This window comes from Mytilus galloprovincialis, chromosome 1 (assembly GCF_965363235.1).
Source record: "Mytilus galloprovincialis chromosome 1, xbMytGall1.hap1.1, whole genome shotgun sequence".
Classification (NCBI taxonomy): domain Eukaryota; kingdom Metazoa; phylum Mollusca; class Bivalvia; order Mytilida; family Mytilidae; genus Mytilus; species Mytilus galloprovincialis.
In genome coordinates, this window is record NC_134838.1 from 12,975,961 (window position 1) to 13,048,049 (window position 72,089).

Here is a 72,089-nt window from a genome sequence, read left to right on the forward strand (position 1 = left end):
GACTGAATTGAAGTAACTATGCCTTATTTTTAGTCTCGAAATATGTATTCGTATTGTAATCTGATACAGTAAAGTCTTTTGTTTCTTATTTCAACTAGAAACTACTTGTATATACATTTTTTGGAATGCATTCAGAAAAGTTGATCCCTGTATAATGACAAAGTTTAGGTGTGAATATAACTCATTTATTTAGCAAATTCCAAAGACACGTTTGGAAGCGCGCCTGACAGAGGCGGAACGTACAGATAAGGTAACGAGACATTGATACTATTTGTAGCGGTATCGGATTCGACCCGGAATTGTAAATTAGGGGTAATATTTGGAAAACAAAAAAGGCCTTGAATCGAAAAATAAGTCAGCTTAAACATTTTTAAATGATAAGGCTCTGTCCAAGAAATCTTAGTACTCCCGGATCATCATGATAGTAGACTTGAGCGAGTAGTGTAATCCATGCCATGTATTCCAATTGATCCCACTGGCAAACTCATCGTGATGCCCATGATAGTAAATACCATTTAAGTTGGATTGATGACAATTACTATACCACCAGGCCCCTTTGAAGGTAACAGCACAATGATCTGGCCAAACATCATTATCACGATCAAATGTGGAGAACTTATATCCATTCAAATCTGTTAAAGAATCGCCTAACAAAATAAAAAAAGTATTCTAAATATATTACTTCAACTTCAAAGCTCAAAATATAAAATCGTTTTTTTTATTGTGAAAAAATTAAAAGAGCAAACTACTTTGATAAACTTTATGATGAAGAATAAAGGGTTCATAAGCACCGGTTTCCTAAACATGCGTTGTGTGTGAACGCGGTAGGATGTGATTTTTGGGGTAGCATTTTTGTTGCGTGTGACATTCCATAGCTGATTACAGCTGGTATATGGGTTTTGATTATTGTGAAATACTGCTACTTAGATAGGAATGTGTATGAAAGATGTTATATTTGCATTCATATATATAATTTGTCTTTTTTTTATCAGGAGTTAAAATTGTTTCAATAAAAAAAAAATTCTGTTAGATCCTTTAAAGTCTTAATTTACTTTTGTATTCAATAAATCTACAGAAATTGATATCTAGGATTGTTAAAAAAAAACCAAATACCTCAAATATCCACCTCCCCTTTTTCGGCTTGTGACAGCTACCAATGGAATTATTTTTGCAGCATGTAGTTGTTTTCCCTCCAAGTATATCGTCAGTATTTAATCCAGGAAATATAGTTAATATATTTCTGTTTTTTTTTCTATTCGACTTGTTGCTTGTTTGTCCTCTTTAGTTTTTGACCATTTAAAGCTTATTATATGGTGTGGACTATATAACGTTCTTGCATTAATGTTGATGATCATGTGTTATTCTGACAGGCTGTTGTCTCGTAAACAACTTTTGTCTAATAAAGCATATGTGTTTGTGGTGTGTGTTTGTGTGTATGTGTGCATATATTGTTGTCTTCGAACTGACAGAAACTTGATTTCACATAATCACCTAAGTTAACAGTTTCTGTAGATTCTAAATGCACCACTGATTGTTTCGCAATTATCATATGATTTTTTAGAATTTTGGGAGTACAAAGGGAACGATCATTTGAATTTCAGATTTTGGGAGTTGTTTTGATCCATTTGACATTTGTTTTATATTATCGCAATTTCCATATATTGATTTTGTTTTTATTCAAAAGTCTTGATGAACCACGTTGACAATTTGTTGATTAAAAAATGGGAATTCAATCGTTATATTTATAGTATCACACTTTACGAGTTTCATTCAAGATGTTTGTGTTAAAAAAAGATCACACTTGAACAGTTCTAACGCAAATGTGTGGAATTGTGGTTAACATAAGCAACCTGTCGGATGCAGTGTATTTTAACTTTTATCGTTATTTCTATATTCTAAATTCGTGTTTTATTTCCGATATGCTTACAATTTAAACAGACAGCTGTATCAGACAAAAATGTCGTTTTAACAGATAAAACATAGACTCTCGTTGTTCTTGTGGTAATGAAATACCCAAAGGTCGTTCGTACTTTTCAAAACATAAAATAGCTGTACTGGACGTTAATCAAACACTATAATCGACATCATTTGTTCAAATAAATGTGACAATAAGCAATTACGTGAAACTTACTTGCTTAATGCGTGTAATAGTAGGTTTTAATTTGCTTTTCACTGTTACAGTATTTAAGAACTCTTACTTCGTAAGTTTTTTTTATAGTCTTATAGGAAGCAGCATTAGGCGTGATACACTAAAATTTACGTAAAAAGGGACGATTTTTCGATACCTATTGCTAATTTTCCATTTTTAGATGGTGATGTTCCTTTGGCACCATCTTACGGTGTTTATATTTCACAGATCGTTCGCTATGCCTGTGTCTGTTGTGACGTTTTTGATTTTAACGAACGTCATCTATGAGTTATTGGTAAATTATTAAACCAGGGATTTCGTTACCATAAATAACTTAAAACCTTTACTAAATTTTTCCATAGATATAAAGATTTGATTTTGAAGTTTGGTTGTACCTGTAGAAAACTTATTTCAAACAAGGGTAGCACATCCTCATTTTTACAAAAATGTTATAAACCGTGCCTGGAAATTTAGAAATGATCCTAGTAAATTTATCGCTCCTTTAAATAAACTTATTCTAAAAGGTTACCAATTCAACACCGTAATACGATCATTGAATATTTTTTTATTGGCATACATATTGATCTTGTTATCAGTAAATTAAAAGCAAACTAAATATTACTAGTATGTTATATACTTATACACATTCATGGATCTACAATCTGTCGATACCTTTATCTTTGCAATGCACTAGGTCATGTTTTTCTCTGACTGTTTATGACGTTTTTACACTAACTCCATTGGATGTTGGATGTGTACGGATTGATAATTTAGTCTAAGATGCATGATTTTTTTATTAGTTGTTAATGGCTTTGGATTAGCTGTCAGTTAACTGCGAGTACTCTTAGATCTGTGCCCAGTGTCTTTTTGTACAAAGTAACCAGCCACGTCCACTTGTATTTTTGTCCTTCTGATGAGTTAAGCCTTTTTCAACTGATTTTTATAGTTCGTTCTTATGTAGTACTGTTAAACCACTGTCCCAGGTTAGGGGGTGGGGGTGGGATTGCGCTAACATGTTCAACCCCGCAACATTATGTATGTTTGTGTCTGTCCCAAGTCAGGAGCCTGTTATTCAGTGGTTGTCGTTTGTGTATGTGTTACATATTTGATTTTCATTTATTATTAGTACATAAATAAATAGTTTTCTCGTTTGAATTGTTTAACATTGTCATTTCGAGGCCTTTTATAGCTGACTATGCGGTATAGGGTTTGCTCATTGTTGAAGGCCGTACGGTGACCTATAGTTGTTAATTTCTGTGTCATGTTGGTCTCTTGTGGAGAGTTGTCTCATTAGCAATCATTCAACATCTTCTTTATTTATATAAACAGAGAAGAATGTATGTGTTGGAAGCGTTAAATATATACTAACCAGCAGTTCCATCATATTTACTGACCATAAGACTATAATTGTTATCCTCACTGGAGACATGAAATGATAAATACTCGGCAAACTTTGTTACCCCACTGAAATCTGTCATCAGTATCATCATGGCATGGTTTGAATCCGATGTCAACTCATGTATATTGTCATTTCCTGTGTAAGAGAACAATAAATCAGAATCTACTTGACTACCTTTAAAATGGTGACAGGAAAAAACATGACTCCGTATCAGAATGAGTTGGTTCACGTAACAATTCTGGTCGTCTTTCAAAACACACCCTCCCAACAGCGCAAGTACAATGGCCATAAAATAATCAACGATAACAGTTTCAGTGAGAATGTTGCTTGGATTTGAGTTTTTGTTTTATACAAATTATGATTCCCTCTTCCTAAATCAAGACATGTGTTATTGCGTTGGCCTTTATGTTTTATGAATTAAAGTTGGTATAAAAGTAACAAGATGTGGTATTATTTACAATAATACTAGTTTCCAACAGAAACGAAAATTCAACTTTGGTAAATGTAACAACTATAAGTAAACCTAACAGCTTCAACAATAAGAAATATCCATACCCTGTATGAAGCTATAAAAAAAAACTCGATTATAGTCATTTGTGAACCCATTCAAACGAAAAAAACAACGGACTTATCAATAGAAAAAAAATAATGAAAAAGTATGTCAAACACCAACGATCGAAACCATTGAAATTCAGTTTCATTGGAATAGGAACATATTGCATTTTTGCAAACGATCTAGACTCAATACAAAGGTCTGTGATTTGAAGTCCACAAACTGAAAAAAAACTTTAAACAATATCTCCTTATATTGACATTAAACACAAGAATATAAAGAAATTGTAAAAGACGAAAGGCACAGATTATCAACCTAATTGATTGTAACGACCTAATATTATATTGAAAGTCGCTCAAGGACTTATATATCAAGTACAGTGAAGAACAGTGCAGTATTTCGTCTTCAATTGAACAAATAAACAACATAATCAACTGTAGACCAATTATTCATTCATAACAAGCTGTATTCTAAGCACAATTTGGCTTTTTTATGAAACAAAAAACCCAGATGAATATGTATCTATTTTACAAACGGAAGGAATTATTCGAAAACTGAGATTAACGTGTAGCTCAAACCGAAAGAAGTTTTGTTAAACAATGAAAACTCCCTTTTCTATATCACGTGTACAAAACGCTTTCATATACATAAGGAACAACTAAAGCCGAATATTTGAAAGCAAAGGATGTATAAGAACCGAATCAGTGGACGAGCCATATTCCCCCCCAAAAAATGAACTAAAATTGTCAATTCAATCTTAAATCAATTAAATTTTCACAAGCATTACTGTAAAAAAAAGGGAACAAAGGAACTTCATCATCCAATAAAGAAAAATAAAATAATCAGTTTGGCGTAGATTTGCGTATTGAGTTTACCCAAGTGAAAATGAAATATCAAAATCTGGAATTGGATTATCATTCCTGTCTGGTTAAATTTTATCAAAGTAAGTTCTATATCGGTCTATTCTTAACCTGTTGGTAATTTCAAAATAAGGAATTTAATATTTATTCACAAATGTATGTTGTATACACGTTTGAAAACCCATTTGTCTATATTTTTATACCAAATTCAGGGTATTTCCCGATATAATGTTATTACTGTTGTCGGTTCGAAAATTCAGTTGCCATTTTGTGATCTATGAATGTGTTTTTTTTTTTTAAATAATAAACACTTCAAATTATGTAAGGATGTTTGACTCATGCCAATATTTTGTACTGATAAATTCGTCTAAACTGAAATAAAAACAATAAAAAATCTATCGACTCGGTGGTCGCAAGTATATACCAGACTGTGAGTGTTTGTGCAAGTTACTTTCTAGCATATATACTATAATCATAAATCTTTGCAGTAAGCTTGTTCAATTCGATTTGATTGGCAAAATGATCCTTAACTGGTCAAGATAAATATCAGTTGTATTTATACAAATATCATTAACAGTATGACTATCATACCCAACCAATATTCCGCATTAACATTTCCAAAGCCGGTCTTGTATGCTTGCCAATCTCTATAAAAATTCACCGATCCATTCATTCTACGCTGAATTACCTACATGATACAATAATATATAGATTGGGAGAAGACGTTACTAAGTTGAAAAATTTGTTATTTTTGGAACAATAAAATATTTTTAAACTGATAATATATAGATCAATCTTTCAGAACAAAGCACTAAACAATAATAATGAAATCGCTGTAGATGTTGTACATTACAATATGTTTATGTTTTCATAAGATCTTCATGTAATGATTTTCAGAACTGCACAAACAGGGATCTTTTTTTTACAAATTATCTTTTGTCTATCCGTAGGAAATTCCAAATATTAAATGACATATTCAGAAACATTAAAAGAAGAAATGGTTAAAACGTTTGTACAATGTAATAAGGTACATCCTTTTTTTCTTTTATATTCGTGACAGCTACAAAAAACTAGAAAAAAGTAAAATCACAAAAATACTGAACTCAGAGGAAAATTGAAAACGAATAGTCCCAAATCAAATTGCAAAATCAAATGACAAAACACATCAAACGAATAGACAACAACCGTCATATTCCTGGCTTGATACAGGTATTTTAAAATGTAGAAAATAATGAATTGAACCTGGTTTTAATACACACCAGCAAAAATGAAAGATAATACAAAAAAAAAAAAATAACATTGACGGGATGTATAAGTTCCGATTCACGTCAAATGGATATCACCGAAAACAGACCAAACAGTAAAAGTAATATTAATAATAGAACAAAGACAAAAAAAAGAACAATATAACACGTTATTATAATGATAAATAACGTCAATACGCATAATCTATACAACAAGACCATCATGCATTATAAGTTGATAGGGAATATTTATCAACACGGTCTTGGTATCTTCCTTTTTAGAAAAGGACGAGACGTTCTTTGACACACCCCTTGTTCATCAACTTTCTGCTCAGATATTGGTGACGTTCTGTAAATTCTAAAAAGGAGCTGCAAGCTCATGAATATCGAATAATTTTGGAAATGCATATCCTATATGCAATATGCAATAAAAACAATATAGTTTGCATATTTTTTCGTGTTGCGTCATTATTATTTGTATCAGCTTACCGTCCAAGTATGATGGCTAGAATCTATATAACATTCTAACATGACGTCCTTCAAACGCTTTGAGTACACACCCGTGGTAAAATATGAATATATTGCCAGTGCTGTTCCGATTGTACTCCCACGTCATATGTTTTTTATGAATGAGATACCCGACGTCATAGAACAATGACGTTAGAATGTAAGCATTTTACGGGAAAATACACGCTTGTGAATCCGAAAATCATCACAAGGAAACATACACAAATGATGCTAAAATGTGGCAAAAGCCCTTTATTGTACATCATATAAGACATATAAATAAATTATCATTCAAATTCATCCAAAACTGTCTAAATACATTATTTTAAATAGTTTAAACATGTCACTAATGCAGTTTGCTTCGTTCTTTTACGCTAGTTTATTAGTGCGTTTATTTATGGGAACGGCAAATATTTGCCTACACCTAGAGCGCTTCGATCCAAAAGAATTGCCGTATGTGTCCTATCAGAATCGAAATAATTCATGGGGGCTTGAATGTATCTAGATTTTACCACGGGTTGTCCCTTTATGCCGATATTTTACCCCTCGCTATCGCTCAGGGGTAAAATATTTGTCATAAAGGGCCAACCCGTGGTAAAATCACGATATATTCAAGCCCCCATGAATTATTTCTTAAATATACGGACACTGGTCGTTCTAATTCTCCGTGTGGGTAAATAATGTGAACACCACTGCTATGTATCTTCATATCAGCACATTCTCGTGGAATACTGGAAGCTAATTTAAAAAAATTAAAAAATCAAATACGTTTAGATAAGGACACACAATTGATTCTAGTTCATGTTCCGTTTTTTAAAAAACCTTAGCACGGTTTAACAAAATGATGAATTTCAATTTTTTATGGTTCATGCTTAATAAATTCTACCAATCTTTGTGAAGTTTGTGATGTTTTCTAATTAAAAGATTCATTTAACTGTCCAATTTACGTTGGAGCAAAAATGTGTATTTGATAAATTCTCCATTAATATAATCGAAGTTTTCCAGCATGAAAAAGTCAGTCTTGGTTTTTGTTAAACTTATAAAAACTATGTTACGGAAAACGTGACATATTGAAGGCATTTTTTAAAACTTCAAGGAAAATAAGTGATTTCAATTAAAAATTATTAAATGATGTAGTCTTTCGTAACTTAAGCTATAAAGACAGCCCTCGTAAACGCATAATATTTGATTGCACCAATACATCTAATACGAACGGTTATTAATGTGTTTTCTTGGTTTCAATATCGAAATTTACTTGTGAACCCAAACACTAATATTTTCCACAATCATATTTCTTTACAAATTATAAAGTTACGTTTTGCATAATAACTTACTCGTTCTGTATACCGTAGTCTATAGATATATTTAAGTTATTGCTTACATGACGTAGTAACAGTCAAGTAATTGTTTAATATAAAAACGTGTCTGTGTTTACACTTAACACATGGTTTTTGTTCATGTTAAATATGATTTGATGGCATGTACCCGCAATACGGCTTTTACGGTTATATACACCTTATGAGATTCATGAAAATCATGATAAAGTATAACTTAAGGGTTTGCTCGAGAAAAGTTATTTGAAGTTTGCCTATAGTAAACGTAGAACCAGATCGTTATTATGTTTAACCACCTGCCCCACCTTTTTAGTTGATTATTGTTAGTGAGGCTTTATAAATATATTACATTATATGGCATTTATTGTATTCTAGCTGTTTTGTAAATAAATTTGATTGTGTATTCTATCATATGATTGGATTAGTAGAGTGCTTGCCTGAATTTCTAGTGACGGACTTTACTTTGAAGAATTATGAATGTAATTAACAGTAAAGGATGTTACGCCTGTAAACGCACATATCCTTTTTATGTGTTGTAATATGTATCAAATAACTTTCATTAAGTATATCTGTTATATTCATTTGATAAAATTTACTGTTTACAATAGCATTAATTGTTCTAAATAATTAGGATGTTCTCATCCCAAGCATACAAACTTAGCCGTATTTGACACAACCTTTTTCAACTTTTGATCTTCAGTGCTGTACAACTTTGTACTTTTTTTCGCTTTCGATCTTTTATATCTGGGTGTCACTAGTGAGTCTTGTGTGGACGAGGCGCGTGGCGTATTAAATTTTAAACCTGATGCTTTTTGTTATTCATTAATCATGTGTTTCTTTGTCTAATACGTTTTCCTATTTATTTGTATTGTAGTCCTGTAATATTATGTTGTCATTTCTATGTTATATTTAACATTGCCATTAAAGTGCGAGGTTTGGCATGCCACAAAACCAGGTTCAACCCATCATTTTTTCCTTTAAAAATGTCCTGTACCAAGTCAGGAATATGGCCATTGTTATATTATAGTTCGTTTCTGTGTGTGTTACAGTTTAACGTTGCGTCGTTTGTTTTCTCTTATTTTTGAGTGTAAATTGACATTGCAATAAGACGTGTCACGGTACTTGTCTATCCCAAATTCATGTATTTGGTTTTGATGTTTTATTTGTTATTCTCGTGGGATTTTGTCTGATGCTTGGTCCGTTTCTGTGTGTGTTAGTTACATTGTAGTGTTGTGTCGTTGTTCTCCTCTTATATTTATGCGTTTCCGTCAGTTTTAGTTTGTTACCCCGATTTTGTTTTTTGTCCATGGATTAATGAGTTTGAACAGCGGTATACTACTGTTGCCTTTATTTATATTCGTTTGAGCTGGGCAAATTAGAATATAATATATTTATATATAAATAAACGTAATGTCCTTTCAACTGAAACGTCAAGTCAGGGGTTTCCTTACCACAATTTAATTAAAAGCTATTGTGTGCAAATCTTTGATCTTTGGTCGATGATGGAAAGTTGTTCCATTGCATCTCCTTATTATTTTAAAGTTGAAAACGACAACAATTGCATCGAAAAAAGTGCATGAAAATATTTGTAATGATACATCTTCAATATAGAATTGGCTTTAACTAAGTTCTAATCACCCACTATTAAAGTTAGGATTTAAAATGTATTTATAAAAGTAGGAGAATTGTAAAAGCATTGTTCCTTTTCCATTTTCTAGGTTTTAACTTTGCGTTGTAATAATTGAAAGTCCCTAAAGTCTTTATTTCTACAGATGAGAGTTGATGTTGAGTTAAATGTCAACGCAACAACAACCAAAAGACACAAACACAAAATAATCAAAATTAGAAGAAATCTTTTTTTTATAGTATCTACACTACTTAATATTAAAATTCTAGTAGTCTTCTTCCTTTTATGTTTTTTTGGATTGTCACATGTAAAAGAGGTGAAGGCTTCAAATTATTCTCATATTTTTTCAATGGTGAAAAGAGTTTTAAAGTGAGTTAATATTCTCCAAGCATTTATTTTCAATTTCATCATATTTCCTTCTTTACTTAAAAAACAGGAAGTTGCAATTAACAAGTTTGGAATCTATTTCTTCTTTTTTTCTAAGTTTGATCTGAACCTCACTTATGATAAATAAAGATATTGGATAAAATTGAGAATGGAAATGGGGAATATGTCAAGAGACAACAACCCGACCAAAGAACATCATTTGTTAACTTTAAATAGATATTTGCATTCTTATTTATACATATGGATATTGGATATTGTAGTTTTCGTGATACGATATTTTTTGAAAAAGATGTAGGAAGAACGAACACGTTTGTAAAAGAAATTTGGTACTAGTGTTGGACCTTTTCGAACAAAGAATATACCTCCTTACTCATTTAAATTATTATCTGCTGTACCTACTTTCCTCGTTGTGGTTTGTGCAATTCAATTTGTCATTACAGAGTCTGGAATCACAGCATAAGGTGCACTTCACATGATGGCCTTCTGATCGGCGTCCGAAAATAGAGCCCAATGAATTACTACAAGCCTATTTAGGAAAGAAATTAAAAAAAAACCATGTAGACGACATTTGAAAACCAAAGCTGCATGATATAAAACAAAATAACAAAAATTTAGAACTCATAGAAAAATTCAAAAGGGGAAGTTCCTTATCAAATGGTAAAATCAAAAGCGTAAACAAATCAAACGAGTGAAACACATTTGTCATATTCCTAACTAGGTACAGACATTTACTTATGGAGAAAATGGTGTCAGAAGTTAGATTTTTAGCAAGCAAAACCTCTCACTTGTATGATAGCCGCATATACTTCCATTATATTGACAATAATGTGTGACCAACACAAACATGTCTATATAACAGCTTTGATTATTTGGAATATCTACTAATTTTCACTTCGTACTATGAACATCAAAAGTATTCCATTTCACCTTAAACCTAATAGGAGATTTAGTCAACTTAACGACAAAATTATTTTTATTTTCCTGACGTGTGTATTATTTGAAAACTTTATTTTTTCAAAAGTGAGGATTTTGTATAAATTGTTTTTAAATATTTCACAGTAATATCTTACCATGGCTTTGTTTAAACTTGTTTATTTACTTTTGACCTTGAATATTTATCCCTAGTAACTTTATTAACTATGTATATGCATTCAGGTATCGCATCTCAAATTTATTTGTTAATAGTCTGTTAATTTATGTTTTTTGATTGAGTTAAGCCTTCCAATTGATATTTTATCGTGGGTTTGTCTTTGTTGTGATGTTATACTATTGTCTCAGTAAAAGGGAGACGTTTGGTATCATTAAAATGTTTAATCCCGCTGCAAATGTTTGCACCTGTCCTAAGTCAGGAATCTGATGTACAGTAGTTGTCGTTTGTTTATGTAGTTTATACATGTTTTTCGTATTTATATACAGATAAGACCGTTGATTTTACCGTTTGAATGGTTTTACACTTGTAATTTTGGGGCCCTTTATAGCTTGTTCTTCGGTGTGAGCCAAGACTCCGTGTTGAAGGCCACACCTTGACCTATGATGGTTTACTTTTATAAATTGTTATTTGGATGGAGAGTTGTCTCATTGACACTCATACCACATCTTTCTATACCTATATTATAGGTAAAATGTCAAAAATTTGGAATAGCCGATAACACTGAGCTAATCTTAATCGCGTTAACAAAAACAACTATGTCAACAAGAAAAATTAAATTGCATAAAGACATTGGAGTTAGCGAGATAATTATTCTGTGGGAACGAAATAACTGTCTTGTGTAAACGACAGAGCATCTTGAGGGAACAAGATGACTATCTTGTGGAAACGACATAGCATCTTGAGGAAACGACATAACTATCTTGTGGGAACGACATATCATCTTGAGGACACGACATATTATCTTGACGGAACAACAATTATTTTGTTCTTTCTTAGCCGTGGTCTGCCACCGTACAAAAAGGATATAACAAAAAAAATTGATTTAAAATATACAACTACAATTACCTTAGCTGTATTTAGCAAAACTTTTAGGATTGTTTATCTCAATGCTCTTCAACTTCGTACTTTATGCGACCTTTTTAACTTTTTCGGATTCGAGCGTCACTGATCAGTCTTTTGTAGACGAAACGCGCGTCTGGCGAAAAAACAAATTTTTAATCCTGGTATATATGATGAGTTTATTTACCACATAATTAAGATTATTAACAGTCATTACCTAGAATCTTTACTTCAAGGCCATCATGTAATGTTTGTGAAGCTGATACGGAATATGTATCAACAGTGGCTTGGTATTTTCAGAAGAAATTTAATTCTAAAAACGTTCTTTTACATAATCCTAGTGTGTCAACTCTCTGCTCTGACACTGGTTTATATAAAGCTCTTGGATACCAAATGAGTTTGGAAATGATTATCCCGTATCGTTTGATTGTTTTTTTTTCAAATAATTTTTACCTTGAGCAATACTAAAGAAACATTAGTTGTCGTATATACAATGCATCTAGTATCGTTTCTAATAATCTTTATCCACTCAATTATCCTGCGTTTGTTTAAAATAATATGTTGTACTAGTAATTGAAAGCAATTTACCAGTGATGAAACACATCCATAATCAAATTCTTCAGTTCCAGATTCAGTAACATAGTGATGCATATAACATACCTAAAACCAGACATAGCCATAGTCATCATGTATCATATAACAACTGTATGATTTATTTCGAGTTAATTGCATTCATTTAAATCTTTGAAGTATTATATTACTTACATTTAGTTTTAACTAATATGAAACAAATATTTATTAAGATTACATTCCTTTTCACAATCTATTACAAATTGAACAAGCTCACTATTTTATTCTAACTCTAGGAAATGAAAATTGTATACAATGGATTACTATAGATTACCTTAGCTGTATTTAGTACAACTTTTTGGAATTTTTTGTCCACAATGTTCTTCAACTTTGTAATTGTTTGGCTTTAGAACTATTTTGATCTGAGCTTCACTGATGAGTCTTTATGTAGACGATACGCGCGTCTGGCGTACTACATAATAATCCTGGTACCTTTGATAACTATTTACTAAATATGAGTATACCACTTTATCATTCGTCACAATCAGATAAGATCCGATGATAGTAAATTATGTTCTGTAAAATTTACCATCAAATATAAATATATTTATAAATCAAAAGATGATTCTGTCCAGAAATAATTTCAAGAAAGTAATGCGTTTGCAGTTCAATATTTGTGTATCATTATTGTATTACTCAAAACCCTTTTCTTCGTTGAGAAAAAAAATCCAAAAAAATAAATGGTTAAAAACAGGTATATTCATCGCGGTATTAAAAGTTGTATTGCTGAAGAGTTTAGACAAATAGTTTTAAAAACAAAATTAGATGTAGAATGAAGATTCCTCATACGGTACAGATCTATTTAGTTTAAAATTTGCTAACAAGTGTCGCATGCGATCAAATACAATAACCACAAATTTAGCAAATTTTTAAATAGGAGAGATAATGATATAACTAACTATCGAATGTTTTTCTTTTTCATATAAAAAAAAAGATGTGGTATGATTTTTGATCCACAAAACTCTCCACAAAAGACCAAAATAACACATAAATTAACAACTATAGGTCACCGTATGGCCTTCAACAATGAGCAAAGCCCATACTGCATAGTCAGATATAAAAGGCCACGAAATGACAATGTAAAACAATTCAAACGAGAAAACTAACGGCCTAATTTATGTAAAAAAAAAATGAACGAAAAACAAATATGCAACATATAAACAAACGACAACCACTGAATTTCAACCAAACAGACATAATATTCTACGGAGAAGTATTTGTAAAAAAATACAACTAGGTAGAGGACAGAAACTCCTGAGCCATGAACAAATTTACCATTATTATTATATTTATTCTCTATACCTCTTTATCAGCACATTGAATACGATGATTACAGTCACTAGCATTTTCCACACTACTGCATGACCAACATTCCTGTCCTGCTTCTATATAAGCAACAACATGTTTTAATAAGATCAAAACTATTTATAACCCAACACAAAGCGCAGCGCACATGGCACTAGTTCCCAAAATAATAAATTATGCCCACACTGATTTGAAGTACAACTGGAAATGCTTGTGTCTGTACCACACATTTGATAGCACCACAACAGTTATGATTTATTCTATTTATCAGATTATAAGTAATAAAACATGTATTTTACACCACGGTGGAAAGACAAGGTAAATCAATTGACTATTTGTCACGGAACATGACAATAGCTATTTTAAATATTCTTTTGTTTTAGTAAAAAACAAACCCAAGCTTATTTTCACATTTTTAGTAAAAACTCTATATACTTCATAGTAGAAACATTATAACTTTTAACATGTCGGAGTAGGACAAACCATAAATACTGCATGAATAGTTTCAATTAATTTGAAAAAGTTCTACATCCCTTCATATATGTTGATTTGAATTGAATTAAATGAAAATACAAAATTATGGCAATATGCGCACTCTTATATCTTGCATACTATAAAGGTTCTAGCATGAACACTGTAGGTATGATATGCCTGCAAACCATGTATTCCACATAACACAAAATGATAAAATTGAAGTTATAGATCATGAAATTACAGTAATACTATAAATTACACATGTGCTAATGAACTGCTGCAAAAAAGGGACGAAAGATAACAAAGGGACAGTCAAACTCGTATATCGAAAATAAACTGACAACGCATAGTAAAAAAATGAAAATGGCAAACAGACAAACAGACAAACAATAAAACGCATGACACAACATAGAAAACTAAAGAATAAGTAACACAAACTTCACCAAAAACTAAGGGGGATATCAGGTGCTCCGGAAGGGTAAGCAGATCCTGCTCCACATGTGGCACCCTTCGTGTTGCTTATGCTATAATAAATCCGGTAAATAGTCTAAATCGGTAGGTCACATTCATGAAAGGGAAGGGAATTGTAGTTACGACGTAAGGAACATATCCGATATCATTTGTGAAATGGTTATTCAATAACGGTCAACAAACTCGTGATGGCGTCCGTAAAATTTACGAAGGGATGATTTCAACTTCACCATTTGGAACTCTTGTTTTAATAGCTTTCTTGTGAGCAGCAACCCTCTATCAAGAAAATCATGAAAGGAAATGCAAGCACGGGATATCGTATCAATTGAGAGATATATACCCCGTATGTAGGTGCTGCTGGAATGTTGCTACTCAGAAATGGAAAGTTCATAATTGGAAAGCTGAAAAGATCTCTTTTGTCGTAAAGTTTTGTTTTCAACAGACCCTTATTGTCATTTTCTAGAAGTAAGTCAAGATATGAATAAAGGCAACAGTAGTATACCGCTGTTCAAAACTCATAAATCCATGGACAAAAAACAAAATCGGGGTAACAAACTAAAACCGCGGGAAACGCATTAAATATAAGAGGAGAACAACGACATAACACTAAAATGTAACACACATAGACAAAATCCGACGAGAATAACAAATATAACATATATATATATATAACATCAAAACCAAATACATGAATTTAGGATAGACAAGTACCGTGACACGTCTTATCGCAATGTGAATTTACACTCAAAAATAAGAGAAAACAAATGACACAACGTTATTATGTAATACACACAGAAACGAACTATAATATAACAATGGCCATATTCCTGACTTGGTACAGGGCATTTTTAAAGAAAAAAAATGGTGGGTTGAACCTGGTTTTGTGGCATGCCAAACCTCGCACTTTAATGGCAATGTTAAATATAACATAGAAATAACAACATAATATTACAGGACTACAATACAAATAAATAGGAAAACGTATTAGACAAAGAAACACATGATTAATGAATAACAAAAAGCATCAGGTTTAAAATTTAATACGCCACGCGCCTCGTCCACACAAGACTCACCAGTGACGCCCAGATATAAAAGATCGAAAGCGAAAAAAAGTACAAAGTTGTACAGCACTGAAGATCAAAAGTTGAAAAAGGTTGTGTCAAATACGGCTAAGTTTGTATGCTTGGGATAAGAACATCCTAATTATTTAGAACAATTAATGCTATTGCAAACAGTAAATTTTATCAAATGAATATAATAGATATACATAATGAAACTGAAGTATTAACTCACTACATAAAACAAACACAAATACATAATGAATGACCACCACAGAATAGACACACTCGACTCAGTCCTGGCCTCAACGCAGTAAATTATGAAAATGACGTCACATCCGACGGTGAAAAGGCATTAAAAATTACGTCACATATGATGGTGAAAAGGCATTAAAAATTTGAACATATGAAATTTCTGAAACAGCAGAAAAATTACGTCACATATGAAAAACTATATCTCAAAAGTAAGATAGAATTAGGATTGATTAAAGATTAAAATAGAACTAAATACTGATATTGCATTTAAACACAATGCATATTGCAATACTTATTAATAGCAATTAACTATAATATGTACGTATATGTGCAGTTTGTTATGAATCCAACTTCAAACTTAAATTATCGTACAGATTATGTTGACCAAAATTAAATCTAATAAATGACGGCGGTGATTAATTTTTGTTTCCATAACACATAAATATAATAGAAAAGACGTCAACACATTTGACAAAATCCGATGAGAATTACAAATATAACATTAAACATTTAAACTAAATACATGAGTTAGGGATAGACAAGTACCGTAACACGTCTTATAGTAATGCGAATTCACACTCAGCAAAACAGTCACATTCGGGAATAAGTCACGTTTGGTAATTAAAAGATTAGACGACATAATGACAAACCACAATCTACCATGTGGTAAAAATGTCCTTAGCTAGTTTGGTTAAACACACAGCGTATGGATCCACCAATTCGTGATGGTGTCAATAAAATTTACGGAGTGTCAATTTATAATCTGTCCTCCTCATAACTTTGTTGGAGAAGTTTCTGCGTAAGTAGCACACTCCTGTATATGAAGTCCGTATAGTGTGAACAAGCACGTGAATAACGTATCAATTGTGATATGTAAACACCATACGAAGGGGCAGATGGTATGTCACTGCTGAGAAATGGGAAATTGATAATTGGGAAGTTGAAATCGTCCCGTTTGTCATAGATTTTCGTATGAAATCGTCCATCTACGTCAATATTGAGGAAAAGATCAAGGTATGAAGCAGTCCTTCTAGTATCAGTAGTATCCTTAATTTCAAGTTCACTGGGATATATGAGATGTAAGTATTGGCTGAAGTATGGGTTATTCAATGATAGACCATCATCAATATATCGGAAAGTAAAATTAAAGAATTTCGCAAGGTGCTTTTTCTTTTTGTCTTTAAGAAGGTTTTGAATGAACTCTGCTTCATACGAGTACAAAAACAAATCAGCCAGCAGGGGTGCACAATTAGTACCCATTGGAATACCGATTGTCTGTTGAAATATAAATCCTCCAAACTCAACAAACATATTATCTATCAAAAAGTCCAGTATTTTGATAATATCATCTTCAGTATATTTTCTGGAAGATTCAGTGTGATTCTTCACAAAATATGAATTATTGTAACCCAAAACAAGAAATTTGTATCTACAATTCCCATTTTTATAGAAAAAGCTCTGTTTTATGAGATGGTGAAGTCGATCTTTCAACTGAGCATGGGGAATAGTAGTATATAGCGTAGAAAAATCAAAAGTTGTTATGTTGCTGCAAAATTGCAAAGATTGTGATCGAAGTTTAAGCAGTAGATCTTTGGAATTTTCGAGAATCCACATCTGGTTAACACCACTGGTAGAATATACCTCCTCACAATATTTTTGAAGCCCATCTTTAACTGTAGAAAGAATAGTAGTCAGTACTTTAGAAAGATGTTTAGTCAAACATTTTGAAGAACCAGCTATGTATCGTTCTTTATATGGAGTTTTGTGTAATTTAGGTATCCAGTATAATGAGGGCAAGTTTTCTTCGTTTTCTTTGATGTTGATACCAAAAGAGAGAAGGACAGATTTATGATTTTGTAAAATTTCGTCCTTGGTAAATGATGTTAAAGAATATGTAGGATTACCAGTAGTTTTATCAATTCCAAGCTCTGTAGTGAGACATTGCAAATAATGTTTTTTACATATGAAGACAATATTATTGGAGGCTTTATCTGCTGGAACAACGACATATTTGTCACGCAAAGAGGATAAAGCATCCACAACCTCCGGATTCTTGAAAGGGTTAGAAACTCTAGTACTCATATTGCATCGTAGTTTATGTATGCGCCTCTGAATACATGATCGAATAGCTTTGATCCATTCTGACAAAGTGTCCAGTTCTGGTTCGTCTGGTTCGCAAGGCAGACTTAACTGTATCTGTTGTATCCTCTATCTCTAGTTCGATGGAATAGATGCGTTCAACATAGTCCCCTTATTTTGAATTATTTAGTGAAAGAACGTCATCTATATAGCTGAACACAACATTAAACAAACTCAATTATTGACAGTGTGAAAATCAGCGTTTCTCAAACATATTTTTTTCTAAAAGCATGATAAAAAAATACTTATGTATGTTAACTATACAGTCTAATCACCGTTTGTTATGAGGAATGTAACTACTAGCCGTCTATTTCAAGACCACATGCAGTAATAGAGAATGCAAAATATACACGGTTTTCATTTTTATAAATTACCTGTTAACAAAACTTTGAATTTTTCGAAAAACTAAGGATTTCTTATCCCATGAACAGATTACCTTAGCCGTATTTGGCACAACTTTTTTGAATTATAGATCCTCAATAGTCTTCAACTATGTACTTGTTTGGTTTTATAAATATTTTGATATGAGCGTTACAGATGAGTCTTGTGTAGACGAAACGCGCGTCTGGTGTACTAAATTATAATCCTGGTACCTTTGATAACTATTTTCATGTGTTCGCTTATAGCCAATTATATTCCTGGAAGTGTAAAGGTGAGACATCTTTAAAATGTGTCTTACCAATGTTATTTCAACTAATCGGGCGGAGCTTACGTTTTTTAAAATTTGCATAGGGACAGTTTATTTGAAGATGTGTGTGATAAGGATTATTGGCATTATAATTAATATTGATTTCCAATCACCTACCAGTATCATCAAAGGAATTCACAAAAGAATGACTGGACACTTCATTGATGAGTTTATCCTAAAACAGACTGGTGTATTATAGGCGAATCGGCTAAACCCCGCCCAGTCAAGTGAAATAAATAGAGTAATACTTACATGATAAATAAGTTGTAGGTTGAAAGCTCAAAGAGGGTTTTGCTGTACAAACTTTGTACCCTGTGTGATCGTGAAGGACGGAAAGGGGTCAAACATATGATTGCGATATGTATTCAGAGTGGTAAATAAATATCGATATTTTTTTTTATTTATTTAGATGATGCACGTTTATTTATTTTTATTATCTTATATGTTTCTTTCCTTTTATTTCATTAATTGTCTTTGAAGTTATTATTCTTTTAGGTTCTTTTCTTTTGTTTTAGAAAATATTTGGTCTTTGAAGACATTTGTTTTATTTCCATTAAAAGCAATTCCAACCAATCTTTTCTATTTTATGTAATAACTATTTCTATTTTGGGATTTGCTGACAATCGTACTCCTAATTTGTTTTTAATATCGTCCAAACTAAATATATTCTATTGTGTTATCATTCGCAGAAAATTGTAATCTGTGAAAATGCATTTTTGTTTTTTGTTTTTTTTTTTTATTCGAACTACGATGATGAGTATATTGTTCGCTAAGCGCACGACAAGCGTTCAAAATATGAGCCTGGTATAATTGATGAGTTTAAATTGTTATTTGATTAAGCCACTATTTTGTTTTTTTAGAAGTATTACCTGTTGATCCGGTTACTCCTATAAGAACAACTATAACCACCCACGCATCTGAAAAATATAAATAGATAACATGAGGTATTTGAACATATTCAATTCATGTGCAAATGTATAGAGAAAATGGACATTCGTTCTACTTGAACACATCCGCGACATTGCGGTGTTGTAATTGTTGTACGTTTAATTTGGTATTTTTGTTCTGACTATTTAATAAAATGATGTTGTTTAATAGGTGTATATCTTTTCCCTGTATACCATAACTTTCTGTCGGAACCGTACTTGTACACTTATATTGTTTCTAATAGTTAAACATGAGCAAGGGCACTGTTATCAGAGTGTATAAGTAATATCTTATCCTTTTGGAGAGACGTTTTTGCCTCAAGTGTTGTAAATGTGAATGTTGAGGGTTAGAGACCGAAACATCAGAGCTCCTCAGTTAACAAAAAACGATACTGACTGTATGGTTTAGAAAGAAAGTGAGAGCAAAACATCTGTAATGGATATCGTGCATTATTCCATCAATACCATCGAATATCGGTAAAACGAGTTTCGGTGTAACGAGACGAAATAAGGATTCTTTTTCTAAATTGCTGTTTTTGTTATTTTTAAAATGAAAGCAAAACATTGAATATTGGAGTAGCAGCATTTGACTTCGTTAAGGAAACAAAGTGAAAATTAGTCAAAAGTCAAAAAGTGACTTTAACAATACTTTGAAGGCTTTTTATTCGCTTAAGATACTCTAAAGCAAAACATATCACAATATAGATAATATGGTATTCTTAGTAATTGTGGATTGTATTTTCCTCGGTTATTGTTTATTGTGGGGGGTATTTGCATTCGTCTAAATATTTCATTTGAGTATGTAAAGATACTAAATGTATGCGTTGAGTTGATCTCTTGCAGTCTTAAAATGTTTATTTAGGACACATAGTTTAAAAATAATTACAACAAAATTACTTACTCATTTTCTTTATGACCTTCAGTCGTCAAATTCCTCTTTAAATGTCAGTACACTATCGACACCGAATAGATAAGATATGTAATTATATGTGTAGCACGCAAAATTCAAAAACCATGATAACGTAGTTCTATTCAAGGCCTACAGTTAGTACAGCTTACAGTCTGATAACGAAGAGGTTTTCGTTTAACAACATATATATCGGTCAATATCTCTAATGCGCTTGTTATTAAGGTACTCTTTGTCGTCATATTCGAAATTCTGTTCTAACCAGTTACTGCGGTAAATCGTTTTTTTTTTATATGAAAACAACAGGAACATAAGATAAACGTGTAAAAACTAAGGACTTATTTGATGTATGTAAATAAATTTATTTTCAAAGAACTTTTTTTCTGAAATAAGGGTTCTTTAATTAAAAAGACTGTATCACGAAGGATGTGTCGGGGGTAGTTTAAATTACTTATAAAATAATCTCTCTTCGTACCCCGAAATTCAATCACGTATTTGAAAATCAATCATTTTTTAAACAAGCTATTAAGTTATCAATTTGGACCCGGACATTGCAGAAAATGCTACCATTCCGGCCTACCTGAAATTACCCATATTATAATATAATCTGCATGGAAACCCTCTGTCTCCTGTAAATATTCCCGAGTTCTGGGACTAAATTGTCTAACAGATACTTATCAATATGTTTACAGTAACGGACGACCTTTACAAGAAAAAAATTAATAAATGGCATTAGTGAATTTAACATGTATATTTAACAATGACTTATAAGATTTTAATGTGAATGTGAGCAATTGATTTTGCCTATTGATAAGGAACGTTCCGTTTGAAATTGTCCTGGAGTTCAGTATTATTGTGATTTTACTTTATTAATATATGGAAAGATACACAATTATCGATGATTTGTTTAGGCATGTTTTATCAACTTCTTGATATTCGAATTCCAAATAGTGTAAGCAACTTCCAAATTGACCCTGAATACAAATACATGGGTAGTTGGTCATACCTTTCTTTTTTAAATCGGTTTTGTGTTCGTTAAAATGAGGTTCAAAATCGAGAATTTCTGAAATTCCATTCAATCTTTATTTCAACCTTATCCCTAATTGCCTTATCTAGAAATTTCCTATAATTCAGTTAACCTTAAGATAAGTCTGGTTGTCCTTTCATTAGACGTACTTACTTTACAAGTATTCTATACACAGAAGGCATTTGGTCTAATATCTATAGAATTTAGAAAACCATCTTATGGATTAAGAAATTGAGGCGAAGGTCTTAATATCTGATGGTTAACATCTTGCAAATGTTGCGTAGTTCTTTACTTTCATTTGAAGATGTATTAATTATGCCCTATCACGCAACTTTCCACAATTTCAGTGATGTTTTACATCTAATATATCTGCGTAAAGGTGAAATTGAGAATAGTATCAAAACCAGATTTTCCCCTCATATCTGGAACTTTTCCTGCACATTAACACATACTTCAAACTAGGGTCTATGATAAACAAGACGATTTCAACAGTAACATAAACTTCTTCAACAGAGCTATGAGGAACAACGACTTAATTCGAAGCTACAATCATGTACGGTCATTATCACGAATTTAATTACACATAAGTGTAATAGGTATAAGAAGATGTGGTATGAGTGTCTATGAGACAACTCTCCATCCAGGTCACAATTTAAAAAAAGTAAACCATTAATGGTCACTGTGGGATTACACATTAAACAACAAAATAACTAATGTAAAACAATTCAAATAGGCAAATCAACGGTCTAATTTATATAAAAAATGAGAGACGAGAAACACTTATGTTTAAACAAGTCAGGAATATGGCAGTTGTTATCTTATTGTTCGTTTCTATGTATGTTGCATTGTTGTTTGTTTTTGTACTAATGTGTTCTGCTGTTTTGTTGCTATTCCTCTTTTAGTTGATATGTTTCCCTCGGTTTTAGTTTGTAACCTGGATTTGATTTCTATCAATCAATTAATGTCTTTTAAACAGCGGTATACTACTGTTGTCTTTATTTATGATCCTTATCAATAAAAAACAACTACTGATCAACAGGTTCCTTTCTTATAGGACAGGTATAAACAAATGCAGCGGGTTTAACAGGCGCTAATATGCAATCTAGCCTAAAAAAGTTATTTCATTCTTAGATCTTTACACATTAGAAAAGTCGTCTAATCTATATTTTTAACTGATGTTGTCCTCTTCGCAATTGTGACATTTTCACTGAATTTGCATCCAAATGTTACAATATTGTTTCGGATAAAACCATTAAAACGTTTAAACTCTTTGCAGTTGTTTGAATCTTTACTAAGTCAAGGAATCTTGAACAAATATATCATGTTATGGAGGGTTATTTGCGAAAAATACCAGTCGAGGGATTGTGAAATTTCCCAAGCCGCTAGTCGAGGAAAATTTAGACCCAAGACTGTTTTTTTTCGAAAATACCCCTCCATAACATGATGTATCTGTTTGATTACACAGAATAGCGATTTGGATTAAAACTGTTCGTACAGATGAAGGGAAATCGTAGTACCACACAAATTTAAATTATTGCTGCCTTTAGTACGTCACGTCATGGTTTCTATGTGTAAACGTCATTATTATTCCATCATTAAATCATTCATTTGTATGTAGGGCTTTTTTCACTTTCTATCATGTATTTCTCTGACATTTTAGTTTACAGTTTTAGTTTTAACTCAATCAATAGTGCTCAGCCATGTTGTCTTGATAATCGGGATAAAGTGAGAAAGGTTCTGTTTTGGCCGTAAGAGGCCCCCGAGGGTAAAAAAAGAATATCCAAAATGGCAAATCCAGCGACAGAGAGGGTAATTTGAGGCAAATTCAACAGCAGGGATGAAAAATAGACAACTTCGTTTGAAATGAGGAAAATGTTAGAATATGCCAAACACTGTCTAACAACCAATCAAATCCGGCATTCCTATATAAGGTGTATTTAAATGTTCAATATTGTCATTTGTTGATGTTGTTTATGAGTGTTTCTCGTTTCTGTTTTATATATATATATATATATATATATATATATATATAAACGAGTCTAAATTGAAAACTACGTTCAAACCTATGATTGCGTTGGATAAAAACCGCAATTTTTATACGTGTGCATGTAAAACAAATTTCGTTGTAGAAGGGTCTAAAAACAGCACAAACAACATTTTCCAAAAGACCAAAAAAGTGAAAAAGTATATTTAAACAAAACGCATTTGACTAACAGGTCGAACAAGATGTAACAAAATGGGTCTTATTATAAATTTAATACTAAACAGAAAAAAATTAACTTGTGGCCACGATGTTATGCCACAAACATACGGTGTCAATATTTAAGTACACCAGATCCGGATTTCGACAATAAATGTCTCTTCAGTGATGTCAGGGATCGAAACAGTATTTGGAAGGCCATATAAAAAGTACCCTCATTTTTAGAAAAAGTACCCTCATTTTTAGATAAACTCTAGAATTTTAAGAGTCAATGTAGGATGAACGGATCATATTAACCGGAGGGAAAATATGATTCAAGCCCAAACGAAAAAATATAAACAGTCTAAATTGAAAACTACGTTCAAACCTATGATTGCGTTGGATAAAAACCGCAATTTTTATACGTGTGCATGTAAAACAAATTTCGTTGTAGAAGGGTCTAAAAACAGCACAAACAACATTTTCCAAAAGACCAAAAAAGTGAAAAAGTATATTTAAACAAGGCTCATTTGACTAACAGATTGAACAACTGATGTTCTTTAACCCTGCTGACTGCCATTGGCGATTGCCAAATATATATATATAGATTAGAACGTTAGTTTTTCCGTTTGAATGGTTTTACACTAGTATTGTTTTGGGGCCCTTTATAGCTTGCTGTTCGGTATGAGCCAAGGCTCCATATTGAAGACCGTACTTTGACCTATAATGGTTTAACTTTGTACTTTTTTTGGCCTTTTTGACTTTTTTGGATTAGAGCGTCACTTATGAGTCTTTTGTAGACGAAACGCGCAGCTGGCGTATATACAAAATGTAATCCTGGTATCTATGATGAGTTTATTTACTTTGATAAATTGTGACTTGAATGGAGAGTTGTCTCATTGACACTCATGCAACATCTTCCTATGCCTATAGCAGGATATTATCTCAGTTTTATTAATGATCTCGGAGATATAGAAAAAAATTACATTTGAACAAATTATTTTGTTGTGATCCTGTCTTAAACGATGGATTTACTACACATACACATAAAAAAAATCCAAATTGATAACTATTGATCAAACATTCGTTTAACAATATTGTCTTTAAAACTTTTATCACTTTTTTTAAACAAAAATGATCACTCATCATAACTTTTTCTTTTTCAATTCATTAACTAAATGCTGCAAAATAACAGGTAATCCGGATCAATGTCAACATCAAACTTGACAGCCATTTAGAATAAAAATAAGAGATATGCTATCTACAAGAGTTCAAATGACGAGGATGAAGCATCAATTCGACACGATGAAAATTTAGTCAGCCACCTCATATCAATTTGTACGGAAACAACTGGAGCCGAAATACTAACTTAACTAAAAATAATTGATTTTTTTTGTAAGAAAACAAAATAAACAACTGAACTTCTAATGGGAGATTGATTAGATTAATACTGATTTCTATTATAAATAGGTCTATGATTAACACCTCTGCAGTTGTTTCAATCAGTCACGGGGACTATCTTAAAAGTTGTTAAAACTAGTGGAATTTAGAAACAATTGTTGTTGTTGAAGAAAATTTTTAAATGAAAAAATAAAAATGCTTTTAAATTGATCAGATTTGTATGGGAGATTCGATTAATATAGAACACTATTTTTGTACTAAACGTCTAAAGACAGATGTTGAATGCACATGCATGGCGATTATTAACGACAGCGTAGACTACAATTGATAGATTTACATCCAAAAGAGTTGATCGAATTTTATATTCGTCCTATCTGCAAAGACACATTATTACCTTCTGTGGAATATCTAGTTTAGGTTAATTTATCCACCATAACTATAATCGAATAGTGCTCTCTCGGTCATTATGTTCCAGTTATAATCTAAATATCAGCACTTCCAAATATTTTTGCACGAATTACGAGAACTAATTCGTGACTATTATAGAACTAGAAAGCTTCAGCAGTTTTATTTAGTAATTGTTATTATTCCCAAGGCGTATATGTCTCTCGTACATTTGAAAAGAGAAACACCCATAGTAGATTTTTGTTTTAGAAACAGTGCATGCTATATGTGCCTGTAAAAAAATCAGGAGCCTGTTATACAGTGGTTGTTTTCCATTCTGATGTGTTAACTTTTACCATTTGATTATTGACTTTCCGATTTGAATTTTTCTCGGTATATTTGTAATATTATTGTTTACTTGAACATCAGGACATAAAAGCAAAATTTGATAATTTGTATTTTACATTTTTATTTTTATTTGTAACATACAATCTTAAAAAAAAACAATAATTTCGTTATTCATGTATTCAACTTTTTGACTAGATTCTGTGATTTTGGAAAACACAAAATAAAATTCAATTTAGCATTTAGAATATCCTGCAACTGTTTTAAACTACAGCAAGAGAATAAGTATAACATGATAATAAATGCATTCGCAACAAAAATATGATATTTTATAATTCTAGATTCTAGAACCAATTTAACAGTTTGTATAAAATATTTGTAACAGTTCGTAAAACTAACTACAAGGCACCAAATTATAACATTCGAAATAACAGAATATCCAAACCCGTATTGTAATCTCCGATCTATTAACACAATATATATTCTACCAAGTCGCCTATCTCTGGATAAGCACCTGTGTTAAAAGAAAATTAAATATTATAATATTTGTAAGTTTACCTTCTATCCCGAACAGATGACAGCACAGGTATATGAATAATTTATTAAGCGTATTTCTTAACTACAAAAGTCCCGTATAAAACAATACACAATGTATGGTACCGATTTATAGTATCAAAATTTCATGTGTATTCTTACTTTAATTACTTTTTTATTTGATTTTCTATTTTCTCCAGTTGGGAATGACGATATTGGTTTCTGTGTTATAGACAGAGGCGGTCACCTTATGTTTACAGGTTGTTCATAAATGTCCTGATTCAGAACACTCAGACAACTCACATTGCCATGATATCGAACCTGATGCTTAAGGGGACTGTTGAATTTTGAAAGTTGATATGAGGTGTTTTATAAAACATACATTGTGTTTTAGTCAAACCTTACAACATCATTTGCAAAGTTTAAGAGTTCAAAGACAATTTTGACAACATTGGGGAACAGACAAAAAGACGATTATGAGAACAAGCTGATAATGATTTCAAACTAGATCGTGCCCGTTTAAAAAATCAACAAATTTTAAGAACATCACTAAATGGTCCAAGAATTATAAACGCAAGCAGAACTTATCACTCAGAACATATCTGAATGTTAAATTCTTAATAGACTCATGAACTTTTGCTTTCTTCAAAAATCATAATTATACATAGATTGATCAATATTTAATTGATTATTGTTACAAGAAAACTTACTTATAAGAATATGTATGTAGGGGTCTAAACGACTAATCGATTGATCGACAGGATCAGTTCCGCCTCCTATAATATTTTGGTTGTGCCAAAGAATTCGAAGCTCACTGAGATCGAGCTTACTCCGCCAGAGCATATGTATTTTTTTGAATTCGAGCGTCACTGATGGGTCTTTTATAGACGAAACGCGCGTCTGGCGTAGACAAAATTTAATCTTGGTACATGTATCTATGAAGGGTTTATTTCAAACATATCTGATAATACGATCTTTCATACGTCTTAAAGAATGTAAGTGCATGCTGATACAAATTAGATGAACAAGTGATAATAATATAATTACCAAATTGTGTGAAAAATAGTATTGTTGCTTTCGTTATTCTGTCTTTAGAAAATCCCATCGATAAGGCTTCTCCAATTACTTCGTCAGAAAAGAAACATGTCCCTTAATAGAGGTAGAATTTTGTCACAATTTGTACAGTAAACTTAACGTCCAAAGTAGCAATTTATATTTTGTTTCCTAAAACAAACGTAATAATATACCATCTTGATATAACATACGAATAACGACGTACCGAAAAAGAACATAACTTGTACTTAAATTTTGAGATAGATTCCCTATCTCACATATTCAATTCACTTATACTGTACATGTTTTCTACTTAATTTACCAATGCGTTAAAAAAAAAGACTAACTATGTTACACGGGACATACCCCAGTTTCGACCATATTATCTCAGATGAAAAATAGGTCATCTATAGGCACAACACTTTTATTTAGTATGATTTATGTATGAATAGTTTGGTTTCTCCCTGTGTCTCATATACGTTTTTACATGATAAGGTTTTTGAATTTGATTTACAACACAATTTGAAGATGAAATGAGAGCTCTGCAGCTATCTTTTTATCCGGAGAACATACTTTTTAATAGAAATATGCACATATTTGAAAACATTTCTTTTTGACTGTTTAAGCTATGTACTATCATAAGAAACAGGTTAAGAAGTCAGGTAAAACAATTTAATGACGGAAGAAAAAATAAATGTTCCGGGATTTTGAACATTAAGTTAAGATATAAAATGAATGCAAATTCCAAATGGTCGCTTACATCGATTTTTAAATGAGTTAGTAGATATGTATCAAAATTATTCTGTACAGCAAAAATGTTGTATTATTCAAATAAATTAAAGAACACAAAATCTATTTAAATTTTGCCTGAAAATCTTTTTGTAAAATGAAAACAAAAAATGTAGAGACATAAATCATGTTAACTTATACAACCACGAAACATCTTTTTAAGAAAATATATAAAAAAAAATGTAAGACGTAATTGTATGAGTATATTTAGTTGTTGGTTAAATAAGAACATTTTTTTAACAAAACCTACCTCTTGGTCTCCGCACATTTATAAGAATACTTCTTTCGCAATATAGTCTAGTTTTTCTCGAAGCACTCCACAGCTTGGCCTGTGAAGTCTTGCAACTTCATATATTGTCCAAATGATGTCTAGAAAAGAAAAGTAATAAATTCATTTCGTAAAACATTTTGTAATGCTCTTCGTTTATAGATATATCATGAAAAACAAACACACAAATGAAGTATATAAAAGCAAAGAACAAAACCAAGGTCAATGTTCTTAAAAGTCCAAGAATGTTTTTATTAGATGCTTCTAAAGAATAAGAATCTTGGTTTTACATTCTATGTTCCAAATGAGGATTTTTTTTAGTTCAGTAGTCAGTGATTTGGCACTGACAATGTGTAAAACATACCTTTCTGAATTTCTCAAGTTAAATCAAGGAAGGTACAAACAAGAAGTTCAGACGCATAAAAAGTTATAACAGGTCGTTTTCATTTTCTAGTGCCTGTTGGAATCTGCCACTGTTATATTGATAGTCACAGAAGTTTAATAAACCAAAAAACCCAGAAGTCAACGTTGACGGGTTGTAAGTTGCTGATTTTAGAAAACCGTTATGTATCCCTATTAGTATATAACGTTTAATTAAAGAAAATATGGTAAATAACGATCTCCTCAGAAAATTCCAAACGGAAAGTTCCATTTCAAAATGAAGTCAAAAGGTCAAACACATCGAAAGAATGGAAAAATAACTGTCATTTTCCTCTATTTTTAAAGGTTTCTTTATGTAGAAAATGATTTATTAATCCTGGCTACATAGCTTGGAAAACCTCTCACATGTTTGAAATTTCCTTAGAATGTCATTATATATTTACAGCAATGTGTGAACAAATAAAGCAGATATGTTTGTTAAATAAAGGCATCAGTTGAATACCGATGTTCAAAAGTCAATATTCGATTGAGAGAAAACAAATTTGGGTTACAAACGAAACCCGATGAAAACATATAACTATAAGAGGATAAAGAACAACAGAATTACAGAAAGTGCAACAAAAACAAACGGCAAAGACAAAGAAACGAACTATTTTATAACAAAAAAATCATGATGAATCTATTAAAGATGTCAAATGAGAAAATGAATGGTCGGTGTCTACCTTAATATTATTAAAGTTGTCACAAAAATGCATGCGAAATCCACGGGGGGGTAACTTCGATATTTTCTTGGTAGGGGTGTGCCATTTTTGCCTCAAAAACGTACCCATTTTAATATAACATTCACTGAAATTCAGTACCTATAGTTATATAAATATTTAAGAAAGAATGACCTATACTTATATACAATATTTAAAATATGAGCCATGCTTATATAAGCACTAACTCACCGGGGTTCATTTGGGAACTTATTTGAAAGCACTTTGTTTGAAAGGTGAACTTTCAAATGAATTGATTTAATTTAATATAATAATTGGCCATTAATAATGTATGATTCTCAATAGCATATTTATATATGATATGTAGATCATACCCCGAATCAATATATAGTTATCAAACGTAAATGCATTTTAATATAGGATGTCATTAAAAAGGAGGGTCATTTTTATATAAAATCTCGCAAAATTATGACCCATATTTTTGGCACATCCCCGTATACCCAATAATAGGAAGTTGACCCCCCGTGGCGAAATCAGCGGAACAATTGGCGATAAAATACTGTGAAGTTGATTGTTTGCTTGATTGTGTGATTGGCTCTTTGATGCTGAACGTGCAGTGCCAAATAGTGCACGCATGTTCAGGTAGAGAACAAATTCACAAAAATAGATAGGGTGGCGTCGGAGATGAAGATGGGGTTATTTGAAATGCCATTGGAAAATGAAAGAATATGTAATAGATAAGACATTATGGACGCCCACCTACTGACTCTGCAAAGAGTTGATGCAAAGGTTCCTAAAGTGTAACGGGCTTCTACATGATGCATCGGATTTAATGATCTTATTCTGATCGGACATAGGCTTACTACTTGTACATACCACACAGCCGAAAGGACATCTCACTTTTGCAAGCGTTCTACGGCAGATCGAACATGTCGAAAGAAGACTTAAGTGATCATATTTATATTTCGTAGCCACTCATTGTGTGATTTGGGAAATGAAAAGTCTTGTTACAACTGTAACAATAACCTTGTAAAAACATATAATGAAACTTTCAAAATGGCGGACTTTGCAAGAAATAGTTATGTACCAAACAAAACTGTTTATCCTAAATAAATAAGCCGTACTATCGATCAGTGTGAAATCAGTATTCTATCAGCGAAAAAAAGCCTTCCCATGAAAATTCAAGTGGTCTATTAAGACTTCCATGTTAATTATGATTTAACTGAGTATTGTTTTTTGTTTTGTTTTATGTCATATGAAAACGTAAACAACTTATTCCATAACATTGTAATAATATAGGGTAATTGCATGAATATTGGGGAAAATTGTCCCGAGTAGAATTTTATATTGCATTAGCTTGCGAGTGCAGTTCTAGGGGGGACAATATCCCCAATATTAATGCAATAACCCTTTTATTGTAAAGGAATATAATATTTGAAAGTAAAAAATGGTTTAAACTACGATTTTATCGTTGATGACGTCATGAATTTTGAGGATTTATTGCACGCTAACTTTTGGTTACTTCCTGTGGGAAATATTATATTGCTATGCAATAACTTTAAGTGTTTAGCACACTCACACCACACCAAGTTAAGATCAGTTTGAACACGGCTTATGTCAACAAAGATTAACTAAATGCCAAACATACACTAAATACACAAAGGGCATAAGTAAAACTGAAAGACAGGAATACAAAAATGAACTACAGCACTAAAACATAATGGCGGGATGAATAAAACCCGTGACCCACCAAAATGATGTTACCATAATCCACGTAATTAAGGTGAGAAACAGCGTCAGTACCTAGAATCTTAACTTCATTTCCATCATGTATGACTTGTGAAGTTGATATGAAATATTTATCAACAAGGTCTTGGTATCTTCAAACGAACTTTTTGAAAAAGGACTTGACTTCACAAAACCCTGGTTATATATGAGGATATATTAATAAAACCCAATCAGAAAAGATTGAATTATTAATGGAAGGAAAACCATGACAAATGAAGGTATTTCGACTATTGAAAAATAGGGCGATCTGGACGTAAGAGGTTTTTATATTGTTGTTTTTGGTCTTTTTTGTTTGTTCATGTAGTTTTGTTTTATTGAATTTGCACTTCATGGTGAAAGTGTATACTGTAAAAACTGTTTTGTTGTCGTCTATGATATATTTATCATCAACTACAATAACTTTTTTGTTTGTTTCTTTGATAGATTTCTTTGTATTTTTCTTAAATTCTTTTATCCAGATGCGTTCTATGTATAAAATTGAGAATGGAAATGGGGAATGTGTCATAGAGACAACAACTCGACCATAGAACACACAACAGCAGAAGGTCACCAACAGGTGTTCAATGCAGCGAAAAATTCCCGCACACGGAAGTGTCCTTCAGCTGATCCCTAAACAAATACATATACTAGTTCAGTGATAATGAACGCCATACTAAACTCAAATTATAAGCAAGAAACTAAAACCAAAATTAATACAAGAATAACAAAGGCCAGAGGCTCCTGACTTGGGACAGGCGCAAAAATGCGGCGGGGTTAAACATGTTTATGAGATCTCAACCCTCCTCTATACCTCTAGTCAATGTAGAAAAGTAAACGCATAACAATATGTGAATTTCAGTCTAGTTCAAGACAAGTAGAGAGTCTGGTGTCAGAAGATGTAAACAAAGAAAATAAACAAATGACAATAATACATAAATAACAACAGACTACTAGCACTTAACTGACATCAGCTCCAGACTTAAATTTAACTTATTGAAAGATCATGTCTTCATCATATGAATATCAGGCACAATCCCTCCAGTTAGGGTTTAGTATCATACTATCATATCATATATGAGAAGAACATAACCCGTGTCATGCCACAAACTGGTTTTTTTTCTCATAAATACATGTGTTTAGTATGCACACAGTTGGTTTAGTTGATGTACATTTCAATAATACACAGATGCCAAATTAGTCTCACAGGACTCTTGCATGTTTTGTTTGAAAAGGCCTATTTGAAAAATCAAATCGTTTAGTGGAGTTTTAAAATATTGTACTTGTACACTGATTTTTACATAAGACATAAGACATAAGACATTTTATTTCACTAAAGCCCCCACATGGGGTATGTTAGTACAACATTGTTTAACAAACAATAGAAGTGTGAACATATTTACATTAGAACAACATGGTTAACAAAGGTGCAATAATAGTATATATATAATTAATACAAATATTTGACAGGAAGTACAAATTATAGTAACATGATTAAGCACATGTATTAAAAGGTTTTAATAACACTTTTGCAAAATTTTGCTATTCCAGTAAGTGTAAATAAATTCTTTAAATTTTAAAACATTTGTGTTTTTACATATATTTAAAGGTAAAAATTTAGCTCTTACATTGTTGAAAAAGGTACATTTGAATAAGTAATGAAACTCATCACCAAGTTCATTAGCATTACAAAGATTACAATGTCTTTCAGATCTATCAATATTAAAAAATCTGCCCGTTTCAATGGGCAATTTATTACTAAGGCAACGGAATTTACATAAATATATTCTTAGATCAGATGGTAACACCGATAAATATTTCTCAAAACAAAAATCAGACTTGTATATTCTGTAATTAAGACATTTTGCAGAATTCATAACATTATTACTCCAGTTCAACATAAATTTATCACTTAAACATTTCTTGACATTCTTACTAATATTATCAGATTTAGCAATTATTTGATCATCCCACATCAAATTAAATCCACATTCATATAAAGTATTTTTAATTTCTAACAACCATTTAGAGTGGTAGATACCCCTATTAGACCTTTTCAATATCTCTCGACACCTACAGTTGAGAACGACTACGACAGGTAAAAGGTGAAGGGTCGTCTCAAAAATTAAAAAAAAATGAGATCATTATTGATTTTATTGCTTTCAATCATTGACACTGATAAAACTTGCCTACAGAGTCCATGTTTTTTTTAAATTTATTATAAAGAAAAGGATATACTTTAAGTCACATTTCATCTTTTAGAAGTTTAGCTTCTAGCTGTCCTGGTTGAATTTTGAAAACGAAAAGAACAAATTATGTTTTATTGTAGTTGATATTTAATTATACAATGATTGTGTCGGTTAACAAGGGCGGCACATGTCTGTTAGTTTTGGCCTTGGATGCCTCAATAACTTACTCAATACTTTGTATCATTTCAATTCACCAATTTGGTGTTCCACTTGAATGTTGTATTCAACAATCACTGCTTAAATGTTGTAACATTGAAACATTAAATGTTGTAACATTGAAACATTAAATGTTGTAACATTGTCAATTAAATTTTTTTTTCAAAATTCATCCAGGAAAAACTTTACCTCGAACAAGATATCTTGAAACGTTGATAAAAAAAACAATAACAAAAAAAAAAAAGACGTGATATTTTCCTTCGACCTAAAAAATCAATATGTAATTATGTAAAAATTGAATATGTACATCAACTAAGGTAAAGATCGGTGGAAAAACACAAAGTTGGTCGTGTTCTCAAGTGTGATACGGACGGACGGACGGTCCAGTATTCTTTTTCATTTTTGAAAAAAATCTTATAAGCTTTTACACCAAAAAATAAAATCGTTATTGGCATGCGGCAAATATTTAGCGAAAGACTCACATAATCACAAAAGTGAAGAGAAAATGGGTTAGGATTCTGAATGATTGGAATATTTGTTTAATCAATTCAACATGAAATGTCGTGCAAATTCATACGAAATAAGAATATTATATGACAGAGACATATGTATGGTGGACGGATCGGACGTTTCCCCTTTTCGTGTTTTCGGGGAAATCTAGAAATCGAGAAAGTGAAATCGAGAAATTGAGAAATCGGGAAATCGAGAAATGAAGAAATTGGGAAATCGAGAAATAGAGAAAGCAAAAACGCAAAATCGAAAATTCTTTTCGCGTTTTCGTGTTTTCTCTTGCGTGTTTTGGCGTTTCTGCTTTCTTGATTTCTCGATTTCTCGATTTCCCGATCTTTCCCGATCTTATCTGTTTCCCATTTTCTCGATTTCCCTATTTCTCGATTTCCCGATTTCTCAATTTTTCGATTTTGCTTTCTCGATTTCTCGAATTCCCAATTTCGCGTTTGCAAAATGAAAGGAGAAGTCACGAAAACGCGAAAAGGCGAAATAAATGGCCGCATCCGGCCTCCATACATATATTTATTTATTTATTTGGTTGATATATATTCTTACACTATATAGTCAAAACAGTATAAAACCGCCAATCCAATATGATACGAAATGATAATCACGATGGTTTTTGTCTTTGAGACGACCCATCCATTTTACTTGTAAACTGTAGGTGTCATTAGTCGGTGTCGAGAGATGTTGAAAAGGTCTTTTACTAAGCTGATACAATATAGAATACAGTGTGTATGAATTTTTTTCTCTTTTACCACACATGATACGTTGCCAGAAACCAACCATTCTAGCTTTAATAAGAATATGTAATGGTATTCTACCCAATTCTCCATAAATCATACAATGAGCAGTACTTTTACGATAGAGAGACATTTTCAATTGAATGGTTTAATGGTGAAGAATTATACCAAAATGAATGGTTCTAAGACCTTTGTCATCAGAGGGATCGTTTTCCCGTTAATTTATTTGCAATGTCAACTGGTCTGAATAGTACGAACAGTTCATACAAATACAATTGCTGTCAAATTGTATTAGTTTGAAAGATGATTTGTAGACATAGGCAAGTGGATTGTAATTCTACCGGATTTAATTCAGTCTTGTGATATCTGTTTTATTTGATTTTGAAAGAACTAAAAGTAAAAAAACTACCTTTGATATATCATTTCTATAGGTACACGAAGGACTTGCAACCTATTCAAGATGATAAAGCAGAATCAGATAAAATTTTCAATTTACAATACACTAAAAGGAAATATTTATCCATATAAAACAATACACGTGCTATCAAACTTTTTTTAAACAAAGCAGTTAGTATTAAACAATCATTCAGATGTAGACATCAATCATATCCGGATTAATGAAAATCTGTGTACAAACACAACTAATATGATCTATACTAATGTGAACAAGGTTAATATAAGGAGCCGGATTTCGATGTATCTTTTACAAATTTAAAAATTAATTTTTAAGAAACGAAGCAAAAAATATCTTTCAGATTTGATAAACAAACTCACTCAATTTGACCTGCTTTTCAACTCCACAAGAGACGCATTCAATAGAACCGTCAAGCTTTTTTCTAAATCCTTCTTGTGCAAATATCTTTTCTGTAGCATTTAGAGTTCGGGAAAAGGCAAATGTTGCTTCCCGAATCTCCCTCTCCAGTAATCTCTGGAACAATGGAACAGGTAATGTCGGCATTGTGTCTGAAATAATGAAAACTAAACACTGAAGCTTTGTTAAATAAATGTCTTAATTTAGATACAAAAATCGCTACATATATACCATAATAATATCTAATAACAAGCTCATCAAACCAAATGATACAGCAAATACGCAAAAATGACCGACAATCGTTAATGGTAAGCTTTGTTTAATGGTGGTGCAAACGTCATTCTGTAACATTATTTGATGTATAATTAACAAAAAAGAATTATATCGTTGAAATAAAAAGAAAGCATTGCAAAATCATGTTGTCTTTTACTGTTATCTTTTTCTACGACAGTCTTTCATAAATCTGTTATGATATGAATACTCAGAGTTACCTCCCATACAGCATGGATTTGAATTATTAAATGTTATTAGTCTCCCATTTAGAACAGAGTGTATGGTGGTAAAAAACATTGTAAGCTATATTTTTTTCTGCGAACAACACAAAAATCGATGGAATTACAAAACTGTTTACACCCATGCAAAGACTGAAATAAGAAAGAAACATAGGAATTAAGACTAATTGATCAGCATTCTTCAATCTCGTCCTTGTAAAAACCAAATATTACAAAAAAGGGACGAAAAATACCAATGGGACAGTCAAACTCATCAATCTAAAACAAACTGACAACGCCATGGCTAAAAATGAAAAATACAAACAAACAACAGCACACACGACACAACATAGAAACCTAAGGAATGAACAACACAAACCCCACCAAAAAACTAGGGGTGATCTCAGGTGCTCCGGAAGGGTAAGCAGATTCTGCTCCACATGCGACACCCATCGTGTTGCTTATGTGATAACAAATCCGGTATATAGTCTAATTCGGTAGGTCATATTCATGAAAGGGAATGGGATTGTAGTAACGACATAAGGAACATATCCCATATCATTTGTGAAACGGTTATTCCATAACGGTCAACAAACTCGTGATGGCGTCCGTAAAATTTACGAAGGGATGATTTCAACTTCACCATTTAGAACTCTTGGTTTAATAGCTTTCTTGTGAGCAGCAACCCTCTATCAAGAAAATCATGATAGGAAATGCAAGTACGGGAATATCGTATCAATTGGGAGATATATACCCCGTATGCAGGTGCTGCTGGAATGATGCTACTTAGAAATGGAAAGTTCCCAATTGGAAAGCTGAAATCATCTCTTTTGTCGTAAAGTTTTGTTTTCAACCGACCCTCATTGTCAATTTCTAGATGTAAGTCAAGATATGAGGCCAACTTAACTGTGTCTGTAGTATCCTTTATCTCTAGCTCGATTGGATAGATGCGTTCCACATAGTCACCAAATTTTGAATTATTTAGTGAAAGAACATCATCTATATAGCAAAAAGTAGAGTTAAAAGATATTGCTAACTTCTTATCTTTCTTCCTAAGAAGTTCCTGCATGAAGTCAGTCTCAATTTAGTCTCATATTTATGACATCAAAAGAAGCTTGATAAAGCTTTACCCTTATTTTTTTTACCCCAATGTGTTGTGTTACAATGACGGAAAAGTATAAGTTGCAGTGTTTGTTCATTGTGTTGGTTTTGAAACCATCAATTTACTAGCATGTTATTGACTAAGGTAAACACATATGTGCACGTAAAAAAAAGATTTCATCATTTGACCATCTGCATACACAGAACAATTTATCAAAAAAAGGTTAAACGATTTTGTTTTGTCGCCTCTTTTGTTAATGAGAATGAATTGCATAATCACAGATAGGTTGCATGATTATTCCACTCCTTATTTATAGCTGACTTTCATGTTCCTTTATATCAACACATTAAATACCATGTTTAACTAATTATGCAAAAAGTAAGTTTTGCTATGACTTTTTACGATGATTAGAAATGCTAACAATTTTCAAATACATTTCAAATCCTTAATTCTGATTTAAAGTCCAAAAATGAAATCGTCAATTCGAAGCCGTGAACATTAACATGTCCAAGATAGAACAGACTAGCAGATATACATATAATTGTAACACTAGAAAATATATATCAGAACTGAACCAATTAAAGATGAAGTCCTTTAATCAGGAATGTTTAGGAATAGAACATTTGCAGTACTGCAATTTCTGAAGCCTTAACAAATGACATGTCCAACATAATAAAAAAAAAAACTCATAATGTCTTTTTGAAATTTTCACACATGTCTGTCTAAATGTAAAAGACTACAACTTTCCAAATTTACAAACAATTCGTTATGTTCTACACAATTATTTTCTGGATATTGACAAATAGTTCTTACAGGATGGGAATAATTGCAGTTTGGAATTAACTACAACATAGAACTGTATCAGTGGTTTAATAGTGGAAATAAGTTGTAAAATTAATCAAATTGTCTAATTAACACTTTAGATGAGATGGAACACAGAGAGCAAAACTGGGAACCAGTATGTAAGCAAAATTAATTTTCTATGAATATTCTAGATTTTGGTTTGAGAAACAGCTGTATTTACAAAGTGCAACCTAAAGGTAGCACATTGTCCAATATATAAGCATGTCTTTTAGTGATGGATATGCTTGAATCTGTTTGATAAATTACTTTTAAATCATTTCAATTTCAGATAAAATTGTGTTGACCATTATGGACACTAACAAATAAAATCTTTAGGACAAAAATTCATTAAGTCTTGAAGAACTGAATTTTGCTGTGTATAACTATGACAGACCACACTCTTTAGTGTATAACTATGATGTATCTTTTCTTTAACTTCCTTTATCATTTAATTTTCACTTGTTGTGTCAGTTAAATTGTTGGTGCTGGAACAGTGTCGTTCAAATTACAGAAAAGTTTAGTAATGTGGTATACACCCTAATCTTAACTTCTTTTTTGCTTACATAAAGGCAATTTGTTTTGATCAGGACTGTTCTATATTGACGCTTATCTATCGATCAAACTTGACAGACTTTGGGACAGCTTCCGGACGTTGCATAATGGAAATCAAGGGGAATAATTTCAATAATCTCGCTACGTTGAAAACAAAAGTTGTAGAACAAAGTACCAATAGACCACTTTCGAGTTCATCCGTCACCGGAAAAAAATCGTCAATTAGACGCGCCTGTATGACGTCATTTACCAGATAAATGGGATCGCCTGTATCCCTGCACTATTAACGTTTATCAAGCGTCTAAGTGATCGTCATTGTGCAGAATATAAACTAGAAATAATATTTGTTTTGTAAGTACCTAATCACAATTCCCTAATAACAGCAGTGCTGATTGTCAATTGTGAGAATTTAATTTGCCAAATGATTCGTGCAATATAGAATTATAGTTTTTCAACCACTAGCTCAACATTGGAGCGGAAGTGACGATGCCCTTAAACGCACGAATGATGATCACTAAAACCAGAGTTTTTTAAGGAAATGCATCGAACTCGAAAGTTGTCTATTGTGTTCCGGTTTAAAAGAAACATCAATATTGCACATTAAAATGCATTCTTACATTCCTACATCCTCACTTGAAAAAAGTATCATTTCTATACAATTACATTCCTTCCATGTAAATGCATACAGAAATATGAAAGTCAATAATTTAAAATATACCATAATTTAAAATTTACAAATGTTTATGATATATATAGAACAAGAAGGTGAGAATATTAAAAACCATTACAGCAATTGAATAAGACTTATATTTGCTTCTTTGTTACATATTTTTTTTATATTGATTAAGATTATAACACAATGTTGTCTCCGTCACACCAATTTTTGACATTGTTACCTATTATGTCTATTTGTTTTGTTCCCGCATCGTTGTCAATATGATGGAATTTAATGCGACAGGCATACAAGTGAGAGGTTTAGCTAGCTATAAAACCAGGTTCAGTCCACCATTTTCTACATAACAAAATGCCTGTACCAAGTCAAGAATATGACAGTAATCAATTCGTTTGATGTGTTTGAGCGTTTGATTTTTCCATTTGATTAGGGACTCACCGTTTTGGATTTTATTCAGAGTTCAGTATTACTGTGATTTAATTTTTACAATTAATACTTTTAACATCAAACCATAAAGCAATAAGTTATGGTTATATTTTTTTCATGAAATAATCTAGTTTAGATCATTGTAAAAAAAAGTGTTTAAAGTACATATGTCATCTTGAAATGTCTTACCTTAAAATCCATACTGAATTCTACAAATTACAGTCGCCCTTAATAATTAAAAATAAACTCGAACCGTATTTGTATCATTCACAACTAAACATTTCGCTCATACTGTCTATTTGTGGTACCATATAGTGGTACTAACAGATGATAAGTATTCATCAAGTTTTACTACCAGACGATCAAAAGGCTTCCTTGATTGTTCCATATACGAAACTTTACAAAATCCTGTGCTTTCAAAACAAATGACGGAAGTATTTGTGTACATTGCATGTATTCTTTCACTTGAAACTGAATCCTAGCTACAATAATTCCTCTTTTAAATGAATTCGAATATGGAAAATATTCCCAGGCGTTTCTTTAAAAAAAATATACTTTGTGTATAGACTATTAAAAAAACGACACTCAACAATTAACAATTCTTTAGATTATGGTTGAGCTGTAAAAGGATATTATCACATTTCAAGTTAATTTCATTCAATAACACTATAAAAATATAACACTTCATAATGGTTTTGTACATTTAAATTTATACATATCATGCTATATTTCAATTTAAAAACTACTTTACCTAACAGCTATACATAGTATCTTTTTATTTGACTTCTTTCGATTGTCTCCTTGGTATCTTGTATCTTTTTGTTATAGTTTAAATGACTGTTGTTTCGAATGACGGATGCTGTTTGCACAGCAAGAGACAGACACTGCCCACTCATTCTGTCTTATTTCTCTTTTGGAGATCATGCAATTCCACCAGTTTTTGTGTGTTACCTTCCCTTTTATTCTTTATTGGTTCATAAATGGAGAAAGTCTGGTAAGGGCTTATTTTTGCCTAAACATGAAGTACCTGATTTTGGACATTTGTTAAACACTTTAGTGTCTACTTCATTTAATTCAATTATTTTATGTTAAAAATTGAACTGTGTTGGTCATTGAAGACTTTCAAATTTAAGGTTAAATATGAAAAATATATTAAATATACCGTTAAACGTCACTTTTCAGATGGTTTTGTCTACAATGGAAGTAGCCGCAATTGTTTTCAGTCTCGACATTTATATTATGTTATGTTTTATCATGGGATATGTTAAAAAATATAAAGACTAAACACAAGAGCAACCGCTTCCATTTTAGAAAAACACCGTCTGAAAATGAGCGTATTGCTTATTCTTTAGTTTTATATGTTGTGTCGTGCGTACTTATGTTTGCCTGTTTGTCCTTTTCATTTTAAACCATTGCGTTGTCAGTTTATTTTCTATTTATGAGTTTGACTGTCCCTCTGGTATCTATCGTCCCTCTTTTGAAGTTATGAAGATTTCAGTGCTTTCTGCATGCACTCAGCGATGGGTTGTTTTATACGCATAGGCATTATTTTCCCAATTTATAATTTGAAACAACAAGCACTATTTTACACATTCTCTGATGTTATCATAAAAAGTATATTACGTTGCTATATGAAATGGGTATAACTAGTATTCTTTTGTATTATTACTCCCTGGCCCGTTAAATATGATCTTATCATTCCCAATGTGTGAAACGTCCAAACCTATTACAAAACGATGAGAAGATCGTACAGGAAACTATTCCAAATCATTTAAAATCTTGATTAACAATTAAATACGTGCATACCCTTATTTCTTAAATGTTAACAGACCGTAGATTAAAACGTTTCAGTGTTCTGTTGTTTCGCTGATTTTGTCTTATAATTGATGTGTATCACTCGGGTTTAGTTTGTAACCCGGATTTCTTTTCTCTCGATCTATTTATGTATTTTGAACTTCGGTAAAGTATTGTTGCCTCTATCAAACAAATTCTTAAACGTTATCAAAGGTACCAGGCTTATAATTTAATACGCCAGACGAGCGGTTTGTCTAGATAAGACTCATCAGTGATGCTCAGATCAAAATAGTTAAAAAGTTAAACAAGTACAAAGTTGAAGAGCATTTATGACCTAAAATCCCAAACAGTTGTGTCAAATATGACTTAGAATATCTATGCCTGGGATTATAAAATCCATAGTATTTCAAATAATTTAGCCCATGCTGACATTTTCCAAGGTTTCTGGTCTGTATTGTAATACGTATTTTAACACAAAAAAGAACGAATTTCGTTTCATATCTTCAACTATACAATGTCCAACTACAAAAACAATCTGATTTATTTTACAAGTTCTCTTTCAACATCAAGAATGACTTGTAACAACTTGGCCACATTTTTTATCAAAGCGGATGCAACAATATCGAGGTTAAAACAATATGCTTGTACACTGTATACAATTTACATTATTAGGTCTTTCCACTTTTCGTGGTAGGACCTTTTGTTTTTCTTCGGATTATTTTTTTTTTCTTTTGCCGTCTGAGATGCTTTGTTGTCTTACAACATATCGAATGAATTTTTGGTCAAGGATGTTGTACAGTAATGGAATTTTTAAAACTCACCCTGTGTGACCAAACACTTATTCTTATAGGAGTTATCCCCCCACGTCCCCTTTTTCTTGTCATCGCTATATCTCTAAAACTGTAAAAGATTTTAACAAACTGTATCACCAAATTGTTCGTCTACTCTTAAGAATGATTTGGTTAATTTTGACTGGAGTGATAGGAGGACATCTTATTGGAGTTATTCACCTTTGAAAATTTGAGATAGGCGATATGTTGGATCAATTCATACGTTATAAGTCGGAGAGGTCTACAGTCTTTTGATATCTTTTTGTATATCAGTTTGATTTACCACAATACATCAACACGGAGTGCAATTTTCGGACATCGTTTTTTAAATTTCATTCTTATTATCGAGGTGGAAAGACCTTCAATTGTTCTCTGAAGAATTGGTTTTTAATTTGTACAGACTTCGTTCTTCAATGAATGCTCGTTCTATTTTTTTTTTATGGATGTGCCGTTGTAATTTGTGATTTAATGTTGCTCGTGGGTACAAAAAAATCAGCAAAAAATTAAAACTTTATATTTTTATTACAAATTTTATTTATTACACTATTAGTTATTACTTAATGATATGATACAAAAATCAACCCAAAAAATTGATTCTGTTTCCTCCCAGATGACTTTTAAATTTTTATATCATTGAAAAAGCTTCAAATTATCTCCTTTTGGAGCAAAAATGCCATTTTTTCAAATATGTTTTTTTTAACTCATCGGTGACCTATATTTTTTTATTATTGTTTTTAAATAAGCTGTACATAAACTAAATAATTGTAAAATTTAAGCGATTTCTGTAATTAGGTTATTTTATTATTTCGATATTACCTCTATTTCACCTATTAGTTCAACAGAAAAAAACGACATTAACAAAAATGTATGCTTTTTCCGGAGGCAGATTGTGAGCTTAAATGAACGGTGACCCCATTTTTTTTATTTCATTTTTCATTTACGTATATGATAAAGTTTATATATAAAACAATATTTCGAAATCCTATATTAGAAAAAAAAATTGATTTATACCCAGGAGCATAATCTTGATCATACTTATAGGTGTTTTTTTTTTTGGAATTTGTTGAACGGAGTACAAAAGCCGATATGATAATATGATGTAGACGACACAGTGACAGTTTTCATCTTGGCATGCTCTTAATTTTAAATTGAAATCGTTAGATATTTGGTTTCCAATTCATAACAATTATATAAATTGCTCATAAGTACGAATGATTTGTGAACTAGGTCAATGAACTCACAAACTGAATAAAATTCTTATACTGGGTCGCTGACTCATCAACGTTATATGAAAAACCTAAATGTTTTCCAATTTGTGATTTAATCGACACATATTTCCATTGATAACCTCTAGCAAAATGTTTATGTCCATTGTCCGATCATTTAAAGCCAATGAAAATCGGTAAATATTGTTACTTTTGACGGTTTTGTCATTGACCCTGTTGTGCTTTAACGCTCTAAGTTTTTTTGTATCAACTCATTATTAATATATTAATCTTTTGATGTCTCGAAGATTGTTGTGTTGCTGTTTCATTATCATAAACTCGCAGAATTTTATGTTCTTTTGTAAGGTTCATTAAACATTAACAATTCTTGCTCAATCTGTGCAGTTTCTTAGATACAAAAATACATTACCAATCTTTGATATCGGCGTGTTTAGGAATACGGTTAACAGTATGCGCAGACCAATTCCACTAAATATTTAAATCAAGTGATATTCAAAATTCTGTAAAGGACCTGTAAGAGAATGGTGAAGTTCTAAATGTTGCTTATCTTAATGGCCGATACGTGAGTTTTTCTTAAGGCTATTAAAATAAAAACAACAGATTTCATGTAAAGTTTATTTAAATGTCTTCAAATTAGTATTTTCTAATCATCATCATGGTAGTTTTCATTGAGTAATGATACCCATGAAATGTAAACCAATCTATTCCAGTGGCATATTCATCATGATGGCCATGAAAATAAACTCCATTTAAATTTGACAGATGGCAGCTGTCATACCACCATGCACCTTTATAAAGTACTGCGCAATTAGATCCATTACTATCATTGTCTCGGTCAAAAGTAGTGAACTGGTGCCCATTCTGTCTTGTCAACGAATCACCTAAAATTGAATAGAGCTGTATATTGATACTAATCATCTAATAAATTCTTATATATTATTGTGTTGTTTTTTCCGGATGCTGGTTGCGTTAATGAAGGTTTAAAAAAAGTTTAAGATGAAACAAAGGTAATTAATATAACCATGACAAGACACCATTGCAAAACTAATAAATTTGATTTTATTAACACACTCAAATTAAAGTTAAAGAGATAAATTTAGCTTGGGTGTCTCCTTCCATCTTCAGTTTCAAAAGAGCAGATAACAATTGGTTTAGATAAGTTGCCTTTCTTAGAATTTGAAATGTTTTGAATTTACCGAAAAAAAGTGTTATTTGCTTGATGATGAAGCAGAACACTATCGTTCGCTTATTCCCGGAAAAAAATGTGTTTCCTTTTTAAAACGCAAACAGCAACTGTTGAACATGAAACCTACAATAATTAGGTATGACAAAATATTACGATGCTAGCTCAGTAACAATTCAAAGCTTATAATTCATTTTAGGTGATTCTTTATCCAGACATAATGGGCACCAGTTCACTACTTTTGACAAAGATAATGACGATCATGGATCTAATTGCGCCGTACTTTTTCAAGGTGCATGTAGGTATAACAACTGTCATTATTCAAACTTAAATGGAGTTTCTATACATGTTCAATGCTTACATGTCCTTTAGAATAAATAGAGAATCAATAGGGAATTAACCATTTTTCTTAAGGTTATTGTAGTGCATACTAGGTTTACTAACTAACCAAAAAAAGCTTTATAAAGTTTATGAATCGGCGTCACTTTTTGTGACTTATATTTAGTTTTTGAGCTCATTGTCTGTTTACTCTTTTTTAAATACATTTGCTCGTTATCAATCTCACCGCAAATAGTGGTTTCGTATTCCCAAAAATTCTATTTATCAGGGTTTCCCCTGAGTCAATTATTTTTTTCGCCACCTCTTTCGCCAAAACAATATATTTTTCGCCATCTCCGACTTTATCATTTTACTTTGATATCGATCATTGGTTTGAGAGGGTACTTTAAAGTTGTTTTTGCGACACACGTGTTTCAAGCATAGTTTTGCGTCTTCACGTTTTCAGTTACCATGGTCCAGAAAGAAAACTGTCGTTATGAAGGAATATATTCAACAGAATGGGAACAACCACTCCAATAAAGGGTTACACTTCAATGCAAATGGCTATATCTTTAATGAGGGATCAATTTCAAGTGATAAAACAATTGTTTTGTTATAAAATCTACTTGTTAGTAGAAAAGGGCACACATTTATATTTTTTGAAAAAAAAAATTTTCCCAAGTAACTATATATTCATGTAAATGGTATTATTTTGTAAAAAAACAATATCCAAGGATTTTGTTACATTTCTGGACTTATTTCTCCTTATTATCAAAGGTAAGTGGACCCCAGTTTTAGGAATGTTGTTCCAAATATAGTTCATTTTCCGTTTTACTAAAAAAAGAAAAAGAAGCAAAGCTTTTTTTTTAAAGTAAACTTTCAGTGTTTGTTAATAATTGTTTCAAAAAATTATTTTGTTTCTGAGTGTACGTCTAACATTTCATGGTCGTTAATTAAAAGTATAAAAGGTAAGAACACATGTTTTTCCGGCAATAAGTGATCGATAGTATTCTGTGACACCAACAAGCACAGAGGACGTGTTTTCGGTTAATTGTATACATTTCTAAGTCCTAAAGGAATAGCAACTCATTTACTGAATCAATTAATGACCAAGGTAAACGAAACGACTATTCTGAAAACAAATATTATTTAATTCATTCGAAATGTTTCATAATTTGCAATGACGGTGTCTTACAGTGTACTATAAGTTATGCATTTGCTCATTGTTGACTGCCGTGTATTGTCACATAGTTTATTACATTCTAGTCCTTTGATATCTGATAATTAAGTATTAAATAGGCAAGCATATCATACCTTTTTAGAAATCGTGTGTAGAATTGGTCTTGGTTAAAGCATGGCTTAAATAACTTCAAACCTTTTTACCACTTGCAAATAAATTTCATTGTTTTTCACGATTATAAAATATGTACATGCTTATTTATGGTATATCGACGTTGTTGTTTCATTAATACCTACATAAATTGGTGTTTGATTCATTTATGTAAATTTGTTCAAATTGACTCAATATTAGAAGATGACAAATATATAGAGTACTACTCACACTATTTTTTATTGTATATACTGTAAAACATACCTGCAGTTCCATCATATTTACTGACCAATAGCCGATAACCATTCGCCTCAGAAGATATATGGAACGAGAGATATTCTGCAAACTTTGTTACCCCACTAAAATCTGTCATCACTACCATCAATTCATGGTTTCCGTCTGATGTCAGCTCATGTATGTTGTCGTTTCCTGTGAAATAGATACATTTAATGACATAACTTTTCAAATTAGACTATATGCCAGGTTTGTAATAACATGAGCAACACGACGGGTGCCACACGGTGACCAGGATCTACATACCCTTTTAAAACACCTGACGTCACCCCAAGTGTTGCTTATCTCTTATTATTTTATGTTGTGTTTTGTTTATTACTGGTTGTCTGTTTGTCTTTTTCTTTTGTTGCCCGACGTTGTTAGTTTATTTTTAATCTATGAGTTTAAATTACCCCTCTTTTACAACAGATAATTAACCAATCGGAAAAAGGTATAAACCGGATAAGAGTAAGAGAACTCTAGTTCATCTGTTACGTTAATTATTTATGCTAATGATATCTCGAAGAAAACTGAAACTTAAAGTTAAGTGTTACAACTTCTACATACAGACGTTTCATGAGATCAACTCGGAAAGATGATAATAATGAACAATACTTCAAAATGAACAGTGACGATATAATATTAAACAGAAATCATACAACACAATCAAACCAAGAAACAATCCAAAAGTATTTGAAGGTATACATCTGTTTGCATAACAAATGTCGTCAACGAAGTGATTTTAATGCCATGTCAATAAATAATCATTAAATGAATAAAACGATTGACAACTAATTAAGACGAACAGCCTAAATTACTCTTAATCAAAAATTTCCGAGCGATTTATTTTTAGCAACTTTCGCGAGAAGAAAATAATTGAACATGTAAAACTTAAATCTTTTCTTTAAAAATCGCGTTATCAAATCGCTTCGAAAAGGGCTAGAAGGACTAACGCGAAATTAACTACCCAAGACAATAAGTCGGTTCACAGCTAACAGAAGACCAAACTGCAAAATAATATAAATCACGAAAATGAAATTACTGAAAAGCTTAGTATTACGGCTTAGATTCATGAAACAAGTTGACAAATGAATTAAAAGCAATTCGAACGCATAAAATTCATAAAGTGTTATTGGACACATTAATATTCTTCCCTTCGGTGTATGCTGGTAAAGATCATGCACCGTTTTGTATTCACTTCTATTCAACTGACTAATTTATTGTCTGTTCACACTTATTACTTTATTCTTTCTATGTGTATTTTACCTAACCAATATTCGTCGTTAGCTTGTCCAAATCCAGTCTTGTATGCTTGCCAATCTCTGTAAAAATTGACTGATCCATTAATTCTTCGTTGAATAACCTGAAATGTTAATATCTAATTTATTTGTTGAAATTAGAAAAGGAGTAACACTTGATCAATACTAATGACAAACAGATGTACCATTTAAGGGTACTCGCCTTATATACACCTCAATCACTTAAATGTTAGGCATTATTTTGCAAGGGACAAACAGTTTTTAAAATTATAATCGTTGATACATTATTTTTATACTGTAGTTTATATATTATTCTACGTTTAGTTTTGATTGTACGCCATTTTGTTAAATATATCTTAACAGATTTGAAATAAACATTGAATGAAACTACAGTTCCAGCTTCTATTGGCAAAGTTTGGGTTGGATTTTATACATTGGTGACTTTCATTCTTTAGATCATGTTTTTCGCGTCACTTTGGACTTCAAATTTTGGCTTTGATCGTTCCTGGTGCAGGTTAATCTAGAAAAGAACTTCGAACGCATAAAATGTATTAATAGTAGTTTTCATTTAAAAAGCCAGTACAGGATTCAATTACAATTAAAATTCCAATAATGATTCTCCATTAAGATAGGAGTATATCACAATGTTATTACAGGACAATTAAAAAAACAAGACTTTTGTCTATCAGGAAGGTTCAAAACAATACAATATGAAAGTGAAGAATGAATAAATAGTCGAGTTCTTGAGGTCCTGTATGACAAAATATAATTATAAATACGTCAATTAAATAGGTAAAATGTTCTTTGAATAGGACTAAAGTCTCGTTTAATGTTCATATTACAAACTTACAGTCCAAGTATGGAAACTTGAATCTACGTAGCAATAAACAGATGCCGGAAGCTGCATCTGTCCATATGGGTAAATAGTATGGACGCCGCTTTCAGATAACTGTAAGTCGGTACATTCTCGTGGAAGTCTTGAGGCTGAAAAGATATCCCGTATGTTAAATATAAATTAAGTAAGTAAATGATTTATTATAGTGACATGTGTTTTATAATCTTCGTTATGTCTTCTGACAAAACATATCGTTATAAACAGAATGTATGATAAATCATTTCTATAACTGTCAAGTAACAAAACATTGGATTTGAAGAACTGTTTTTACGCAATTTGGGGAGAAAATAGGTTTTCAGTACCAGATTTCTTTTAACATATTTAAGTCCAATGTCTCCAACAGAAAAAAACATCCTGTCGATAACTCAATATGGTCTGTCATGTTATTCTAAAAAAAAACGGACGAACATGACAAACCACTCAAGGTTAATGTGATGTATTTACATAATGAAAATGTAAGAAGTATAACTTCTTTGCAAAATATAATTGTTCTGTTGAAATTGAAGTAAACAAATCTGTGGTGTACTGTAAAGAACTTGTTTTGACATCAAAGAGTATCTTTTGTTTATGAATTGGGATATGATCTGTTTTGTTTTATATAATTTTGATATAGAGAGGTGTGCATATCTCCCAGGGACAAGACTTACTGTGGATTCATTTATTTTCGTGGGTACCAATTCAATTTTCGTGGATTGAGGAAAACCTGCATATCCGTGCATATTCAAATTCGTGGTTTTGGCAAAGTCTGCATAAATTCCTTTAGAACATTCGTAATTCGTTAAACATTTAAATTCGTGGCTCTCCTGTACCCACGGTATCCACGAAAAATTAATATCCTACGGATATTAATGAATCCACAGCAATACTAGTTAGAAAGGCAATTCATACTATATATAGATTAAGATGACAGTAGTTTACTGATGTTCAAATCTCGTTAATTGATTGAAAAATTCTACTTTTGATCACCGGTATACTACTGTTGCCTCTATTTATAGGTTCAAAGTTCAACATATATACAAACTCAAAAGTCGATCACAAACTAACATCACTATAGCATAACATTGACCCATATGCTATTAAGGAATATAATTACACATTGAGTTGGATTAATTGTTTCATAGCTTATTATTGGTTTTCCAAATTTATTATCGGCAGTTAATACTGTTGATCTTTATTATGGATTCTATAAAAACACAAAATAGTGAGCATTTTATTTTAAATTATAAAAGATACAGTGTACTTACGTAATTGACCAGAATTTGTGCAATTCAATTGATCATTACATAGTCTGGTATCGCAGCAAAGTGTGCACCTAACATGATGACCTTCTGAACGGCGCCCCAGTATCGAACTACCAGAATTACTACAAGCCTTTATCGATACAAAAACAAATGAATTGTATCATGTACGTACGTATATACTGTAGAGGGTATATCCAAATTGAATTTATGTTGGTTTTTTTTTAGAGGTTTTGCTAATAATGCTTGATAAGCTGTCAGTCTATTATTTTAAAAATGTTTGTTGAAACATTCATGTTTTCTGATTATTTTTGTCGTTTAAGTTTTTTTGTTGACGTTTGCCAGCCAATTTGTTTATATATATAAAATATTAACACATTTATTATGGGTATAATCAAAACATCATTGTTTGAATATATCAATTCTTATACAGTAAAACCTCCATAGCATAAATTAATACACCTGATATTTATAAAATAATATGAGATATGGTATAATTGCCAAACAGAAAACTATCCATGGGATCCAAATGTCGTAAGGGTCGGGGTTAACTCTAAGATAGTAAACTTAAGTATACCAGTGACGAGCCACATCCGTAATCAAACTCTACAGCACCGGATTCCGTTACAAAGTTGTGCATATAGCAAACCTACAATAAAAACAAATATTACTTACAATAGTAAGTCTTAACAAAAAACCATTACTCACTTGACACGAGCCTTTAATTGAAGCACATGTATCAAGGAAATCAAGATAGGAAAAACAAGCCCTGAATTATTGTCCGATCTAAGGGATACATCAAATATACCTATATTGTCCTTATATCAAGTTCATAATGTTAGATAGGTGCTTATTTAGCACATGTGTTAATTCATTTTTTTTAAAGAGATCGGGTTGCTTGCTGTCGTCAATGACGGATCGAAGTCTAAAAAAATCCCGCATTAAATATTAAACTATTACATTTCTTCAAGACTACATATGATATTTGAATTTTGTTTTGTCCTTTAGTTAAGCAAGAAACATTTTGTTTTCAATTCGCTCTAAAAAAAAAGGCTTTTCCCTGAACATGACTTATTGTTTAATTAACAACAGTAACTCAATAGAATGATGCATGATCTACTGAAGCGTCCGGAGTACTTGAGTCCACCCCACCCCCGTGTTAGTATTGTTATTGCTCTGAGTATAATTTGCTATCGTTGTTTGTCGTTCGTCAATTTTCGTTTTGGCTATTGATTTTTATTAACTTGCTTACTTTTTGTGACTCTTAATACCCCTTGGTATATTCATTATTTTAATCAAGGAGCATTACTAACATAGCGGAACATGACGTTAAAAGAAACTAACAGTATCGTTTTGTATGACATTAGCTTAACAAGAATACAGGAATAAGTCGGCAATAAGAGAAGTACAGTTTTTTTCCAAAAGGAATGAGAACTTACAAATTATTTTGCTGATTACTTCCACTTTTTTTACTCTCGGTGTTTTTTATTTTGTTATTTTTTTGTAATTGAATGAAAATTATTAATTACCAACAACAACATTCATGACTGCGTTTGATTTTATGATGTAGATTTGAAACAAAAAAAAGAAAACCAAACTGACCTCACCATCATCACACTGTATACGATGATTACACTCGCTGCTGCTTTCAACTCCACTGCAGGACCAACATTCTTGTTTACACTCTATCACGAGTGCTTGTGACATAAAAAAAAAAAGACATGATTAAAATATACAGTTCTGTACGTGTGCATGATTTTAAAAAAACTTTGATATTTGTTTGTGTTCATTTTCTGAATCATTTTTTGAAAATATTGCAATTTATCAAAAACATTTCTCTATTCATGTTGGCAAAATGGTGATTGCCATCAGATACAGTCATATGAATATATCATTTGAACTAAAAGACCCTATACAAATTACATATGTTTATAAATTAGTTTGATGGTAGAATATGTTCAACTTTTTATCTCTTTAATAAATACATACCTATAAAGGATATGAGAAGCACACAGACAGACCATTTAACTAAAAATATAGTAAATCAAATATCTGAATAGATCAGAAAAAAGTAAAATTACAAAAATACTGAACTCCGAGGAAAATGCAAAACGGTAAGATCCTAATCAAATGGCAAAAATCAAAATCTCAATTACATCACACACATAAAACGAATGGATAACAAACAGATTAAAATAGATAACACTTTCTGTGAGTGTCATTTATTGTCTCATTAAGGTATACCAAAAGTGAGTTCAATATAATTCTTATATAAAAAGAAATACATATTTATGCAAAACATCCGTGAGCTCTGTCCGTGTCTTTAAATATTTTTAGAATATTTCAACCACAAAACATTTGCATTATATGTTATGTCCAAAGTTAAAGATATTATTTTTTATATTTTTCAGAGGAAATCATTTAGTACCGGTGTCATATAGTATTTTGAACCCCATGGTAAATTGACACCTGGGTCAAAATACCGCTATGGTAAATACCCCCCCCCCCCCCCCCCCTGTATGGAAAATTGACCCCCATGGTAAATTGAACCCCCCTGTTTTTTTCATTCTAAATTATTAATAAAACATTTTCCATTATATAAAAGCTAACCAAAGATTAAAAATCATTCATATAAGAACGGGAGGTCAATTTTCTATGATTGGTTTGAAGAGAAATATTTGCTTGGTATTTTTAGTGCTCTGAAGTCTTCACCAACAAAAATTTCATTAAAAAAGGCGTTATAACTAGACCATGTAGCTTGAACACTTTAATTCTTTGAAATTTGAAACATTTATATAGAATGGTAGACTTAAGTTTTAATTTTCAATAGTAAGAAAGGGGGAGGGGGTCAAATTACCATGGCTCATTTAAATCTAAAAAGTAAAATTTTCAAAACATCTTTTCAAGCTAGTAAAATACATACTAACCACTTATTGGAGTATAATTACTATGTAAAGGAGTTAGAGTAGCTACAATTTTTAAAACTAAAGGTCTATAGTAGGGGTTTCAATATACCCTGGTAGACATGGTAGAAAAAGGGGGTGTGTGAAAATACCATGGTAAAGTAAAATTTTCTAAAATATCTTTTCCATCATGTTAAATACATACAAACTACTTATTGGAGTATTGTTACTATGTTAATAAGTTAGAATAGCTAGAATTTTTCAAATGAGAGGTCTATAACAGGGGATTCAATATACCGCAGGGGGGTCAAAATACCATGGCTAAGTAAAATGTTCAAAACATCTTTTCCAGCATGTTAAATACATACAAACTACTCATTTGAGTATTTTTACTATGTTAAGGAGTAATTACAGCTAAAGTTCTGAAATTCAAGGTCTATAGTAGGGGGTTCAACAATATACTATGGTAGGGGGGTCAAAATACCATGGTAAAGTAAAATTTTCAAAATATATTTTCCAGCATGTTAAATACATACAAACTACTCATTGGAGTATAATCACTATGTAAATGAGTTACAGTTGCTAAAATTTTTGAAATTAAAAGCCTATAGTAGGGGGTTTAAAATACCAAGGTAGAGGTTCCAAATACCATGGCAAAGTAGAATTTTCAAAATATCTTTTCAAGCAAGTAAAAAACAGATAAAAAAATTAGAATAGCTAGAATTTTTGAAATTCAAAGTCTATAGTAGGGGGTTCAATATACCATGGCAAAGTAAAATTTCAAATATCTTTTCAAGCAAGTAAAATACAAACAAACTACTTATTAGAGTATAATAACTATGTAAAGGAGTTAGAATAGCTAGAAGTTTTGAAATGAGAGGTCTATAGCAGGGGGTTCAATATACCGCAGGGGGGTCAAAATACCATGGCTAAGTAAAATTTTCAAAACATCTTTTCCAGCATGTTAAATACATACAAACAACTCATTTCAGTATTATTACTATGTTAAGGAGTAATAACAGCTAAATTTTTGAAATTCAAGGTCTATAGTAGGGGGTAGATATTTTGAAAATTTTACTTCGCCATGGTATTTTGAACCCCCCCCCCCCTTAACCATGGTATATTGAACCCCCTACTATAAACCTTGGATTTCTAAAAATCTAGCTGTTATAACTCTTTAACATACTAATTATATTAGAAGTAGTTTGTATGTATTTTACTTGCTTGAAAAGATGTTTTGAAAATGTTACTTTGCCATGGTATTTTGACCCCCTGCGGTATATTGAACCCCCTACTATAAACCTCTCATGTAAAAAATTCTAGCTATTCTAACTCCTTTACATAGTAATTATACTGCAATAAGTAGTTTGTATGCATTTTACTTGCTTGAAAAGATATTTTGAAAATTTTACTTTGACATGGTATTTTGAACCGCCTACTATAGACCTTGGATTTCAAAAAATCTAGCTGTTATAACTCTTTAACATAGTAATTATATTCCAATGAGGAGTTTGTATGTATTTTACTGGCTTGAAAAGAAGTTTTGAAAATTTTACTTAGCCATGGTTATTTTGACCCTCCTGCTGTATATTGAACCCCCTACTAAAAGTCTCCAATTAAAAAAAATGATAGCCAACAAATTGTAAATTAAAATTATCTGCAATACTATTTATCAAAAACAGGGGGCTTCAATATACCGCTGGGGGGTTCAAAATACCATATGGGAAAAATGACCCCGGGGTCAAAATACCATGCGGTATAATGACCACGGGGTCATTTTACCGCGTGGTATTTTGACACCGCTTCATTTTTTAAGGGATTCAAAATACCATATGACACCGGTCCAGAATTCATTGTGATATTGCTGTTCTATAAACTAAAATTTCACAAATATTTCTGGAAATCATGTTCAAATGTATAGTTTTATAAATGACATACATGACATTACGTACATCATACAATTTTGGGATTTACTGTTGAACTTAAATCCAAGATGCTTGTTATACAGTTATACATATACATAGTTTTGACGCCAGTCGCGCGTTTCATCTACATAAGCCCCATCAGTGACGATCAGATCAAAATAGTTAGAAAACAAAACAAGTATAAAGTGGAAGAGCATTAAGGTCCCAACATTAAAAAAACACCGTTGCTTCAAATACGGCTTTGCAATATATGTCTGGGATAAGAAAATCCTAAATATTTCGAATAATTAATACTTTTGAAAATAGTTAATTTATAATAAATGACCATATAATTAATATTCCTGTCAACACCTAAGTCCTGACTACTGGGCTAGTTAAACTGTCGGGGACGAAAAATTCTCTAGCAGTGTCATCGACCCAGTGATGTAAGTAGTTAAAACATTGAATTAGCTCATCTAGCTAAGGTGTCCCATTAACCTACCTCCTAATCATCAATTAAAAAAATGACATAACTATACAATCTAATTTTATACGGTATACAATAAATCTAATACTGCTTTACATATACGTTGTGATACTTCATAATTAAACCTCAACCTGTGTATGACAGATTGAAGCAAAAGAATAGTGACTTACACATTTTCTCCGACTACCTATTTCATTCAAGACTTCATGCGATAAGCCAGTTTAATAGAGATAAGAGAATACACATTAGTATGCATGTACAATTCGATAGATTACAGCGTACAATAGGTGTTGCTTATTATTTTCATTTTCATTTTCAAACTTCCGATCCTTTTCCAGTTTATACGTCAAATTGTCAATGGATCAAAATAACATGTCTTATTCTGTGAATAAGTCTTCTCAATATAAGGTGCCTTAACCGTGGCTGTGTTTATACATAGAAGTACGTATAGAACCTTATGATCAGGAACATTAGATTTATAAATGTTGAAACTGATAACACAATTAAAGATAATGTACCTTCCAAATAATTTGGTTAATGCTAATCCACATTTTTTTCATATTTCACGCAAAAGATACTGAAGGACTTGTTGAAAATAAAATATATTTTCTTGTAAGAGGTTGTGCAATAAAAAGATGAATAACTCACAAGATTCGGGTCTATGTTTACAAAGAAAGTATAAATTCAAACTTATGTTCAGAGCTATCAAGAAAATGTGACACATTCATCGGAACTCCCTTAAAATCTGCATCTACTTGAAAAAACAAAAAAATAAATGCAGTATGTATATAAGTCACACATTGGCCTTATCTGATTTCCGTTTACAAATCAACCGGTAAAAGTTATATTGCCGGCTTATGAAGACGTTTCTAATACACGAAAAACCGTCAGAATTCAGTATCGTAAATCTCTGTTAAGCTAGTTTCACACTGCCGATCAGATCAACTCGATCAAGCCCGATCAAGACAAATTACGTGATCGGGAGACTGGTCTGACTCAATCGACAAGAATGTTGGTGATAGTCTACCTTGCTCTTCATCGATTTGACTTTCTACCCGAGAGTTTTTGACATGTCAAAAACATTCGAGTAAGGATCGAGAAGCAATTCACTCGAGAAGAGATCGAGAAGAGATCGAGTAATGGTCGAATTGATCGACAAAGGATCGTGTAGAGATCGAGTTTGGTCGGAATACAAAAAAATTTACCGATCAGTACACGATCGTTTCGACCTTTGCTCGACTAATGTCCAATCATTTCCAGATTAACTCGACCAATGCCCGATCGCTTCCAGATCACTTCGATTCTATATTTATTTTATCCCAGACCAATTCGACCAAAACCCGATCACATTCGACCACTCTTCGATCTCTACTCGGCCATACACGAGAACACATGACTGCTACATGATTCTTTAAAAGTGTGTGCAGATCTGATTAACTCTCATAACTCTGCTTCCGCAAAACTATATTGGCAACATTTTTTTTAACTGTACAAAAATTCCTTCATGTACAGTACGTGTCTTTACTTTTGCAAGGAGAGGTAACATTTTAAAAGAGAGGCAAAAGACACCAAGTATCAATTTAACTCAATTTTGGCACCGGCGGATTTTTCAAATATGAAAGAGATTGTGCAATAACATTCATTATTAGACTGCTGATGACTAAGTTATCTTTCAAAGAAAGTTGGTTTATAAGGACATAAAGATTATATTTTACCTGTTTAATGGACTATTTTCTGTTTTGTCTGCACGTATTTTCCGTTTGTCCAGAAATGTTGGTAGTATAGAAAAAAAGATGCCAATGAGACAGCTCTTCACAGAACACCAAATAACACAGAAATTATTAATAACAAATAAAATTCTCCTTACAGTCATTTTTTTTTTCATTCGAATTTTTTGACGTAATTTCACACCAAAATAAGATAAAACCAAACTATACACTCTCTTCAAATGCGTCTTCAGTTTGTCGTTTGTCGTTTGTTAGTTCAAATGATGCATTTTTTTTCTAACTTTAACATTAAATCGATTATCTAATTGTGTTCTTGCTTGTCATAACTCAAAACAATGTCTAAAATTACTCAAATTTAGGTATCATCCTCCTTTCTTTCATTAAAATAACAGCTATGAAAGAAAATTTGAGTAATTTTAGACAATATTTTGAGTTATGACAAACAAGAACATACCTCCTTATAAAAAAAGAGGCTTTATCATCACTATCGTCATACAGTCATCTGATTAATATGAAGAATTGCCAAAAAAATAAGTATGCATAGAGGAGCGATGTCCTCTGTGTCTATAACATCTTCTACGGAGGCTATTTTCCCGGCGTAATAAGTTCAAACAACATAAAAATGTGCATGCGTTTTTGACAGTTCAAACAGGGTCAGTAAACTCTGATTAAACGATGCATTTGTTTCTACCTCTGTAACGCTTAACAAACTATAACAAACGGCACACAAAGTTTACAAAACTTTGGTTAGAAAGAAATAAACTCTTGATAGATATATGTAAAATTGTAAACAGTTTCAGAAAAGATATCACTCCAGGGGATTGAAATTCTACTTTGGGTCAAATTTTGGGGAAATATGTGACATCTTTGCCCTCTTTTGCAATATGATTTAGCAAATACATGCAGGTTGTTGCCATACAGCAAAAAGAAAATAAATATCTTTACCCATTCAACTACTGGATATCAAATCTATGAAAAATTCTGAATACATACTTATGCACATATATGACACAATCGGTAGGCTTAATTTGTAAGATAGCAAGGACAAGTGGGTGGTAAAGTTTATGTATGTTGCTAACTTACATAAGTACTAATCTAGTGACAAATCTCATTTTGTGGTGTCATTTTAAAAAAAAGAGCAATAAAACTACTATTACATATCAGTGTCCACTATAAGGAAGTTTTTATAGGCATTGGGTTCCTCTTTGTTGAGTTAGTGCAAGTCTCTCATACTGCCCACGCAGTGATCGCCGTATCAGCCATGGCCTCACCTAGATTTCTCGTCGCCCGTTGCTGTCTAAACCATCTTCTATGCACTCGTCAAGCTCCGTCACAGCTATTAACCTGTCTCTCTTAGCTCTTATCACCTTGCCCGCAAATCCAACTGCTTTATTTCTATGTAGATATTTTAAATGTATGACTTTACTCGAACCGTCTACTGAATATAACCAAACAAACGGAGAATGTGTCCAGCTAGCATATATAACATTATAAAGGGTCATTCGCAAGAACAGTCACCCAAATTCGCATTTGAACTGTGTTTTATGGTTATAAGCATTGTGTATACGGCGAGTCACAAAATTTGGTTGAGGCAAAATAAAATTAGTGAACGGAAACTAATATTGCTGGGACGTACGTACGTACGAACGGACGAGACTAACACTTAATGCCCACTCCGACGGGGAATAAAAATTTTGGGCGTTTTTATACTAAAATTGTGCATACCCGACCAATTCTCGAGTATCCCTACGACCCATATACGATCAGTTCGATCTGGTCTGGTCGAGATCAGAATGAGATCGTGAATAGTTGATTTGGTTTAGATAGTCGAGTAGAGATCGTCTAAAGATCGTGAATTGATCGGAATTATCGAATAAGTATTCATTTTGTTGTCGGGATTGAGTCGTGGTGGAGTCATTAAGGAGTCGTTAATGGTCAAGTTAAGGTCGTGTACAGTCGGATGGCGGTCTGGTAAAAGTCGTAAACAGGCCCGATCAAGACTTTGGTTGAGCTTGGTCGTGGAAATTTGGACAATCGGGATCATCGAGTTGATCTGATCGGCAATGTTAAACTTGCTTTCGAGAGCAAGACAAACTTAAAGCCAGACCTTTAAATTTAAATCTTAAATATACCAAAATTAAAAGTTACACAACGTAATGTGTAATTAAGCATATTTTTAATTACGTTATAGATAATGCATATTTTGATGTTTTTGTTGTCGTAAAACACACCGTGTTTTACGACAAGGATAACCTTAAAATATGCATTATCTTACTAATATACCGTCAAAATTTATTATTTTTATAAAGATTAGCAAAATTTAGCATCCTATTTTACCGACCACACTTAAGTGGGAAATTCCTTTCCAATGCGTTCAGGTTTTAATACGTCCTACGGTTTATCAGGAATATGAAATTAATTCACTAATTAATCTAAAAAAAAACCTTAGAAATTATCACTCATAATACTGTAACTGCATGAAGAAAGACACAAATGAATTTTTACCATCCGATAACGGTAAAAGAAAAATACCAGACACTTTGTAAGTAGTTTATTATACCAACTAAGTTTATGGGAAAAGGGGGTGGTACTATGTTGTTGGTATTTTTCTATTTGTTATGACATTTCTATCACGGAAAAGTGATAATGTTTTTAACAATTTTAATTGCATCGATTGAAATATTATTTTTATATATATATTTTTTTTAATGAAATCACATTTTTTTTTTACAGATAATCATGATATATACAGCCTATCATATATTGAATTTTAAAAAACAAATTCCCAAATCGGCAACTAAAACTATCAGACGAATTTATTTTTATTTTATGCCTTGAATCATGTTATCCTCCGGGTTGATTCTTCGAAAGAATGACATATCGTACTGAAAGAAAATAACTCCATAAAGGTATATAAATGTAATCAAAAGTGATGAATTAAATCCATTTTTTCATGTTATCATGGATACTTTTCAATCACATTTCATAACATTTATAGTGTCTCACGCACGTTAATAAACTTATAAAATATAACATTGTGTTTTAATTAATTTTATTTCATTTGATATGTAATTTGAATTTATGAAGTCTTTCTGTACTTTAATTTTGAATATTTATTATTTCTAAGAAAACAAATACAAATAGATCATTGTTCAATATTTTACATATCTCATTAAAAAAATATAGAATATTAACAGAAATGTCATATGATATTTAAGACGTGGTAAAAATTTCGTCAGTTAGTTTAGATACAGATATATATCGTTCAGATAAACCATTGATTGGATTATGTTAAATTAACCTTATTAATCGATAATTGTTATCATATTTTTAATAGAATAACTGTATTATAACGTTAGTTGTTAGTTTAATGCTTTTGAAAAATGTAATTGAATATGACTTTTTTATAAATTTAGATAAATTGTAAATTATTAGAGTATAGCTTGATTATACAACTGTACGATGTAAGATGAAGGGACGACAGCTGTTTCAGTGAAGAAACTATATTACGGGAATGTATTACAGATACTCTGCAAAGGATTAACTAATGTACTGGTTCGCCAATCAGAAGTGAGATGATGTTAATACCGATAAGAGACGTAACAACACTTTTATTCATTATGCTGCAATAAAAACAAATACATAAAATTATGTACTAGAACTGTATGTTCCGGTCCCTTGAGTTGATGTCACAAGGCGAGTATTTACCACTTACAATGTTTTACACAGTTCAACTTACAACATGGTTGCTAAAAACGATATGCAAAGATACCTTCAAGTTCTTTTAAGTTTTGGAATCAATATCAACCAAAATACTGGTCATGGGTATTCCTTAGACCTTACATTCACTTAGCAAGAAAAATACTATCCTTCCAAATTTCCTATGGTTTATCATCGAGTCTTGCAAGGGATTGAACGTTACAATGATAAACTACAATGGTAAAAGTTGTCCTCATACATTAGGGAAAAGTATATATAAATAAAGTTCCGTGACAATTTATTTTAAGGATAGAGTTTCACGTCGTGAAGACTTTGCCTTGTATTAATAACAATATAATAAAAGAGAGGCGAAAGATAGATACCAAAGGACCATTCAAACCCCTTGAAAACTAGCTGACAATGCCATAGCTAAAAAAGAAAAAAAATCAAACAGACAGACAGACAGACAATAGTACACAAAACACAACATAGAAAACTGAAGACTGAACAAAACACAACATAGAAAACTGAAGACTGAACAAAACACAAATTAAACCAAAAACTAGGGGTGATCACAGATGCTCCAAAAGAGTTAGCTTATCCTGCGGCACCTGTCGTGTCACTCATTTAAGTACAAACCGGGTAAGACGTCTAACTGGCAGGTCTCATTTGAGCAAAAGAAAACGGGGTTGTAGTTACGACAATTGGAACATATCCGTTATCATCTGTGAAACAGATATTACATAACAGTCAACCAGTCTTTTTTGCGTGCGAAAAATTAAGAATGGATGACGTCAACTTTATCAATGAAACTCTTGGTTTCGTTGCTATCTCTGAGTAGAAACCCTCTATTATATACATCATGATATGACATACAAGCTTGGGAATATCGTATCAATTAGGAAATATCTTCTCCGTTTGCAGGTGCTCAGGAAGGTGATATTATCTGCTTTGTCTTGAAGATATGAGTCAGACGAATATATCAAAAAATTCACAGTACATATCATTGATCGCCCAAAAACAGTTCAAATCGATTTAAGAATCTATACGCTGCCAGCTATATTTGCATATCGAAACTTTTCGGTAAAAAGTACGCGATAGTTATGCGCTGGGAAACATCTGCTGTATGTTAAAAACTTTAAATTTCATATGTTACAAGAACTGCATTGGAACACATATACACTAAATGAAACTTATTAATTTGATAACTTACTTCTTAATCTTATATTGTAAGGATATTAATGAAGCTTTTAACATGAAATAAAAAAATATGTATTGCCTAGATTCTTCTTACCTGAGTTAAACATTTTTTTAAAGACCAATATCTTCAAAATAAACTGCAAACTTAAAATAGTTTTAAATTCCTAAAACAGACAGTGACATACTCTAGTGATAAAATTGATTGTTATGATGATTATAATGATGAACTTTACATATTTTCTGAAATAATACTGAATTAATTCTTTGGGAATTGACAATTAAGGGTTGATATCTAAACTTGATAACAACCCTACGAATATCGCACAAGCAATATATTATTACCGGCCTATATAAAGAATACACGGTTTCCATTCTAGACTGGTTTGGACTGTACATGATATGATGATGTGAGATAATAGGTCAGGAGTTCGAGTCTGCGTTCATCAACTACTAACAGTGTTGTTTGGTAAATATATTGCTATTGTACTTGTATTACTGTGGATTCATTATTATTCGGTGGATACCAATTTTCGTGGTTTTCGTGGGTACAGGTAAACTACGAATTTAAATGTTCAACGAATTACAAATTGCCCATCAAGCTGTATGCAACCTTTGACAAAACCACGAAGTTATATATCCATGAAAAGGAAAGTTTTCTGCAATCCACGAAAATTGGTACCACGAAAATAAATGAATCCACAGTAAATCTTTTGTAAAGATGTTCCTTTTTTTTCTGATCTCATGTTCATTTCCACGTTATTTTCTTAACTTTGACATTTTATTGATAGAGATTGAAACTCATTTTTATAGTCTCCGTCCATTTATCAATTCATTATCAATGTTTTTAAGTTCATGGGCTTTTGATTTGCTGTGTTTGACATACTTGATTTGTTTATGATAAAGTCAGTATATTCATAAATAGACGTCTTTCATATTTTTGTGTTGTCGGGTTGGTTGTTCATTGTACCACCAAAACCCTTTTTATTATTTTTTTTTTTTTTGCAGAAGTTCGTGCTGTTTCTTATATATAATTCACATAACCAATCATTGCTATGTGCTGCATTGGTATGTGAGGGTTTGTGCATTAGGTTTACACATTTTCAACAAATGATACATGTGATATTGAGTTCAAAAGTCAAGATTTTTCTAAAGACATACGTCTCTATAATGTTCTATTTTCACTGCCGATAACCGAATTGCTCTACTGGCATTTAAAAAAATTAATTGGATTTGATGTAATATATAATTGAAATATATGCATATTAGTAACTTCTTATCATCATCATAGTAGTTTTCATTGAGTAATAAAATCCGTGCCATGAATACCAATCTATCCCAGTGGCAAATTCATCATGATGGCCATGATAATAAATTCCATTTAAATTGGATTTGTGACAGCCTCCATACCACCATGCACCTTTATAAAGTACGGCGCAATTAGATCCAGATCCGTCATTATCCCGGTCAAAAGTAGAGAACTTGTACCCATTTTGGTTGGTTAAAGAATCGCCTGAAATTGAAATGAGAATAATGTGTTGCTGATTTAGCATCTTATTATTTTCTTATACATGTTTTTAGCATGAATAATATATATATAATATAAATAAACGTGAATACGTATACTGCAATCAGTTAAGGGCACCTGACAGAGAGGTCACTGCTTTTGGTTAACATATCCCATATGCCACGCAAAATAAAAATGGGTGAAAAAAATACTCTCTGTTTTCAAACGAGCTGACAATACAATGGAAAAATTCAAACAATAAACCACAGTATACAAAATAGGACAAAGAACACTAAAGACTTAGTAACACGAGCCCTAACAAAAAGCCGGAGATGATTACTTGTGATCATGACGGGCTCGCAGATACAGCTCCACGTATGGTACCCATCGTTTTGCTCATGAAGTTAGAATCCTGTTATAAGTTTTATCATGTATGTGTCATTCGGGAAAAACAGCACAGGATTGTGGTTACAACCATTACATTGTCGTCATCTATGAAACAGATATTCCATAAAGGTAATTCAAATCGATATCTGAAAAATTCGATTTTATATACACATAGAAATGACTCTTATCAACATGGTATTACTTGAAATAAAGATATAACATGCCTGCAGTTCCATCATATTTACTGACCAATAGCCGATAACCATTTGCCTCAGAAGACACATGGAACGAGAGATATTCGGCAAACTTTGTTACCCTACTAAAATCTGTCATCACTACCTTTAATTCATGGTTTCCATTTGCTGTCAGCTCATGTATGTTGTCATTTCCTGTAAACATTAGACATATATGAAAGTATTAAAGAAATTAACATAATTAGTGCATTTCTAAATCTAATGATCTAAGAAATAGGGGTAGTCATGAACCGTATGGTTACAATTTCGAACTTGTCCAAACGTTTCGTCACATCAAGGAGAGTTTTTGAGATACCAAAGAAATAATCAAATCCGTATGCCAACTAATGACGTAATGACAGTAATCTAAAAACAAACAAAAGATAAACAGTAGTCAACAAAACAAAACGCCGAAGACTTAAGATTGAGCAACACAAATCCAACCAGCAAATCGCCCAACTTACAGGTAAAGTAACAACAAACAATATATGCAATGGCGAGATAAAGGAACAAACATTCAAAGACAATCAATCAACACAACTCAAAAGTATCTGAATGTTTAGATCTGATCCGTTACAAAGACGAATATTCGAATAAATTTCAGAAGCATTGAATTGTCTTAAATGTTCCTATATCAAAATTGGTTATATTGACTTGTTGAAAACAATTAAAAAATTGAAAATCGTTTAACCGTACTACTGTTGACAACGCGCTATCCTTTTTATTTTGAATTACTATCAAACTGGGTTTTAAATGTTAAGGTTTGAGCGTTCGAAATACTTAGTAAAGGTAATTTCTCAAAGGTTCTTCAGACGCACGACACTATTAAAGTGTTATGTTCAATATCGACCACTGGTTCTATACCACTGCTGGTGACCGTAATTCTCCTAGGGAATAGTTGTATCAGTAGTCAATGATTCTGAACTAAGTTTACTTATTACTATTTTGCTAAAATTCAACGTTCATGAATTTATTTTATTTTAAGAAAAGAAGGTTCCAACTCGCTCTCTCAGGCAAAGAAGATATTACAATTTTACCGATTCTCTTTAGGTACATTTTAGGTCATGTGGGTCCTCACCCATAGAAGTATTGTTTTCATCTCTGGCTTTCAAATGTTCAAAAAGAGGAACGAAAGATACCAGAAGGACAGTCAAACTCATAAGGTTCCAAATGAATGTAGGTTAAGAAAGGCGCTATTAAGAATTCAGAAAAGAGTTATTTTCATCTATCGACAACTCATAAAATATCCAACTAATTTATCGATAAACTCGTCATATATCCCTACTTTAACTTTTTATTCATTTTTCTACAAATGATTATTCAAAATCCCTCAACTCTCTTTGTGTGTGTGTTTTTTTTTGTGTGGTTTTTTACCTAACCAATACTCTTCGTTAGCATGTCCAAATCCAGTTTTGTATGCTTGCCAATCTCTATAAAAATTTACTGATCCATCAATTCGTCGTTGAATGACCTGAAATAATGTAATCGAGTTAAATGATGTAAAGTAATAAAAGGAGTTATATATAGTTTACGAAACCCATATCGTGAAAAATGAATTTACAACTTAAAAAGCTATCTCCATTCATTGGTGTTCGTCACCTTTTTGCTGAGTTTGAGGGTGTTTGCTTCATTATTTCAAAATAAACAAGTTTAAAAAAAAAACTGTTATAAATAGATAATATTAAAAAAAAAACAGAATCGATCTTGTTTCAATATATAATCAATTAAAAGTTTAGCAGGAAACTATTTTTATATATTTAACATATGCTCCTTGTTTTTCTTTAAAAACAAACTATGAAAAAAAACAAGGATTTTATAAGATTTTCAAAAATGATTTTCAAAACTTTATGCAATAAAGTTACGAAAAGAAAACTAGGAGTTGCCTGGTAAACGTTTTATTGACACTACATGAATCAAACTAGAGGATTCCGAATATCTGACAAAAGAGTAGCATGACAAACAAACTTTAACATTAAACGTTACCTAAAGTATAGTCAAATAGATAGGTAATATTTCGTTGAATTCAAATAAAGTCTCGTTATATCTACAAATTGAAAACTCACGGTCCAAGAGCGCAAACTTGAATCTAAATAGCAATAGACAGATACCGGATGCTGCATCTGTCCATATGGGTAAATTGTATGGACTCCGCTTACAGATAATTTTAAGTCGGCACATTCTCGTGGAAGTGTTAATGCTGAAAAGATTTCTGAGATGTTTAATATAATCTATGTCATGCTTTATATTTATGTAACTATCAAAATGCATCTATATTATCTATATTACCAATTGGGATAAAATATCATTTCTTTAACAAGTAACAAAATATTGCCTCCTAGTTTCAAGATATATGGTTCTGTCAGTACCAAGTATAGTTTTACATATTTAGGGGTGATTCCATCAACAGAGATGGACTTTCTGATTTAGTTTTAGATCAGGATGAAAAATGTGAAATAAAAGGAATCTCAGTGTTAATTCGATAATTTTGCAACAAACACAAATAAATATACAAGTAAAACAAGAAGATTTGTGTTTATACATACATATATTGATGTTTGGAACTGAAATGTCCGAAAATTGGGTTAAATTAATTGTTTCTTTTTCTTTTCAGATTTATCATCTCTATATACGAATAATTTCCAAAGTCGACAATAAATTATATTGGCCTATGTGTATGTCATCAATTTAAAACACTAAATAGTGAACTTGAGTTATAAAGATAAACAGTGTACTTACGTAATTGACCAGAACTTGAGCAATTTAAAATGTCATTACACAGTCTGGTATCGCAGCAAAGTGCGCATTTTACATGGTGGCCTTCAGATCGGCGACCAAGTATCGAACCAGCCGAATTACTACAAGCCTTTTTCGAAACAAAAAGAAATCAGTTATATTGACTTTTTGTTTAATAAATACGTTTTTTAACTAATTGTAAAAAAATGTACCTTCTTATGGAGATTCTGGGTTTTTTTATATGCTGTTTTTCTTAGTTCTTTTATTTGAGTTTTAACAATCTACCGAGCGAAAGTACTAATTTAACCTAGCCACATTTTATTCGGCCTTTACCAAGTCCCTAACGTCGACGGTTTTCGTATGTCATATTTCAATTGTTTTGTTATATGTTGGATTTTGATTTATATTTGATTTTATTGGTTTTGTTAAAATTATTCACAAGGTTTACAGAAAGAACAATCTAGAGTTTTAATTTACAGTTCAATAAGTTCATATATATATATACCAAGCTTTAAATAGTGTATGTCAAATGCGCTTATCGTCTGCAAACGACTCATAAAGAACGCTCGAGTCAACGAAGTTAAAAAGCAAAATTTAAAAAATACGAAGCTAAAGAGCATTAGAGACCAAAAGTTTCGAAGGTTTTTGCAAATTAAAAAGTAGTCAACATGTTTCTGGAGTGTGTCTATTATTATAGATTGTTTTTTGTCATTTAGAATTTTTCTCGTTATTTTTGTTGTCGGGTTGCTCTGTCGTCTACGAATGTCCAACATATCTTTAAATTCATACAAAATGTGAACATAAGTACTGAGGCTGATATAAAAAGCATCCTTATTTGAATATAGGCATTTTCATACCGCAAAAAATGTCGTAGCATTTGTAAATTAATCCACCATATACAACACCTGTATCTATACTTCTAAAGAAAGAGAGCGATTTCATAGAGCCGCATCTCCTCTGAAACCTTACAAAGTCGGAAATATTTGTGAAGTGACGTATAAATGAAGCGTTTTGTTATTCCTTATTTTGACTTTGAAACAATCTTTTTTCCATAGAAAACGCCAATTTTTGAAACAATAACCCACTTCGGAGACCGTTATCGATCCGTGTCTTATTCGCTTTCACGCATGCTTAGTCGACGTATTGTCCTCGAAATTTAAAAACTCTTTGTTTCAACACTTGCCCAATTGAATCGCGATTTCGCGGGCATGTTATATTTACATAAAAGAATGAGATGTGGAAGAATTATCAAATGAGATCTGGTATAATTGCCAAAAAACGCAACTTTCCAAAACAGTTCAAATGACGTTTTGACGTAAGCAAGTTTATTGGGGTCTTTTTCATCTATTTAATATTACAGTTTAATATACCAGTGATGAGCCACATCCGTAATCGAATTCTTCAGCACCAGATTCGGTAACAAAGTTGTGCATAAAGCAGACCTGAAATAAAAATGAATATTACTTTCAATTATAAATAATATCTAGATGCTCTCAGGAGCCTGTTTCGCTCACCTGTATTAACTGTGGTTTTTGAAATTACGTAAAATATGGTTAAATCATTATTAATAGTATTAAATACCCTAATAATGATTGAGGACAATTTGGTTTAATTTGACGCAGTAGTTAAATTAAAAGCAGAAGAATTATGATTTTGTTTTTACAAAAATTACTAATAAACTGCAGAAATTTACTTTAAACGACAATAAGACATTTGTTAGATGACAATAACAATCAAAACCAAGGAGAAAACAAAGACTCGTAAAACCAAAAGACATTTACATCAACAGTTATAAATAATAAATAAAAACAACACAAAATCCACTAAAGACCGGGAGTGAAATCAGGTGCTCCGAAAGGGTAAGAATTTTCTGCACCGTATACGGCAAAGGTTTTAATGTTTTTTTTCTGTAAATGTAAGGGCAGATAGATGTTAACCTGATGAACATGTTTACCACATGTCAGATTTGATCTAAATGCGTTAGTTTTAGAGAATTAAGCCAACAACTGCATTTTACCTAAGTTCTATTTTAGCCTTGTCGGCCATGTGGGTTGGCCTAATGCTAATGTGTTCAAGTTTGGTTAAAGGAGTAGGTCCTGTATGGGGTGGATTTTGGCCTCAATTTTCAGGTTCATCTGACGAAAGATTTTCGACACTTTTTAGACACGAAAGTGTCTATTTCAGTTATTTCAATTAGTTTATGTGAAAGATCCTAACTGATTTAGTCATCAAAAACGCTACGATTCAAGCTTAAACATGAAAATCTATCAAATATGCCAAAAAATGTCACTTTTCAGATGTTTTTTGTCAAAAATAAAAGTGGCTGCATCCGTGTTCATCCTGAACCTTTATATATGTTATGTATTATCATCAAATACAACTTATATTTCAATATTAAGAATGAACACAAATGCGGCCACTTTCATTTAAGACGGAAACCGTCTAAAAATTAACTAAAATGCTAAAATTGTGAAGATTTCAGTAATTTAGCATGACTTAAGGATGCTAGTACCCGATATATGTGCATTGTTTTGTCAAAAACAGCCCATATTTTTGTATCAGAAGTATACTTCTTTCCAATAAATAACTAAAAGTTTACATTTAACAATTTTGTAATTCAATTGATAATTTTGGTCATATTGACTTATTTTCTAGAACTTACTTTGTTGAATATTATTGCTGTTACAGTTTATCTCTATCTATAAGAATATTCAAGTTAATAACAAAAAATGCAAAATTTCCTTTAAATTACCGATTCTGAATCTGCAACTTAACAACAAGTGTGTTTTTCATCTGAAACCCTGCATTTTACTCCTTTCTTTTATATCTAGCCATTTCGGCCATGTTGGTTGGATAGAACACATTATTAAAACTAAATATCCTAAGACTCATTGTGGTCAAGTTTGGATAAATTTTGCCCAGTAGTTTCAGAGGAGAAGATTATTGTAAAAGTTAACGGACGACGACGACGGACGACAGCGATGGACGCCAAGTGATGAGAAAAGCTCACTTGGCCTATTGTGCAAGGTGAGCTTAAAATATATTATCAACTTTCTTGTGATCAATTTAAGTAGACATAAAAGAAAACAGAAGAGACTGTATCTTCGCTTTCATTCTATGTAACCAACAGCCATTTACATTTACATAATTTACATTATTCAGTGAAAGGGCGTTATATAGGTAGCGGAACTTGACGTTAAAGGTAAATTACCGCTTCTTTTAATTCACCTGAACATGTTCCCGTGTGAAATCAACTTGATAAGAATAAAAGAACAATTCGGACAGGAAGAAAGGGATAATTAGTATCCAAAGGAATAATACATGAAAACTACTCTGAGTAATTAATGTTGTTAATGTTGATAAGAATTTAAAACATAAATAAAATATAACTAACCTCGCCATCATTACAATGTATACGATGATTACACTCGCCAACGGTTTTAACTCCACTGCATGACCAACATTCTAGTTGGCATTCTATAATGAGAAACACAAACAAGAAATCATATACTAAAAAGGAGGTTCTTGTCACATACAATTCCATTGTTTACATTTGTAAAATAAAAACAATAGGAATAGGATAAAGATATTTTTTAACATGTTTATTTACAATTTCGGAATTAATCTTACCAGTTACGCTTTTGTTTAAAATTTACTTCATATCGTGTTTCCGTACATATTACAGGTACATATTAATCATCGTGCTTATTTGCAAGATCTCAGCAAAACTATATATTTTGTCAACAATATATTAAAAAAATAAATCATTCATAACAATTTCTGTATTCAGTGCAGACAAAATAAAAGCACTAGCTATACAAAATTATATGAATTCATAACTCAACTGAAATGAAATGATTATTTTATTTGATAGTTAAGCGTTATATATCTTCAATAAATACATACCTATAAATGATATGAGAAACACAAAGACCGACCATTTGACTGAAAAATACAGTAAATCTCACAACCAATACTTTTAAATAAAATATATCAATAGACCCCAACAGATTAGAAAGAATAATGATACTTGGGACTTTCGGACGGATGACATAAAGCGTGTTCTTTGCAATTATTATTAGAAATAGTCTTTTTTACAGTTCAATCGGTTACGTTATTATACATGTTTATGTCTTAACATACTTGTATGCATAGTTTTCTTACCGGCGCAAAACAGTTTATATTTTCCTGTCTGACGAATAAGGTTACATGGCAATGTAGCCGTTGTTGAGACAGTGGGATCTAAAATGAACTACAACCCTGCTCTTTTCCGCAAACTAAGATTAAAAATACCTTTTAGTGAGCTATACTATAAACTGCCCCGACATGACAATATGAAGAACAATAAAAATATAAACGAAAAATAAATATTTTAGACCTTAATCAACAACAACAGCAGGTATCCGATTTTAAAGATCACAAAATACTTATTATTTGGAACAACAGTAACACGTTTCGTGTACTCATCTGTGGAACTAAAAAATCAAAGCTGTTGGATTAATAGATTGATTGATTAATTTGACTTAAAATTAGGAATGAAATAACCAATCAGTAATTAGCAAATATGATGGTCCTCAATGTTCTTCATTTTTGTATTTCTTTCGAACTTTTGAACTTTTTTCAAACGTTACTGTTGACTCTTTTTTCAGACGAAACGCACATCTGACGTACACAATATAATACC

The 72,089-nt window shown here is 31.7% G+C and overlaps 3 protein-coding genes and 1 long non-coding RNA gene across 4 annotated transcripts in view; all 4 read right to left on the bottom strand.

Moving 5' to 3' along the window:
- Positions 1-355: 355 nt before the first annotated feature.
- On the bottom strand, positions 356-21,014 carry LOC143065730 (microfibril-associated glycoprotein 4-like). The gene is made up of 10 exons (XM_076239172.1): positions 20,877-21,014; positions 19,919-19,966; positions 13,962-14,044; positions 12,618-12,689; positions 10,439-10,565; positions 7,328-7,429; positions 6,674-6,705; positions 5,532-5,628; positions 3,498-3,662; positions 356-647 (listed from the first exon to the last, which is right to left on the bottom strand). Exons 1-10 carry the CDS (start codon positions 20,878-20,880, stop codon positions 400-402), a joined length of 978 nt encoding a protein of 325 aa, XP_076095287.1. The 5' UTR covers positions 20,881-21,014; the 3' UTR covers positions 356-399.
- A 5,370-nt stretch (positions 21,015-26,384) lies between these two features.
- LOC143070704 (uncharacterized) lies at positions 26,385-36,343 on the bottom strand. The gene is made up of 4 exons (XR_012976677.1): positions 36,159-36,343; positions 28,845-28,963; positions 27,800-27,901; positions 26,385-26,732 (listed from the first exon to the last, which is right to left on the bottom strand). It is a non-coding gene; the product is annotated as an uncharacterized LOC143070704 (long non-coding RNA).
- An 8,390-nt stretch (positions 36,344-44,733) lies between these two features.
- Positions 44,734-56,157, bottom strand: LOC143065746 (microfibril-associated glycoprotein 4-like). The gene is made up of 9 exons (XM_076239173.1): positions 56,093-56,157; positions 52,618-52,656; positions 52,231-52,325; positions 51,206-51,277; positions 50,635-50,761; positions 49,346-49,479; positions 48,503-48,599; positions 47,228-47,392; positions 44,734-45,013 (listed from the first exon to the last, which is right to left on the bottom strand). The coding sequence occupies exons 1-9, from the start codon at positions 56,094-56,096 to the stop codon at positions 44,766-44,768; spliced, it is 981 nt and encodes a 326-aa protein (XP_076095288.1). The 5' UTR covers positions 56,097-56,157; the 3' UTR covers positions 44,734-44,765.
- A 7,615-nt stretch (positions 56,158-63,772) lies between these two features.
- LOC143065762 (microfibril-associated glycoprotein 4-like) overlaps positions 63,773-72,089 on the bottom strand; it is a 9,286-nt gene continuing 969 nt past the window's right edge. Inside the window, exons 2-9 of the mRNA XM_076239174.1 lie at positions 71,312-71,350; positions 70,800-70,882; positions 68,776-68,847; positions 67,409-67,535; positions 66,736-66,869; positions 66,047-66,143; positions 64,664-64,828; positions 63,773-64,058 (exon numbers count right to left, since the gene is read on the bottom strand). Of these exons, the coding sequence (XP_076095289.1) occupies positions 63,811-64,058; positions 64,664-64,828; positions 66,047-66,143; positions 66,736-66,869; positions 67,409-67,535; positions 68,776-68,847; positions 70,800-70,882; positions 71,312-71,350 (965 nt within the window). The 3' untranslated portion in view covers positions 63,773-63,810. The remainder of the gene's footprint in view (positions 64,059-64,663; positions 64,829-66,046; positions 66,144-66,735; positions 66,870-67,408; positions 67,536-68,775; positions 68,848-70,799; positions 70,883-71,311; positions 71,351-72,089) is intronic.

Excerpts from the sequence above, each read along its gene's own strand:
- LOC143065746 (XM_076239173.1), bottom strand. Across the intron at positions 52,326-52,617 it reads GCTTCTCATATCCTTTATAG|CACTCGTGATAGAGTGTAAA; the intron begins GTATGTATTTAT and ends TTATGTCACAAG. Across the intron at positions 50,762-51,205 it reads ACGGATGTGGCTCGTCACTG|GCTTGTAGTAATTCTGGTAG; the intron begins GTATACTTAAGT and ends GTATCGATAAAG.
- LOC143065730 (XM_076239172.1), bottom strand. Across the intron at positions 10,566-12,617 it reads ATGGATGTGTTTCATCACTG|GCTTGTAGTAATTCATTGGG; the intron begins GTAAATTGCTTT and ends TTTCCTAAATAG. Across the intron at positions 648-3,497 it reads TAAATATGATGGAACTGCTG|GCGATTCTTTAACAGATTTG; the intron begins GTTAGTATATAT and ends TTATTTTGTTAG.